We start from the raw sequence: 72,089 nt of genomic DNA, 5'->3' as shown, positions 1-72,089 counted from the left end.
TCAAATGATCCTGAACCCTGAGGATTTATTGCAAGACAAGTGGAAACAGGCAGAGTAGGTTGTCCTAACTCCATCACTAATTGGCTAATTAAGGACTCTCACTTTAAGAGGATGCCCATCTAAGATTAAATATCCTCTGTATCATCTTTGTTGGTACCTCTTGAATACCTCGAGTGAAGGAGAGCTCTCTGTTTCTTGTGGCTACAGACTTTAATTTGGAATGATGCTAAGTATTAGAATGTGTTCTCTTGATTCAAACTGTAATTGCCTTCCCTTGCAGCTAGTAATACTGGATTTACCTATAATCTGAGGCCACATAGAACAAATTCTAATTTCTCTTTGATTTAATACTGCTTCCAAACACGCAGGCAATTTTCCTACTTATGGTCCGAAATTAAGAATTAGTTCTGTAGATGAGATTAAATATTCTTATTCCCAAGTCCCTGCACTGATTTCTCAGGTGATCTAAATCTAACCCTGGCTTTTGTCTCTGGAATGTACTGCAGTGTGTCTGCAGCTCCCCTAGCTTTTTACAAAAAAATTCAAGCCTCCATCCAACAGTCCCGCTGTGCTGCTAGAGTAGATGTTCCTTGGATCTGCCTCGAGTTTCTATCCTGTCACTTGGTGGCAGCTGGGCATGCTTTCACACTACTATGTTGAAAATTGCAGATGAGGGCTGTAAGAACAGTATGATGGGAGTTACTCACAGTGTGCTTTCCCTGGGAGCTCCAGTAGATCTCACTTAGATGATGTATACAATTGCGCAATGAGAAGTAATTGCCTCATCAGCCACTATCCTCCTGTTCACACTGCATCAGAAGAGCATACCACCCTCCCTTGCTTGCAACCTTCTTATGCACAGCTATGCAAACCAAATGGGAAAAGCTAGAATACGTAGCTAAAATGCTAACATGTTTATTTGTAAATCTGGCACTCAAGCAGGGTTGGTTCTGCAACATTATCATGCACGCTAGGTTTCAAGACGGCCAAATCAACAAGCACTAGAACACAGAAAACTAACCAGAAAGGAAAACAGGTGGAATTCTTGGCTAGGTTATGTCAACACATACATGTCGCAGTAATTCTTTTTCATTAGAGTAGCAGTAGGATGAAGCTAATCATGAAACAAGTATCAGAAAGCAAACTTGGAATTTCCTGTATCATGTGTGCCTTAAAAGCTATTAATCCTTGAATATTTTCGATAATATCTCAAATCATTACTGAGAAGATTGCTCAATACCCAAGAAATGGGGGTGCCGGGGTGGCACAGTCGTTAAGCGTCTGCCTTCAGCTCAGGGCGTGATCCCGGCGTTATGGGATCGAGCCCCACATCAGGCTCCTCCGCTAGGAGCCTGCTTCTTCCTCTCCCACTCCCCCTGCTTGTATTCCCTCTCTCTCTGGCTGTCTCTCTGTCAAATAAATAAATAAAAATAAAATCTTTATTTTTTTTTTAAAGATTTTGTTTATTTATTCGACAGAGATAGAGACAGCCAGCGAGAGAGGGAACACAAGCAGGGGGAGTGGGAGAGGAAGAAGCAGGCTCCTAGCGGAGGAGCCTGATGTGGGGCTCGATCCCATAACGCCGGGATCACGCCCTGAGCTGAAGGCAGACGCTTAACCGCTGTGCCACCCAGGCGCCCCCAAAAATAAAATCTTTAAAAAAAAATACCCAAGAAATGTATTTTGATTTGTTCTCTTGGAAAGTCTCACTTAAATGGAAAAAACAGGCACTTATTGAACATGCACAAATATCAAATACTCTATTAATATATTGACTATATAAAAGAACTTTAGCATTTTATCTTGAATATTTATTTTTTGTGTTCTAATTTATTTCTCAATAGTATTTTACAGGCACCATTGCCATTGTTTTATAGATAGTAGAAACAGGGGCTGAGAAACCCAGTGATCTGCTCACAGTGAGAAAATCTACCTTGGTAGAACTAGGAGTTGAGTCTCGTCTAACTTAAAGCCTCAGACTGTGTTCTTGTCCACTTGGCACACTCTGTTGTGACTATAAATTTATACCAACCATCAAGCCACTTTTCTGCAGGTAAAAACCTACATCAACTTAATGGTACATATATTTATCCACACATTTCTAAGTATACACACAAACAATAAGTATTCAAAATAAAGTGCTAAATTTTCCACTGTTAAAAAAGAATTAGGAGTTACTTTCTTGAATAAAAAAATCCCCTTCCATGGTATAATGGCTTCCTTCTTATTTGATTAACTCCTATACAACTACAAGGTCAATTTTAATTTCCTCTAGGTCTTTAATACCTACTCAATCTTTGGTTAGCACCAAACAATTTAATGCTAATAGTAATTGATTTTCAGTTTTGTTTTGTTTATTTAGTTTTAATCTATGCTGTTGTTTCTTTGTTAAAAGTAATAGAAACAGGTCTTCCTCTTGAATATCTGATCAAACAAATTTAACACATTTATTTGATCAAGAAACAAATAATCTGATTTCTAGTAGGTTATCTTGTAACGTTCATAAAAATGCATCTTGCAATATTAATATATTTTAAGGCATTCTGTGTTGTCCTTGTTAAAAGAGAAGTGGCACTGAGGTCAATAGGACCTAAATTGAATTCTGGTTTTAACATTTTCTGGTTGAATAATATTTAGAAAATATTTAAGCATGTACTCTTATTCTAAAAAATATATTCATATCAATCATTTGTAAATAGAATTTCTCTATATCATGCAGCTAAAGACAAATGGGATGATACATGATGACACATTTCGTTCATTCTTACCAGAACTAAGGAGTCTGATTCACCCCAGTAATAAAATCTATAGAAGTTGTCAAAGAATTTCTAATCAAAAACAGCTCTCAAAAAACAAAATGCGGCGTATATCTATTCTTATTGGGCTGAAGATTTAGGGCTGATGAATATTAAGAAAAGTCCATTTCCATGCCCTGAATTCTAATTATTTTTCTCTTTCTCTCCCTTCCCTAAGTGTTCTATTGGTGTAACTCTGCTTACAAAAGTGTTTTCATGTTTCATTCTACTTTGAGTATAATACAAGCTATTCTGAAGCCTGCTGGCATTGTGTATAATAATGATGTGTATACTCAGCACTATTTGCCTGCCTGTTGCCAATTTCATAATGAAAGAAGAAAACATGTTTTCAGAGGAGGAGGAGTGTATGGGGGTGGGGGAGGGATGATGAGAAGCACAGACAAGTACTGTGAGGTTTTCAAGAATTTCCTCTTTTCATTAAAGATGAAAAATATGAGTTCGTTCTCTTGAATATATTGAAAGCCAATTAACTCATTTTATAAAGGCCTCTTATTATCAAGTTGTCATTTGCATAATTGTAGGAGTGGAACTGGCAGAACCACAGCCACTCACATTTCTTTGAAATGCAGATTGGCCTTGGATTCTGTAGTCACAAAACCCTGAAATTAGGCCATAGCCTTTGGGGTGGGGACGGTATGGGTACGGAGAGTCCTAATTCAAGAACATTCGACTGCTCCAGTAGCTGTGTTCAAATGTTTCCACAAATATCAGTTTTCAAAACAAACAGAAACACACTATGTACAATAAAGCTAATTAGCAAAGTGCCCAGCAATTGGCCTCCTAACCACTTGCTTGTATTTTTCCTTGAAGTAGTCTTCCAAAAAATTTAAAACATGCATTACTTGGCCATTTTCATTTCCGTTAGGGATGCATTTTGGCCCTTTGGTTATAACTATTTCATGAGAAAGGATAAAGAAACAATTATAGAAAATATTGCAGAAGTATGCGTCAACAATAAACTTGACTATATACAATAAACCTATATGCCGTCTTAGAAAGGTTCTTTCCTACTTTCTTCTTTTCTCTATCAATCCTGAGCAAATCAGGGCTTGCACATTAAGTTACATTTTGGTCCCTTTCACCTTGTATAGTAAAATGAATCGTTAATTCTAGAAGAAATATTGCACAGTGATTAATAAAAATAGGAGCAAGACAAACCTGAGTTCAAATTTACATTTTACATTCATTAGTTGTATAACCTTGGGCTAACTACTTCATAATTTCAAACCTCAGATTCTATCTGTAAACTGTTAACAACAATAACACTGTATTCATGAAGTTTCTAGGATAAGGAATAAGAGCTGGCTTTAAGTTCTTCGGCAAGTAGGAGGAGCTCAGTGAATGCAGACACCTTCCTGTTTACCTCCATTAAGCTCCGGGTAACTGAATTCAGCAGCAGTGTTGAGCCTTAAGAACACAGGGTCACCAAAGGCCAAGTAAGAGAAAATGAAACTGAATGGCTTACATTTGCTTTTCAAATAAGTATCAAATAGGTTGTAACAATTACAAAGGTGTCTTATTTGTAAGTGACAAAAAGCCCAGCCACCAGCGTGGCTTACAAGGTATCATTTTCTCAGGCAAGAGGAAGCAGTGAACTGTGTTACTACTAGCATCTGCGGTTCAGTTGGTCAGGAATAACATCGGAGACTCAAGATTTTCTATTTTAAAGTTTTGCTATTTTTGGCTTTTAATCTTGCTCTCCAGGATTTCATGTTTGTAATATGACTGTTTCGGCTGGACTCACCAGATCCCATATTCAATACAGGAAGAAGTGGGGATGTGTGCTATATGGGGGAGACAACTAATTTTGCTCCTTTTCTTCACAAAAGGTGATTTCCCACATTTTTATAAGATTTTTGCTCATGTTTTACTGTCTAGATCTGAGTCCAGCTGTTAGTTCCAGCGGCAAAGGATAGCAAGTGTTTGGCTGGGAAGATTACTACCTCCAATAAAATAAAACTTTTGCTCACAGGATAGATGGGAGAGACTAGGGACTGGGTCAGCTATTTTAGTGTCTGCATCGTAGTCAACAATAGAAATGTCAGAATGGTGTCAGATGTATATATACTCATTTTATTGTTTGGTAATTATTGTTCTAATATTCAGGTAATGTCAGTGAAGGTGGAGGAGTAAGAAATGCTTCTCTTTAAAAACAACAAAGAACTTGTATTAACTATCAGAATCAACTTTTTTTGGAACTCTGGAAATTAAACAATTTTATAGCAACCCAAGGAGCACTTATTTAAAAAAGATTCGGATTTTTCTCTAAAAACAGCAAATTTTGTATTATTATAAATTACCCTAGAACCCTCTCCCACTGACCAGCTCAGTGGTAGCCATGAAAATGACAGCCCTCATTCCAAATACCAGACAATTTGGAACCAACCTCAGTTGTCCAGAATTACACATTATCTGGCCTGTCTGGGGGCTGCCTTGAAGACTGGCTTAAGAGGCTTGTTTTTATTTCTGCTAAGTCAGAGCTGGTCATGTGCTGAAGCTGGTTGGGGGATGGGGGGGACTGTCAAAAATATTTATAAGCTAATGTTTCAGTCACTTTTGGTTGAGGCAATAGATAACAGTGGAAGAAATCAATAGACCCACTAGGCTAGGGAATTCTCACCTACAAAATTTCTAAGGCTCCTTGCATTCAGCTAGGTAAATAGTATCAAGCCTATCTAATGTAGCAGATACCACAGACTGCCTGTACCTCCCACCATCTCCACTGTGGGAAAGCTTCCCAGGAGCCAGGATTGCATCCAACTCCCATTTCTAGCCATAGCAGAATAGATAAACTGAGGACACAGAGCTCAGTCATAGCCAAACCTAGGGATAACCAATGACCTATTTATTACAAACCTGGCATAAAAACATGACTTATCTAATCAGATGTCATTTCTCGAATATTTTTACTGAGAAATGCCAAAGAATCATGGCATTTAGCAGCAAGTTAAGAATGGAAGCAGAAGGAGCATAACAAAGAAAGGCAAGGGAGAAAACCAAAGATAAGTGGCAGAAACTGTGAATCATAACACACACATAGAGAACATACATGTAGACTAGTAGATGAAGGGGATTGATCAGGAAAGAGAGAATAAGAAGTATATTTAGAGTTGCTTATTACCAGTGTGGCAAATCTTGAACAGAAACTCCACATAGCTACCACCGTTGAGATGCCTCTGATTGCCTTGATTTCAGAAAAAAATCAGCAACCACTATAGTGTGGATGCCTTTTTTTTTTTTTTAGTTCAGACTTCAATAAAGCCAGTGTTATTTTAGTTAACTTTAGGATGCCTAGACAAAATAGCTCAATAATATCTGATTGTGGATAAAATTCAAATAGGATTTCAATCAAACAGAACTCAAACACTCTAATGTGCATTTCTAAAGGATTAGCCCATAAATCCATGATGTTCACACTTAGCAATTTCACTGTAGTGTTAGATTTTTTAGTTTATTTGCCTGATTTTGGTTTAAACAAGTCACCACGCCCAGATACACACCTCCAAGACATTTTTTTTAAAACTCCCTTTTATAAGGTAGAGTCATTCAGTCATGCAAAAAGAAAAACAAATAATTGTTTTTGTTTCTATCTCATTTCATTTACAACCATAAATAGCATTGCTAAACTTCATTACCTGCATTATGTAGCAACTAAAACAATTAGCTGTTTTTCAAAATTAATCGTCTATCTGTAAAGAATGAAAATTTTCATTTACTGAGTTTGTTTCAAGTGGTCTGCTCCAGGTTCTAGTGGTATGTCCTGCTGAGGAGCTCTAGAAATGCCTCATGTCTTATTGAAATAAGTCGCGCTAGAGATGTTGACTAACTTGAAGAACACCATTTGGATAATGTAAGAAAAAAGTTCTGGCTGGAGCCTATGCCTTTATGTGATAGATGAGTTTAGAAGATTGAGCAAAGCTACTGTGTGTTCTCAAGAGTTAAATCTGTAGTACTTTTAGTGTGTCAACAATAACTTTAACTAGTTTTGAAACTCTTCTATCATGTCAACCAAACAATTTGTGCTTATTATGTTACCAAAATTTACTTGTCAGATCCATCCAAATAACAGTAATATTAAACACCAACACATATAGGACACTCTCCAAATGTCAGTTAACATTTTTAGCTCTTTAATAATTCAAGAAATCCTTATTGCATGTACAAAAAAGATAACTGACATGTAAAGTATTAAGTAATTTGTTTCTAATCACACATCAAGTTAAAGATGAAGCTGGGAAATTCATTGCTATAAATACCTATGTTAAAAAATAAGAAATATCTACTATCAATAATTTAAGGTAAAATGTCAGAAAGGGGGAAAAAAGCAAAAAAAAACCTGAAGTAAATAGGAAAATAATAAGTATCAGGGCAGAAATCAAAATTATAGAAAACAGAAATAATATAGAAAATCAATGAAACTAAAGTGCGTTTCTTTGAAGACATAAACCGCATTGATAAACTTTTAGTTAGACTGAATAAGATAAAAGGAGATAATATGCAAGTCAACAAAATGAGCAATGAAGAGAGGGCCTTACTAAAAATTCTTACCAAAATTAAAAAGTTTATAAGGGGGGAGCGCCTGGGTGGCTCAGCCGTTAAGCGTCTGCCTTTGGCTCAGGTCATTATCCCAGGGTCCTGAGATGAGCCTCACATTGGGCTCCCTGCTCCGCAGGAAGACTGCTTCTCCCTCTCACACTCCCTTTGCTTGTGTTCCATCTCTCGCTGTCTCTCTGTTATATAAATAAATAAAATCTTAAAAAAAATAAAAATAAAAAGGTTATAAGGGAATATTATGAAAACCTTAACCTAACACATGACACTGCTTAGATACAATGGACAAATTCCTAGGAAAACATAACAGCTATCTCAAGAAGAAATAGAAAACCTGAATAATAAATATAAAGTAAAGAAAGTGAATTTGTAATTAAGTATCTTCCCACAAAGAAAAGTTCCAGCCCAAATTGTGTCTTTGATAAATTCTAACAAATATTGAAGGATGCAATAATACCAACACTACATAAAATACATCAGAAAATGCAGGAAGAGCCATTTCTTAATTTATATTAAGGGAAAAGACAAAGTTTCACAAAACATGACCTATATATTTTATGAACATAGATACAAAAATCCTTAACAAAACATTAACAGATTAAATCCAGCAACACATAAAAAGAATTACATACTATGACCAAGTGAAGTTTACCCCAGGAATGCAAGGTATGTTTGAATGTCAATGAATATTATCTACAGTATTCATGGAATATATGATATAAACTACATGAAAAATCTCAACTGACCCAGAAAAAAATTTGAAAAATCTCAACATGTATTTATGATAAAACTATAAACATAACAGGAATAAAAGGAAACTTTTTCAAATTCAAAAGGAACGTCTAAAGAAAAGCTACAGCCAAAATCATATTTTATAGTGAAAAACTGTTTTCTCTCTAAGTTCAGAAACAAGATAAAAATTTCTTCTCTCACAACTCCTGTTCAACATTAGTACTGGATGTTCTATCCAATGAAATAAGGCCATCAAGTAAAATAAAAGGCATAAAGATTAGAAAGAGGTAAACAGTTTTTATTCAAGGGAGACATGATCTTATAAGCAAAAAATCCTAAGGAATTCACAAAAATACTAATACATGAGTTTAGTGATTTTGCAGCATAAGAGATCAATATGAAAAAAATCATTACGTTGTTATTTTACTAGAATAATGCATTTTAAAAATGAAATTAAGAGGATGCAATAGCAACAAAACTAATGCAATGCTTACAAATAAATTTAGCAAATGAAGGGCAAGACTCTTCCATGAAAAAATACCATGTATAAATATAAAAAAATCAATATATGCATGTATACTTTATATTAAAAATATAAATATATATGAAAATATATATAAAGAATAAATTCAGCAAATAAAGTATAAGACTCTTATCTGAAAAATTACAAAACATTGCCGAGAAAATTTAAACAAGATTTAACTATGGAGAGATACACCATGTTTATAGATCGTAAGACTCATTATTGAAGAGCAGTTCTTTCAATATGATATATAAACTCAGTGCAAACCCTATGAAAATTCAAAATGGCTGCTTTGTAGAAATTGACAAGCTGACCTTAAAAATAGTAGATTATCACAGCCGTTATAACAAATATGTAATTCACTGGTTTCAATCAAGGGTCATTTTGCCCCCATCTCCCCAGGGACATTCAGCAATGTCTGGAGACTCTTGGTGGTCATATGAGTAGAGGCCAGGAATGGTCCTTAGCATTTTCTAATGCACAGGGATGCCTCTCATAACAAGTATTGGACCCAAAATGCCAGTAGTGCTGACTTTGAGAAACCCTGATTTAATTGCATCAGAAAAAATAGATTAGTATCTCCAGCCCTCAGTCCAGGCATTCTATCACACCAGAGTATAAAGGTCTAGTAATAGAGATGATATAGAACCATTTGAGCCCTTTTACCATTGGTGAATGCCTTAATGGACACCACCAATTCTGGCTATACAAAAGCTCTCTGTTGTGCTATTACATCTCTTCAAACTTTCTTCTTTTTACAGATTTTTCTCCAATATCTTATCAACTGATCAGGGTCACATCTGGCCAGCATAACAGCCATTTGCCTTTGCTAATGTCTGCTCCAAGGCATTAAATATAATTTAAAAAAATCGTATTCCCAGATAATAAAACTTCACATTTTTCTTCTATTTTGAAGCACTTGCCTATAGTTTCTGTATACTAAAAACTTGCACTAAGAGTGTTTTAAAATGGCTGTCTTACTTTGGAATTCTTGTGTACAAAGTGGTGATTTATCATCTTTCTCCCTTTATGTTTATTAAACAACACAAATGTTCCAAATTCTCTAACCACTATTTAATTCAAGTCTATGAGTTTCTGTGCTTCTATGCTTCTCAGAGACCAGATTGCTTTGGGAAATTTTAGTGTCAACATGTAATAGTAAAATTGATCAACTGCATATAAACTAATAAGTACAAATTTGATTTTCTTCTAAAAAGTGATTATTTGGCTCTGAGGTAAAACAAAACTCATATTTATAAGATGTAGTGTGTATAATGTGTCATTTTAATAATCATATGGTAGAAAATGATGCATCTTAAGTTTGGATATTACGATTCTTACACCAGCTCCAATGTATATTTTTCCCCCATGCCACCAGGCACTTGTCTGACACCAGCCGAGAATCTTACAATTGATCTCTTTTCTGACATTACCTGCCTGGAGATATCATCAGATCTCACATGTTAAGGGCTCAGCCTTACAAGACTGTACACACACACACACATACACGCCCAACGCCACTCACAAGTCCAGGTGATTCTGACCGCCAGGCTATGGATTGGAGGTTCCGATGACTCCCTCCGTGGGTATAATTAAGTTACTAGAGCAGCTCACAAAAATCAGGAAAGTAGTTTACTTCCTAGATTACTGCTTTGTTACAAAAAAGTTCCAAATCTCTAATCACAAAATTGGTTCCCTTGGCAACAAACCCTCATCCTTAGGTGCTTTTCAAAAGACACCTCATTAACATAAACTCAGGTGTAGTTGAAAAGGGTTTGTTGTAAATATCAAGACATCTTTATCACTCTTTTAATTTAGGAAATTTCAAGGGTTTTAAGAGCTCTGTCCCAGGAATGGGAACAAAGAACAAATACGTGTTTCTTATTATAAACCACAATATAAAAATGAAATCCTGTATTAGGAGACGAGTAAAAATTAAGGTCTTATAACAACATTTCATATAACTCATAAAATAACATGATCAGTACTTCCTATGGTGTTTTGCCATATACCACTTCGATATTGAATCAAGGCTTGAATGTGTTAGTATGACAAATTGAAGCACAAACCCAACATTATCGCAACTTTTAAGTCATTGAATGATTATCAGACCTAACAAAAAGCATCATTTTCTATCTCTATTATGATATTTCCTACCATCATTATTATAATAATAATAGTTCCTTTTTCTCAGTAGTCTTTTCTTTTCAAATAATTGGGTAAAGAGCAGCTCGTTAGAAATTATGAAACAGTCTGTGTCATTTACAGAACCCATAAGTTTCATTGATTGCTGCTTTCCTGCTTCATTCTGTAGCTGGCTAAATGTTGCCTTCTCATTGATGAAAGTCTACCAGGAGGCATGGCGCTATAAACTATCGATGAAATGTCTAAAGGGGGAAAATGCAATTGTGATTTACTCTGAAATTCCTCTTGGGAATCTGTTTTGAGACTTCACACTTGAGAGGTAATTTCATTTGTTTTCTCCCACTTATAAGCTAGTGTTTTAAACCATAGGTAATCACTGCAGGCTGAGGCAATAACAGTTGTCAAATTTCTTTCTAGCAGTCACAATTGAAGGAATGTAGACTCTTCTTTTGCTCCCCGTCTTAACTGAAACCAGCCTTTCCCTTGGACCACACGCATATCCATCTTTTTCCCCACCCAGTGGAAGATAGGAATGGAAGTAGCTATCATTTGTTGAGGGATTACTAGTGTCCACACCTCTGTTCAGCGTTTCATAGACGTTGCCTCTTTTATCAAAAAAACAATTCCCCAATTTTGACATTTTACCCGAATTTTGTCAGAACCTGAAACTCAAAACACTTAATAAGTTGTATGATGTTATAACATAGCACATCAGATCATTTGAGTTGTAATACTTGCTCTTAACACTGAGTTTCTCTCTCCCTGCATAGCACAATGCCATCAAGCGGAGGGAACAGTAGTATTGTCCAGACCGTGATTACCGCTTTCTATTTACTATACCTCCGCCTTCCTGTGTAAGAATTTTTTTTTCTAATTTTCATATCATCCTGATCAGCTTCCGTTATATTATTGAATCATCCGTGAAACTCCTGGTTAATCCCATTATTTATACTGAGCCTTTTCCCTGGCCTTGGGTGATTTCAATGTTCCTGTTGACGATCTACTTTACACCTAATATTACCATCTCTTATTAGCTTCTCCAAGGCTCTCCAGATCCGCTCCAGCAAACTATACTCAGGGATGTGCCTGACATTGTCATTAACCCAAAACACTTGGTATGTGAAATACTAAACCTTTAACATCTCACTCATAACACAACTTGTTCCATCATTATTACTTTTACTGTTTTTTTCTTTACCTCATCATTACTCTTTCATGTCTTAACTTTTTTTATTTGTATCTCAATCTGTTAACTCCCTTATTTTTTTCAATTACCATCTCAATACAGCAAAATGGCAACAGCATCAAAAATAACTAATGCCATCTGTTTTAAACAACTATGTCCTGGGCACTTCATATGTTATCACAACTGAGGATTATAGAGGTGAAGCAAAGCATCCAAATTCACACAGGACGTAAATGATATATTAGGATAAGGAAACTTGTCTTTCTGTATGATTCCAAGGTCACGTTCCTTTCACTACACCACACTGCTAGAATAACAAAGATAGAATCCTTTAATTATCTCTCAATTATTATTTTTTTATCAGATCTCTTCTCATCTGTCCTGCACAGTGCAACCTCTGAGTCATTATTCACTCCAATAAAAATTGGTTCTTGGGTTGGAGAGGGGATGAAAAAAATTAAGTAGTATAATGGTTTTCTGTCCTTCAAAAGGCATATGTACATGAAAAGTATATCGTAATATTAAATTGTATGGGGAGGGCAATCAGGAAAAAGAAATCTCTAAAAAAGCTACTTACGGGGAGAAAAGATGTGCAGAAGCAATGCCACCAAGTCACATTTTCAAACTCCACCTGTGTCCTCAATATTGTGTCTGATCTCTCTGTATTATTCCAGTCAAATCTCAGTCTCCTTTATTTAAACTCTCAATTCAAACTTTATTATTCCTTAGACTCCTCAAAACTCTTGGCAAACAACTATGTGTAAACACACACACATGGATGCACACATAGCAAATGATCTTACATCGTACCTCCTGGAGAAAATTGAAGTTTCAGGTGAGAGATTTCTCAATAGCCTGTCCCTCCTTACTTGTCATCTTACGTGAACCTATACTCACATTCACAGCATTCTTCCTTTTCTGGTGGAAGGTGTTCTCTCTTTTCTTGTATTCTGGGAGTCCAACATCTCAGTATCTTGCTCCATCAACCTGTTTCTCTATTAATTATATATATTTTCCCCTTTCAGTCTCCACTAATTCAATGTGCATGTAATTACTTATTATTTACGCTTTGCCTGCAAGAAACAGAAAACACAACTATCAGTGACTTGAACAAATAGAGGGTTTTATTTTGTTTTGTTTTCCACATAACAGCAAATCTGGAAGTAGGCAGCTGCTGTCATTGGTTTGTTAGCTTAACAAGATCAAGGGCTGCATCTCATTATTTTGCTTTTACCTCATGGTGTCGATATGTGGCTGCAGCTTTGAGCATCACACCTTTTTAGAAACTTCCTACAGACTTCCACTTCGGTCATATTGGCTAGATTGTACTGACCTGGCCACTCATGCTGCTTTAGAGACTGGAAGGGTATTCAGTTTTTCAAGCCTCAGAATGGAGGCAGAAGGGAAGAATGAAGTCGAGAAAGAGGTCAGAGTTAGCCAAACTATGGTATCTAACTACACTATAGTATAGTGTAAATGTAACTAAACTATAGTATAGTTTATAAAGTACATTAAAAGTATATGAAATTTTAATTTTCCCTGTGTGTTCCACTTCATGTCTTTCTCTTTCCTGCATGATATTCAGTCTGTGTCTATGTATAAAATCTGAAACAGTCAACAAAAATTCCTGGAACTAATGGATGATTATAGCAAGGTTGTAGGATATGAGGTTAATACACAAAACATTTTATTTTGTATATTGCTTTCCCGTATACCGGCATTGCTTTCCCATATACCAGCAATGAATAAGTGGAAACTAAAATTAAAAACACAATGCCATTTACCTCAGTAAATTAATTAGTGTTTTTGTTTTCTTTGGGTAAATACCCAGTAGTGGAATTACTGGATTGCATGGTAATTCTATTTTTATTTTTCTGAAGAACCTCCGTACTATTTTCTTCAGTGGCAGCACTAATCTGCATTGCCGCCAACAATGTACTAGGATTCCCTTTTCTCCACATCTTTGCCAACACTTGTTATTTCTTTTTTTTTTTTTTATTCTAGCCATTCTGACAGTTGTCATTGTGGTTTTGATTTGCATTTCCTTGATGATGAGTGATGTTGAACATCCTTTCATGTGTCTGTTTGTCATTTATATGTCTTCTTTGGAAAAATGTCTATTCAGGTTCTCTGCCCATTTTTAGTCAGATTATTTGGGGGGAGTCTTGAATTGTATAAGTTCTTTATGGATTTTGGATATTAACCCTTTATCAGATATATCATTTGCAAATATCTTCTCCCATTCAGTGGGTAGTCTTATTATTTTGATGATAGTTTCTGTTGCTGTGCCAAAGCTTTTTATTTGTCCAATCACAATAGTTTATTTCTACTTTTTTTCCCTTGCCTGAGGAGACATATCTAGAAAAATATTTCTGTAGTCAATGTCAAAGAAATTACTGCCTATGCAGTGTTCTAGGAGTTTTATGGTTTCACATCTCACATTTAGTTCTTTAATCTTAATTTGAGTTTATTTTTTTCTGTAGCGTAAGAAGGTGATCCAATTTCATTCTTTTGCGTGTAGCTGTCCAGTATTCCCAACACCAATTGTTGAAGAGACTGTCTTTTTCCCATTGGATATTCTTTCCTCCTTTGTCATAAATTAATTGACCATATAAGCATGGGTTTATTTCTGGGTTATCCTGTTCTATTGATCTATGCGTCTATTTTTGTGCCATTACCATACTGTTTTGCTTACTAAAGCTTTGTAGAATAGCTTGAAATCTGGGATGATGATACTGATAGTTTTGCTCTTCTTTCTCAAGATTTCTTTGGCTATTCAGGGTCTTTTGTGGCTCCATACAATTTTTAGTATTATTTTCTCTAGTTCTGTGAAAAACATTGTTGGTATTTTGAGAGGGATTACATTAAATCTGTAGATTGCTTTGGGTAGTATGGACATTATAACAACCTTCGTTCTTCCAACCCATGAGCATGGACTATCTTCCCACTTGTGAGTGTCATCTTCAATTTCTTTCAGTGTTTTAGAGTTTTCAGAGTGCAAGTCTTTCATCTCTTTGGTTAAATTTATTCCTAGGCATTTTATTATTTTTGGTACAACTGTAAATGGGATTGTTTTCTTAATTTATCTTTCTGCTACTTCATTATTAGTGTATAGAAATGCAACAGATTTCTGAATATTGATTTTATATTTGTGACTTCACTGAATTCATTTATCAGTTCTAGTGGGTTTTTGGTGGAGTCATTAGGGTTTTCTATATATAGTATCATGTCATTGGCAAATAGTGAATGTTTTACTTTTTCCTTACTAATTTGGGTGCCTTTTTTTTCTTACTCTTGTCTGATTGCTGTGGCTAAGACTTCCATTATTTTGTTGAATAAAAGTGGTGAGACTGGGGGTGCCTGGGTGGCACAGCGGTTAAGCGTCTGCCTTCGGCTCAGGGCATGATCCTGGCATTGCGGGATCAAGCCCCACATCAGGCTCTTCCGCTATGAGCCGGCTTCTTCCTCTCCCACTCCCCCTGTTTGTGTTCCCTCCTCACTGGCTGTCTCTATCTCTGTCGAATAAATAAATAAAATCTTTAAAAAAAAAAACAGTGGTGAGACTGGACACATCCTTGTCTTGTTCCTGATCTTAGAGAGAAAACTCTCAATTTCCCCACTTGGTATGATGTTCACTGTGGGTTCTTCATATATGACCTTTATTATGTTGAGGTGTGTTCCCTTCCAACCTCCTTTGTTGAGAGTTTTTATCATGAAAGGATGTTGTACTTTGTCAAATGCATTTTCTGCATCTATTTAGATGATCATATGGTTTTATCCTTTCTTTGGTTAATGTGATGTATCGCGTTGGTTGATTTGTGAATATTGAACCACCCCTGCATCTCTGGACTAAATCACACTTGATCATGGTGAATGATTTTTTTTAATGTATTATTGGATTCAGTTTGCTAATTGGATTTAGTTTGTTGAGGATTTTCACATCTGTGTTCATCAGAGTTATTCGCTTGCGGTGTTCTTTTTTTTGTAGAGTCTTTATCTGGTTTTGGTGTCAGAATAATGTTGGCCTCATAGAATGAATTTGGAATTTTTCCTTCCTCTTCTATTTTTTGGAATAGTTTGAGAAGAATAGGTATTATATTTTATATTTTTATATGACATTTCTATGTATTTTGTATTTATATATTTGCTATATTTATATATGCATTTTTCTTATATTTCCTAATAAGGAGGAAAGTAAATTAGCAACATTAAAATAAGTTGCCTAAATTTGACATGTAATTGCATAGCTCTTGGAATCAACCCGCTGGTCCCCAACCTGCACACCTACCTGCCTAATGTGTGAGGTTTTATTATGTTCACAAAACGCTCTTTCTTTAGAAAGTGCAGGATAAATAACAATCAACAAGATCACAAGCCACCTTATGCTATTAATTGACTATTTCTTCCCCAAAGATTTTAGGTTGGTTAAAACAAGTTATGGAGACAAATTAGGAAGACAGTATTCTATTAAAGTGGAAAGTAGAGAGACAGCATTCCACTCTATTATGTAACTCTTCCGTACGAGTGATAGAAATTTTAAAACGCTTTTAAAAAGTCACATGTTTAAAGAAGAGTATTCCATCGATGCAGGAAAAAATCGAATATAGAAGCACAAAGATTTTAAGAGTAAGAATCTCAGAATTTTGGGGCGCCTGGGTAGCACAGTTGTTAAAGCGTCTGCCTTCGGCTCAGGGCATGATCCCGGCGTACCGGGATCGAGTCCCACATTGGGCTCCTCCGCTGTGAGCCTGCTTCTTCCTCTCCCACTCCCCCTGCTGTGTTCCCTCTCTCCCTGGCTGTCTCTCTGTCACATAAATAAATAAAATCTTAAAAAAAAAAAAAAAAGAATCTCAGAATTTTAACTTTTGACAAAGGGAATTTTCACCTTTAAGCCAATTTTTATTTTGATTGCTATATCCAGTATGCTATGTGTGTTTCAAGAATTCAGTATGTTACCAACCCCCAAGTTTGGCTGCTCATTGCTCAAAAAGTCAATACTCAGGAGACAAGTTTTGATTGGAAAAGAACTTGAGTTTTATCCAGAAGGTCAGCCACCTGGAGAGAAGGCAGACCCTTGTCCAAAACGCAGATGGGGTTTCTGCCTGTCCCTGAGAGCTTTTAAAGGTGTTTGGAGTAGTTAATCAGTAAAGAGAGTGCAGTGGTAGGTAACATTTCTTGATTGTGGGCAGGCTCAGTGCACCAGCTACAGTCCTTATTTTATTTAGTTCTCAGGGTGGTGCAATGGCGTCCAGTCCCCGTTTTGTAATGTGAAGGAGTCTTCTGTTCTTTCTACAAAGGAGGACAAGGTCCACAGACACACAAAGGGAGGTTAGTAAAATCATTTGTGTGACCTAAAAAAGAAAAACATTTTACCAAAAAATTGCTAGACTAATCTGAAAGCTGAGCTAGCTCAAACAGGCTTGCTGGCCTCTGTGGCCTAGGAAATTGTTGTTCTTCACCAGAGGCCAGTGGTCTGCCTGCTGTGGATCAAGGGACTTAGGTCAGCAAGTGTGTGAACTTGAATTGAGTTAACCTTTGAGGCCCGTTGAAGTGCTGTTACAAAATAGGATGAACCACTTTAGAAATGGTTTTAAAAAGTGGGTTGTTTTTGTTGTTGTTTTGGTTTGGTTTTTTTTTTTTTTTTTCAGATTTCAAAGGAGAAAAGCAAATCAGGTATTGAGACATACATAGATGCTCAGTACTCGTATGAGCTAAATAGGAAATGACATATGTGCAAGTCACTAGAAACACAGTGTGATGCAGCTGAAAGGGCAAGACATCAGAGTCAGAGAGCTTCCAGTTCAAGTCTAGGCATTGTACGCTCGAGAAGATTAGTTTATCTCTCTGAGTTTTTATCTGGTCTTCAAAAGAATAATTTTAAAAGATAAAATTTATAGGGAACCCATCAGAGGGTCTGATATAGACTTTGCTTCCACATATTAACTGTATTTATTTGTGATGCCATATACGAAGCAGTAGACCACAAACACCCTGCCCAAGGAACATGATTTAGAAGTTAAGATCCTCAAGGAACCAGGCATTGCAGTGTAGCGTGATAGAAAATGTACATGGTGCTAGAATAACACCCAGAAATGTCATCCAGATATGCCGGGGTATGAGTAAAACCTCTCAGGAAGAGGCAGTATCTCAGCTGGATGAAAGATGCATTTAGTCAGGTGAAGGAGGAGACAGGAAAACGTTCTCGAGCTAGAGGCACTGCAAGTATGCCAGAGGCAAGGCATACTGTAATAGATGCAACGTCCAGCCTCTTACAATAGATCCTGGTAGATGACAGACACTGAGGCTAGACAGAAAGCAAAGGTCAAGTTGATCAAGATCAGAACCAACCCAAATCTTCAGCCATTCATCTTCTGCTTCACATAAGGCTAGGAAAGNAAAGAGTGGAGCTTAAGATACCAGTGATCGAGGACGCTAGCTGCTCCAGCACTGGCACGGGGTCCAGAAAAACCCTGTTGGTCGAAGGATCAACTTTTAGGAGCTGGATCATGGAAAGTTCTAGGAATCAAGGATCAGGGCAGTGTGATGCTCAGCATAGTAACTATTTCAAATTGCTATGGAAAAATTTCAACATTTAATCAACCACAATAATCATCCTTTTGTGTAACAGCTAAACATCAATCTGGATTTAGGTTAAAAGACAAATTATATCACAGCTTAAATCATCTTTACTTTGAATTTACTTTATTGTAATTTAATATTCTGCTGCTATTGTGTGTGTGTGTGTGTGTATGTGTGTGTAAGTTCAACAGGATATACACTCCAATAATCAATAAATAGTCTAGGTTTCAAACAATAACAACAATGCCGCATTACTTATTTACAACTTTAAATTAAATTTATAGTATTCAGTTGATGATTCTGGCACCACAGAGACAGTGTCATCCAGCCAAACTGACCTATAAATCACAGACAATCACATTTGTATAGAACCTTGCCATTTTCAAAGCACTTTCATATCATCAAATGTAATCCTCACACAATATGGTTAAGGAAATGGAGCAGCTATTCAATAATTTACAAACACTTCAAGTTAACTTTTATTGCTGTAGTACCATTGGGAGCGAAAAGGGGCAGGAATTCCCATCATCTCTACTTTCTAAATGAGGAACTTGAGACAGGAGAGATAAAATGTATCTTGACAACAAAAATGAGTTTGGTATCTGTGGACTGAAATATCCAAAGAAATATGTAGGGGCATAAAAATTTAAAATTAAAGAACTATCACAAGTGTTCTCATTTCAGTCTTTATGGTTAAAAAAAAAAGCTTAGAAATTATTTTTCTCCAAAGTCTCTAAAACATATAAATTTTAGAAGCAGATTCTCATCTCAAAAGCTTCTTTTCAGTATGCCATTTTATAAGGAGTTAACAAAATTATAATTTGGTTTTAGAACCAGCAACTGAAATATGTCTTATTTAGTGAAACCTTGAAACTGGAACTCACAAAATGCTTTTGAGATAAGAGGGAACAACAAGGATTAAAAAGATGGGTAATTACCGTAAAATAATCCTCACTTTTAGTAAAAGTGTTTCAGAACACTCTTAGAATCTTTGTAAAAGTTACTACTAATATTGATTGTACTAAACAATTATTGAAGTGATCTGAGGATGCGATGATATGATGTGGGTACATAAAGTAGTATATACAGTATCCTTGGCAAGTTTCTTTGGAAGAGTTGGTGCCTACAATTTGATATATGTAAAATATATGATGTGCTGAGATAAAGTAGATGTCATATAAGAAAAAATAAAAGTATAGGGAGAGAAAAAGGGAAAGGAGAATAAACTCATTGATTAGTTAATAAGTAGAAGTTAAAGGATTACATTAAAAATTAGCAAAACAGCTTGTATAGCATTCAATAAGATAGCAAAGAACTAAGGACATTTTTTTTTAAAAGGTATAAATACAAAGGTTGGTACTAGAATAAAAATGTAAAACTGCCTAAATAGCCCCCAAAATATTTGTGAATTAAAGAGTAAAAAATATGCATTTTCTAGAGAAACAGAAAATATAACACAATGCACAGAATTGCAAAATATTATGGTAGAGTTGAGATGAAACATATCAGTCACACAAATAAATGTGAAAGGGCTTAACATACACATTGAAAAACATATCTTTCTATTTGACTTAAAAAGCAAGGTCCAACTATGTACATAAGACATAAATCTAAGAGTTAGAAAGATTAATACTTCAGTGATGGACAAGATGAGTGGAAAAAATACAAAAGCATTGTTAGTGATCTTGATATCAGATAAAGTAGTAACTAGCCTGAATAATATAAGTTGAACAGATATTAAGGACACGTGAAACTTTATGCCCCACTGAAAAAGGATATGATCTCTTCCTGTGTATTCATGCAACACTCACAGAAAATGGTCGAATAATTGGTCACAAACAAAATATTGATTGGTTCCATGAAGCAGATGAATTACAAGCAAAACCTAAATGTGAAAAATTTGAATGTATTCCTGAAAGAACCATAAGTAGACCTTAACAAATAGTAAAACATCCCACCATCTTAGTTGGAATGAATCATATTGAGAAGATATCACTTCTCCCTATGTTGATTTATAATTTTAATCCAATATTTTTAAAATAAAGATTTTATGTGCAAGTAGATAAGATGGTTCAAAAGTTCATATAGGTAAACACATAGGCAAGAATAGCCAACAAAATACTGAAAAACAAAAACTAAAAACAAGGATATTAAAACAGGTAAACCAGATATTAAGACATATCACAAAGACTCTATAATTAAAACAGTGTGGTACTGATCCATGAACTAGTCAATTGTATAAGGCATGGATCTAATTTTATCTTGTTATAAAAGCTTACCCAATTGTCTAGGTATCGCCTATGTTAATACTTGTTCCTGTAATCTGAAGTATTGCCGTTAGTATATCATATGTAAGAATAAATTGAAAATGTGTCAGAAATCTAAATGTTAGAAATTGAAATCATAAAAGCCCTAGAAAAATATATGAGTAGAAAAAGTCTTTCTAAATTTGATTTAAAATCCAGAGGCAATAAAATTTTGATACATATAAATATATAATTTGTTTAATTGCATGGCCAGAAAAAAAGCTATAAACTAGTCAGAGGGCAGTTGACAAAGGGAGAAAATCCTTGCAAAATATTTCACAAAAACAAAATGGGGAACAAAGGACAAATGATGAAAACATGGGAAAACTCATGAATGGACAATTCACACAAAAAAGGAAATAAAATGGTCCTGAAGCGTATGAAAGTCATTCAAACTCACAGTTAAAGAATGCAAACCAGGAAGTTATTGAGACACCATTATTTACATATCAGATTGACAAAAATTGAAAGTGATCACATTTCTGATGAATGATATAGAGAAACAGGCATTCTTGCACATTGCTAGTAGGAATACAAGCTATTGCAATCCTTCTGGTGGGAAATCTGGAAACTACATATACACTTGCCATTTGGCCCAGGGATCCCACTTCTAGAAGTATATCCTGAAGATTCAATGATACAAACTTATGTATATATGTATTTTGATTTGCAAACTGGCTCCTGTACGTAGAGGACTAGAAGAAACCGAGAAAGAGGCAGACCACTCCAGACTGATAGGTGGTAGATTTAATATGCAAGGGAACTTAAATATTAGGCTTGCCGTGGGTGGTCTCAAGATGAGTAAATCTCTGCATCCACCTGCCAGAATCTTAAAAGTTTACATACAGACCCTAACGGGGTTTAGTCACATACACAACCCTGGTGGTCTCAACAACACACTACTCTCTCAAGGCTATGTCCTTGAAACAGCTTCTACTGTGGGAATGGGTGGAAAGCACATTACAAGGGCAGGGGAGGGGATGAGGAGCCCCTAATTCTCAGGTCCAGTTCCAGGATCAACCAGTGGTCATATCCTCTCAATAACTTCCTCCAACAGTGTACGAATGTCTATAATTGCAAAACATTTGAAACAGCCTAAATATCCTATATATGAAAGTGATTGAGTGAACTATGATACATTTACACAATGGAATATTATGTAGCTATGAAATGAGGGATACGGGATGCCTGGGTGGCTCAGTCGGTTAAGTTGGTTGACTCTTGATTTTGGCTCAGGTCATGATCTCAGGGTCATGGGACTGAGCCCCGTGCAAGGCTCTGCACTCAGTGCAGAATCTGCTTGAGATTCTCTCTCTCCCTCTCCCTCTTCCCCTCCCCGTTTGCGTGTGCTCTCTCTCTAAATAAATAAGTAAAATATTTTTTAAAAAACGAAGGAGAAAGATTATGACCTCCCATCAATGATTTTTAGCATATATTGTTAAATGAAAAAAAAATCAAAATGCAAAATAGTATCTATAATGTTTACTTTCAAATCAGAAAGAAGTGCATATATGATAATATACATGTGTGCAAGGAAAGAAAGAAGGAAAGAAAGAAAGAAAGAAAGAAAGAAAGAAAGAAAGAAAGAAAGAAAGAATGAATAGGGGCACCTGGGTGGCTCAGCCGTTAAGCATCTGCCTTTGGCTCGGGTCCTGGGATGGAGCCCCTCATCAGGCTCCCTGCTTGGTGGGAAGCCTGCTTCTCCCTCTCACACTCCCCTTGCTTGTGTTCCCTCTCTCACTGTCTCTCTCTGTCAAATAAATAAATAAAATCTTAAAAAAACAAAAGAAAGAAAAAAATAAATATGAAGGAAAAAAGTAGGAAAACCAAGAAACTAAAGAGGTATGCTAATTACAGGGCATAGGATGGAATGGGATAGAAGGAACAGGGTAAGGGAAACAGGTTACAAGATATGGGAGGAGTGATGTTTCTGCGATGATAAATTTCTGTATATTTTTACTATTCAAATCATTGAAAAACTTTACATACCTCCAAAATAAATCAGTTAAAATCAACCAGGGAGTGGGTGGAAGATAAATTGGGATACTAATGGCAATAAATAATCTTAAATGTATTACAGATGCATATATTTGCATGTCTAGCAAAATCTCACTAGATGGTGTGGAATAAAGTTAATTCTAGAAACAAGATTTTGACAGAAATGCAAAATAACTACATACAAATACTGTACTCTAGTTGGTAAATTTGTTTTTCATAGGACTATGTGTTAACAATTCTGAAATTGCTTGTATTCTAGGTTTGAACAAAAACATAAATAGATGTGTAAAACTTACTAGCCAAGAAAGAATTTACAAACAAGGAAAGGGAGAAGACTAGAATGAACCTTTGGTGTTGGATTAGAATCAGAATTGTGAGAATGACATAGATATTGATAGGCATAGAAATAGTAAAAATATGTGTATAAATAGAATAAATGTGTGTATTTCTACATGGATAATACATGTATTTTTTAGCTATGTCCTTTGGGAGGGTGTAGAGGCAATGGCATACCATTTGTTAAGAGCATAATCAGAGTTTTGATTTATAAATATCACTGTTACATAAAAGATGGGAGAACTCCTTGGGAAAATGGACAGATTCTAGAGTTGGGCAGAAAAAAGTACAATATGAGTCTAAATATCCTATGCCAGAAAGTAAGGAAGTACTTAAAAAATGATGGAGCCATGTTGAGATTACACAGAAGCCAGTGGTCAGGTCTGGGGCAATTTAATCAAAATAAAAAAGTATAGTAATGGATTAAAACCCATTGAATAAAATAAATGAGTCTGTAGTGATATAAACAATTTAATAAATGAAGTAAAAGGACAGCATTATTTACATTAGAATTGGAGCTAACACATGTAGAAGGAACACAGAAAGTTATGTGGCAAACACCAAGCTCATCAATGAATGCCAAAAGCAGGAAGCAAACATGATGGGAAAAAATATATGTATATAGCTTTAAAGTTTTTTCTCCAATATACTTGTTGACTATAAAAGGAGAAATTGTCACTTTATAGGGGAGAAACCTGACTTTTACTACTTATCTTAAATAAGTGATCAAAGTTAACATTGTAATAAAGCAATTTCAACATCATGCACCCCCTGATGTTATACATTAAAAAGGGTATGGCATCACCCCATGGCAATTTAGCCCAGAATGCATTACCTGAATTTAAGCATAAGACAACATCAGACTAACCCAAATAGGGAGACATTGTGCCAAGTAACTAGTCAGTACGCTTCAAAGGAATCAAGGTTATCAATGCAAATAAAAAACTGTCGCAGAAGAGACCAAAGGGATATGACAAACTATGAAAGGAAAATACACAATAATCTTATATGGTAAATAAAAGTCCCTTTTAAATTTACAAAGATAACAAAAATAAAAATAAACTGATGACGCGATATACCAGGGACAGGGAACAGAGACAACTTTATGGTGAATCATTCAAAATAGCACTTCTGCAAATTAAACACAAGAGGATCAAACCCAGTGAAGGAAATTACAGCAACAGAACCCACTACATGGGTTTTTCATCCTTAAAAGAATGTTTCAGCTATATTATAAGCTTTAAATTGAAAAATGAGTTTGCCATAAGAGCATAAAATGTCTGTAATAAGCTGTTTACACATAAGAAATTAAACATTGTAATATGCTTCTGAAGAAAATGGATTAGTTGATGGAAGTTATGCTCATCTCACTGGAATATTTGTTTTCAGCACAATGTTTGTTTCCCTAACTCCTTGACATACAACTGATGATCACATTTGTCATACTGTATCTTTAACTTATTGTTTTGAATGTCTTCTTTTTCTATTCCCATTCCCATTCCCTTGGTTTAAACGCTCATCCTCCTTAGCTTAGACTATCATACTTTCCTGAAAGTTAACTTCTCTTCCTCAAAATGTCTTCATTACCTGAGTCAACTCTGCAAAAATTGATCATTTGAGAAAACAAGTCATTTCACGCAATTGTCAGTAACTCAATACTTCCACAAATCTATATATATTGGCACTAAATAGATAGTACGGTCTAAGACTTCTCTATCCTTTACTCCTATGATTACCTCAGCATTACAACCATATTAATGATTTACTATTTCCTATATATACATCATATTCCTTGTGAAAGTGGCTGTATTTAATGGTTGAGAGTGTGGGCTTCACTCTAGAGAGAGGATATTTTAGTTAAATTTTGCTTCGCCACCTATTAGCTGTGTGATGTTGGATGCTCTTTTCATGCTTCATTTATTTATCTGTAAAATAGTGGTAAATATGGTATTTACATCGTTGGCTTTTAAAAGGGTTAATTAAAAATTTAGGGACTCACCTGGAATGGAGTAATAGCTCCATCGATGTTAGTTCTGATATGATGATGATAATGGTATTGATGCTGATGCAGAAGCAAACCTCAGTATTTTTGTAACAGGTGTTTTCTTTTCCAGAAACACCATCTTCTCCACTCTACTTCTCGGCTTGGCAAACTTTCAGTCGTATTTCATGACAGAGGCAAAATTTGACATTATAAAACAAATCTTGCCTGAGTTCACAAGTATCTATGATAGAGCATATCCTATAGTACTGTGTATATTTACTGCTGTGTTATTGCATGTAATATTTATATGGTATAAATACATATATGTCTCTGTAAAGTGATCAGAATAATACTTCCTACATCATAAGATTTTATGACTGCTAAGTGAAATATCTCTGTAAATTTCTTCCCGAAGTGCCTGACACATCCTGAGCAACATCCAAGTGTTATTTGTGGTTGTTTTATATATATATATATAATTTTATCAACTTTGAGTTCCTTGGAGTGGAGACTGTTTTATTTATTATCACATCTCCTGTATCCACCACATATAACACTTACTAAACACGATTTCACTCATCTATAGAATGTAAAAAAAAAAAAAAGTCAAATTCGTAGAAACAGAGAGTAGAATGTAGTTACCAGGGCCCGAGGGTAGATGAGACGGGGAGATGTTGGTCAAAGTGTACAACCTCTCAGTTATAAGATGAGTAAGTTCTGGAGACCTAATGTTATGGTGTCTATAACTAATAATGCACCTTATGCATGAAATTGGCAAAGAGGGTAGATGCCATATGTTCTGACCACACACACATGCATACACATATAATGTAACTATGTGTAGTGATGGATATGTTAATTAGCTTGATTGTGGTAATCATTTCCCAATGTATACATGTATCAAAACGTCATCTGGTACATCTTAAAAATATACAATTTTTATATGTCAGCTATATTTCAAGCTGGAGAAAAAAACATTAACTTATGAATGGATACTCCAAATTAGCAAGATTTAAATTAAAACAAATTAAGACCTTTTATTGCATTTACAGCTCCCTAAAACAGGAGCATTTATAGCTCCTTAGAAACATTTGAGACATTGTAGTTCAGATAAGTAATACTTCTAAATCATAGACCATGAGATATAACAAAATAGTGCCCAAAAAAGTGTTCATTAGTCCACAGTCCGATGTCATTATGATAAGTTAGTCTTCTGGTGTAGTTCTTCAAAGACTATACAACTCTAGATATTTGAAAGCTCTAAATACAATGCACTAGTGGGACCCCAAACTAATAGTAACCAGCTCATACCTCATAAGCAGAATCATTAAATTCTGTGACCTTTTGAATAATCTTTATTGACAACACGAAAAAATGTCTCCATCCAAAAAAAGAGGCCTAGCAGCATTCTTTCACTACACAAATATTTATTGTGAGTCAGCTCTGTGCAGAGCATTGTGCTAGGCATTGGTACCCGGGCTAATGAAAATTGAACATGATCTTTCCTCACAAGGAGATCTGAGTCTATAGGGAAGGTAAACATTAAGTAAGAGTAGCTCTTACTTCTACAACTGTTTGTTTATTTTGGGATTTTTTTAAATTCTAAACTATTTCTTAAACCAAAACATTAAAAAAACTAGATAGAAAGTATGTTGCTCTCTGTCCTTTTTTATCTTTTAGGTGCTTCCCCATGTTATATTTCATTACAATTTCATTTAGCCAAGTACAGAATTTTCACCAGAAAGCTTCACAGACAGCCTTCTAAGATGTCCTGTAGTTCCTGAAAATGAACTGTTAGGTGCCTTAGTGATGCTGTTGGTTTGTTCAGTTTTTGATAACATCTTACTGAATGAGAGCAACAGGACAGATTTTAAAATGGAGTTCAAGCCTTCAAACACTCTAGGTTAGCCAATGGCCTTTACGTAACTTGTCCCTGTGTAAAAACAGGACATACAATAAACTCAAGTCACTCTCTGCAGTCGTATAATGATTCAGCCTGAATTTCCCAGGTGTCAGTTTCCAGGTAATGCATCCCACTGCTGCAGAGAGAGCTTTTCTTCACTCATGGTACTTAAGTTGTCCATGGGAAGTCCGTCACAGCTAAGAAAGACAGTGTGTTCTCAAGAATTCAGTGTTCCTAAAATAGATGCATGAGATCCAGGCACAGCATCGTAAATGATCTCCGTTTATCTGCCTGTCAAGCTTTGACATAGTGCACGGTAAATATTGGAGAAACCATCTTCACAGGCAGGATAGAAGAGTCCCCTAACATACACTTAATGCTCACCAGAGCTGATCACAGTGCAAAACTCAACCCTGAAATTAGAAAGGGAAGTGGCCACCACTCTCTGTGTGAATGCATCTGTCTTCCACATCTCATCATTAAATTCACTACCAGATGAAGAGAAACGGTCCCTCTAGAGTTTTAAAATAACACTAAGACAGGAAAGCAAAAAACAAAGCCATATATTTGGTGGGCAGCCCTCACAGATGACTTAATTTGAGGACAATGTTACCACTTCTCTCTATTTTACCCCCTGGGAGATGGCTTATATTTACTCTGGTTTATCCCAGTCTAGGAAGTTTTAACCTGATCCAGCTTGAATTTCCTAGTCTTCTGTGTTCACATGGCTCCTCTGGATTTCGTTCCAGGTAAAGGGAGATAGGAAACAGGCTTCTGGCATCCATCCATGTCTAACATTAAATAAGATTAGCTAGCTGTGGGGCGCCTGGGTGGCCCAGCGGTTAAGCGTCTGCCTTCAGCTCAGGGCGTGATCCCGGCGTTGTGGGATCGAGCCCCACATCAGGCTCCTCCGCTAGGAGCCTGCTTCTTCCTCTCCCTCTCCCCCTGCTTGTGTTCCCTCTCTCGCTGGCTGTCTCTATCTCTGTCAAATAAATAAATAAAATCTTTAAAAAAAAAAAAAAAAGATTAGCTAGCTGTTACCTTAAATAGCCGAACTTGTACCTGAGAAAGTTGTTGCAAATGTGACTCCATCAAATCCTCCCCAAAACGTTGAGTACTCATTTGGGCCCATTTTAAGGGGAAGAAAAACCCTTGAGGAGGTTAAGTGAACACAGAAACAGTATTTAAATTTGGGCTTTATTCCATATCTCATGTTCTTTGTACCATATCATATACTTACCGATGGCTGACGTTCTGAATAGTTCACATTTTTTTCTAAACAATAAGATATTATACCGATGTTGATCTGTGTATTTCTAAAGTACAGTTAGAACATATGTTAACCTACAAATTTTATGAAAAACCCAAGTATATCTCTCATTATTAGGCAGAGCATATGGAAATCAATCCATGTGTGATGGAGTGAGGGGGGATTACATATTTTGCATTAGGTATGAGAGCTCCTCAGAGATTTAGTGCAACTTTTTCTTTGGCAGAAGAAGAAAATGAAGCTCAAGTTAAGTAATTTATAGTTTATTCAACTAATAGGCGTAACTGGCACCTTAAACTAGCTCTCTATAGCACTATTTTCTTTCTACTTACAGTTGAGCCTTTTCATAATCTAAAAGATGTTCAGGGAGGGTATTATCAACTTTTTACACACAGGGAGATACACCTAGAGTGAGAGATAGAACTCCATCTTTGCAACTTAGCAACTTAGTGTCATATGGCAAGTCAGCGGCAAGGAGAGAACTGAAACCTGTATCCCCTCCCTCCTTCTCAAGGGTTTTTTCCCCAGTACACTGGACTGGTGCTTAAACTTCTCCTTTCATGAGCCTACATGTGGCTTCAGTTCTAGCATTAGGAAGAAAGAAAAAGGGCTACGTCTTATAAGAACTAAGGTCAATACGTCAGATAAAATAGGACAATGCAACAGCATTTAGGAAAAAAATATTTTGTGTGAGATTAAGTTGCATCATTTGTTTTTGTTTGTATGTATGTGTATGGCTGAATGACAGCGTGTTCTGTTTAATTCACTTTTTTTTTTTTTTGCCACAACAGTACTACTACTAGAAATAAAATACATAGGAATAGCTAGTTAACCGATACAAAGTGTTTACACAGTAATTATCTTTATTTTTATTATTGTCATTATTATTATTATTTTATTATATGAGACTACCATCTAAAATTTTTATTTGAAGATAAGAAGAAAAATAAATGATGGATTTATCTCTTAGAACAATTCTAAGGAGGACACTTCTTCATTTGGTATGTCAGGAGAAAGTCTGTTGTTTGGCTCCAGGAAGCCAAATGGCAGCTGGAGAAAAGAGAATCTATGATCAGGTTATTTCATAAATGAAAAGTGAGATAAAGTGTTGTTGTTGTTTTTTTAAGATTTTATTTATTTATTTGTCAGAGAGAGAGAGAGAGAGACAGCCAGCGAGAGAGGGAACAGAAGCAGGGGGAGTGGGAGAGGAAGAGGCTGGCTCCCAGCAGAGCATGGAGCCCGACATGGGGGCTCGATCCCAGGACCTGGGATCACGCCCTGAGCCGAAGGCAGATGCTTAATGACTAAGCCACCAAGGCGCCCCAGATAAAGTGTTTATTTCCTGCATCCATATTTTTTTTTTATTGATTTCAAAGTTAAAACATGGGAAGAATTTATCACCCTCAAACTTTAACCACAAAATCATTAATAAAGGTCATTTAAAATATATTAAAATATATTTTAAAAATATATTTAATTTTAAAATATATTTTAAAAATATAATCACCACAATTCTGGAATGTTCCAATAGGTTCCAATGGCCCACAGTATCTATTTTTTTTCCTGCTACTGTAGAGTTTCATGCTTACCTGAGTTTGTTTATGTATATTACATTTCAGCATTACTGTCATGCTCAAGGTCTGACAAATCTGCCTAAGACACAAGGAAACAAATTATAACCCTGAGGTGATGTCTTTACATCTGGTATTAATACAGTTTTAGTTTACTGTTGTGCGCATATTAATCTTTAAAACACCATTTGCACTTTTAAGATAATAGTACCTTAGATTTTTATTGCAGAAAGGTACTTTGAAGTAAATCTGATAGAATATCTGTTCTTCTATTCAATACCTATTTTCTTAGATATATATTTATATGTAACAACAGAAGCAGGGTCATAATCCACAATAGTAACTGGTATCATGGAAAGAAAGCAAGATGCAACATGGAGGATTAGTATTGTCATCTTTAGTCTTATTTTAGGTAGCTCTATAAACTTGGGGAAGACATTTTGGTTTGGAAGGGCTCATTCTCTGTCATGTCTAGAAAATATACCTTTATTTTTAAGCTTGAGGTGAATTAGATGTCCTTCCCCCAACATTGCTACCATTCATAGAGCATTTCCCATGAACAAGGCACTCTCTATTCTCAATACTTTCCAAACATACTGTCATTTAATTTTAACATAACTTCTTGAAACTGGTCTTCAATTAATAGATGTAAGCATTGAGAATCAGAGAAGGTAATAGTTAGCTACAAGTGACAGAACAGGGATTTACACATAGATCTTTCTGAGGACTGACTTTTCCATCACATTATACCAATTCTCAAACATCAGGGAAACATATCCTAACATGGGAACCCAAAAAGTCAAGAAGAAGGAGGTGAGGACGTTAGAATTTGAATATCCCCTCCCCCATCCATAAATGGAAACCCATACTTGAGTGTGTAAATGATTGGGAAAAGATTTGGGTTATTGCAAATTACAACTGCAGGAAAACAATGCAAGTGAAAAAAAAGAAAAGGAAAGAAGTCTTCATCTTTTCATTACTTCCCAAATTCAATGAGGTTTCTATACTCCAAGGGAATTATTGATACATAACTCAGACTAGTGAGATTCACAAATGATGTTGCATTTTTTTTAAGAAGAAAATAAAAGGAATGTAGCATATTCTAAATGAGAAGGATGAGGAGAACACATTTAATAGCACATGAGAAACTTTTGAGGAATGAGGAATTGGTTAGCCTGGGTAGTAAAACATTGTGAAATATGTTTGCTATATGTGGGCACTGGAAGTGTCAGCAGGCAGAACAGTTAGGCAACAGGCAAGATACTAAAGGTAGGTTCAATAGATAATTGCAAGCAAAATGCAGAAGGATTTCCTAATAATTCAAGTGTCCAAAGATGAAATAGGCTGTCTTCTATGAGGGAATTAACTAGAGAGGTCAGCTGACTAGCTGCCCATGAAGATCTGACATGAATTCACTGATACATTCATTTGGGGTGATAATAGTAATATGAGATGTGAATCTGTAACTTTAGTATTTTTTCCTGGCTCAACTTTAGTAAAGCTAATTCCTTTGGTGTCTATATTTTAGTGCCTTTCCTTCCACCTGACTGCCTCAAAGACAAAGGGATGACTATCTTAATATTCTCATTGCTTTGTTGATGGATTAAAAAAAAATCTGTCTTAAATGGAGGCTGATAAATCTTAGTTGTTAACCCAAATAGTATAAAACTAAAAAAGAAAAAAAAAAAAAAACTTTGGTCATAAAATTTCTACCTAGACAGCCTATTTAGAAGAAAAATTCCAAAGACCACAGTCTGGCTTAGATTACATAAAAACAATCATTTGACCGTTTGCACAGAATCAGTGTTTTCACTATGGTCCCTACAACAACTTCTTATTTGTTCCTGACCCTTTTGTATTGGCAACAAATCTGTCCTTGGGATTGTTTCTCTGGAGGCGAAAATATCCCACTGTGTTATCAACATCTGCAGCCTTTCCATATCCCGTCAAGTTTCATTTTAGATGGGCACAGCTAGATTGCTTTCTTACTTTTGCAAGGCTGTTTTTCTGTAGATGGCATGGTGACCTGCCTGAGAGTTATCTTTTCAAAGAGGTACTCACTGGCTTTAACTAATGTAGCTCATTTTCAGGAACAATGTGGCCGAATTTATTTTTCATTCATCAACAAATGAGAGATGTGTACTTTCAGCTTCTAGTCTACCTCTCTCCAGCCCTACCCACATACATACCTTCTTCATCTGAATGATTTCAAAGCCTGCTTAAATATGGCACTCAAGCACCATCTGCTTGAAAAGTCATTTATGCCATACTGTATTTCTCCTTTACTTCTTGCTAGCCCGCCTCTAGGTTCTTATAAACTCTGGGAATAATAACCCCTTATTATAATTACTGAAATCATCAATTCATCTCCTACAAGACTTCTGCTGGATTTTCTCATTTTGTTCTCAGGATCTAGCCCAATACTCCTGTCCCTACAAGACAGAGTAGGCACTTCGTGAATGTTGTTAGCCAGGCAACAAATGAGTCAATACTATTTCTTCCAGTCTGAACAGCTCTCTCATGTACAGGCAGTGGGGAGGGCTATTCAAGATGATATTGCAAGAGAAGTACTGTTATTTTGCTTTCTACAATATAGGTTTTCTTGCCATGAGGACCAGCCAGTAGGGCTCATGTAGAGTCTACTGCTTTGACTAGATATGCACTTTTTGTCCACAGAAGAAATCACTTCATTTAAAGGTACATCAAGTCTCATTCCTCTTTTTGAGTTAGTTACCATTTATCTCCTTAAATCTGCTTATACTTAAAGATATCCCAAACCATACCAACCAGCATACTATATATACAATCTGCAGTTTGACACTTCTTATTATATTCCTACCCAGAAATCTGATTATAGAAAATTAGGTGGTGTTTATCGTATCTGGAGGTATTTTGAATAAAGCCATTCTGTGGCAATCATGTGGAAACCTATGCAATATGGTCCCTTTATGCAGCAAACACAGCCCTGGTCTGATGCATCACAATGAAGTATAATAAAACACTTGAAGAACATGTGCATTAATTACAGACTATAAAAAATAATAACAATTATCTCTCACACTTCACCTAATGTCTCCACATGATGAATCTTCAGTAGCAGATGTGCGCCTGTTTTTGACAGCTTCTATTTTTCCTTGCTAATAGCCCTCTCATTTATTTTCCTGCAGCTATGTCTTCACTACTGGAAGAAGTCTTTCAGACACAGACTGTAAATAGTAGTTACGTCTTCCCCAACACAAGCCTTGCATGACCAATTAGACCAATTAGATGCTCCTTTCTTAGAATTTGACAATTTGATAGAAAACGGTTTGGTTTCTATTTCTTCCGACAGGAGTATCTTAACTGGATTTTTCCTGCTGTGAAATTGCCATTCGGGTCCCTGTCCCCTAATACCTGGATCCTGGTGGCTTTAAAGCTTGCTTTTCTGGACTTCTGGACTTTCTTCAGGGCATTTTATTTTATTGTCTCTTTCTGTGCACTGAAGGAACTTTGTCATTTTCAACAAAACAAATGAAGAAAAACGTGAACAAAGTATAAAACTGTACCAAATGAAAGAAGAAATGATGAAATTAGGATAAAAATATCCCCTTCTATATGCATTCAATGAATTGTATAGTTTTCACTAAATTCAATGCATGCTCAGGCATCAATGCACAGTGCTGACATAACCACAAATTAAATCCTGACCTCAGAGAGATTATATCATATTAGATCAAAATAGCAGACCTAGTGGAGGACAGGAGGCATCTACATAAGTGGTTTAATGCACAGCAGAGGATATGATGAAACCCTCCGTGAAAGATCCAGATACACTGCCATGGAAGTTCTGAAGAGAGTAAAATCAGTTATGGCTTAAGGGACAGAAGATTAGTAGTTGAAGAAATAACACACATTACATGTGAATACAGAAAAATCAAAACTGTCCATGGCATGGGAAATCTGAGAAAAAAAGAAAGCAGAAAGCATGGGCATGAGTCAATCTGTAAGTTGTTTAGGCACACGGAAGTGTAAGGGAGCGGTGGGAAGAGCTCATAAACTCAACTCGGAATGAGATCTTGGAAGGCCTTGCATGCATTTATCTGTAAAACAATCGGGAGTCAGCAGGCTTCAGGAAGATCAGCCCAGCGATTCTGTGGAGGCTGCGTGGGATGCTGGGCAGAAGCTGACAGTCCTACTGGGAGACCATCACACTGGCCCCCTGAGGGTTACTGAGTGTGAGGGAGCCTTTACAATTCTGAACGTGCTCAGCCTTATAAACAAGATTCCTTTTATTCTCTTATCCTTTTAATTTTCTTCAGCCAGAAAAACAGACTCTGGTAAATCAGTCTGTTTTAAAGTAACATTCAAATCTTGCAGAGAAAAGGCTACAAGTCCATTTGAGTCAGCAGAAAACTGAAGAACACCCATTGCTAGAATTTTGTGCATCACTGATGTATATCTTCAATGGATTCTGTTCTGAAAAGCACAAAGAATTCTCCTGAAAGACTGACTGTTTTTCTCTCTCTCTTTCTCTATTTTTCTCTTTCTCTACTCCTAGTATTATTTGGCTCTGACTTTTAAAAAAAAGATATTTTCCTTCTTCACATGCTAGGTAATGATTTGACCACTAAAATATTTAGAAGGTCATTTATATTATGATTTCTTTCTCAGTCCAGAGAATGACACTCAGATAAAGTTTTTCTCCAGCATACTAGCCCTGAATACATGGATTATGCTTTCAATACACCTCATTGAATCATTTAGCATTCAGTAGAACGTGTTCAGGCATCAAGTCTGTCTAGAAGAAAGACTTTCAGATAAAATTTTTTAAGCTAGATGTTGAAAACCATATCTAAACAATGATAGCTGAGGAATTTTGAAAACTAAAGACATATCATAAAACATGCCGACTTCTTTAATAAGCACACGTCAAGCTTTCGAACACATTATTTCGTTCATCTCTTAAATACACAATTGCATTAAAAAGCAGTCTAATGTTGACAGTGCTTTTCCTAGAAGTATGGTGAAAAATCAAAACCCCAAATTAAATATGGAAAGGTCCCACAGATATTACTAAGAGCCAAGACAATACTAGATCTGTTTAAATGTAATACACAGAGATTTATGTCACCACATACATTTGGCGCACACTGCTATCTATCAGGCAACATATAATCAAAAATCGTGGTAAAACCTCCCAATTAAAAAGCTTAATATTTGCTCAGGGCAAGGCACATAAAATCTTAGTGAAAAATGCTACTGGCTGACTGTTAACTGTGCACAGAATGTGCCCTGGTGGGGTTTTCCATTGGCTGCCTGCATGGTACAGTGCTTTTTCCCAACCGTTCTTTGTTAATCTGCAAGACACTCAATAGGTATATTATAAGACAGTAACAATTTACTAAAATGGACTTTAATGAAAACTGGCAAGTATTTGTTTTTAATTAGAGGCCAATATGTCCTGGACAACAGATGCCCAAATCTCTTCAGAGAGTATCTGGGAAATAAATATTTCTTAATGTTATTATTGCTGTTATTTTTATTGCCAGTGGCATTTGGCTTCCCCTAAAGTGCAGCCTGCATTGTGGATGTTACTACATTCATCTTCACAGCATGGTAAACAGGTGTCAACTCTGATTAAACAGGTTTTGCAGATGGTCAAAAGAAACTCTTAAGAAGTTCCATGACTTGATCAAGGTCATAAAATGATTGGAAGCTGCAACTACCATGGACCTACTCAGTTTCTTCTTAACTACGGGAGAACAATTAAATAGGGTATAGCAGAAGAAAAAGGGTATTTTTTAAAAGGACTGCTTACCATAATCCTAGTTTACATATTGTCATTTAATCTTACTGATGGTGCAGATGAGAAAATGAAGCTTTTAGAGGTACCCAATGTTTTTCAAGTTCATGGAGCAAATTTAAGGGTAGAGCCAGAGTGTGAACCCAGGTGATCCCTATGACTCTTTTCATTACATTTTGCAGGGTGATCTTTACTATTACAACAGTTTGTCTGTATTTGCCAAGATTACAGCATAGAAACAGCAATTGTGATTTAGCTACTTGGGTGTAAGAAGGTGAGGGAAGTAGGAGGTACTTGAATCCATCAATATCCAAATCTATCGGAAGGGCAGCTTGCTTTAATCATTCTGCATATTTTTCTGTGGCCTTCCTACTATTGTATATCACAGCTGACACTTTGAAGTTGACAGAAGATCTTGTCCCCCAACCCAGATTTAACATATGGGAAATCCATAGAAATGTTTCTCTGAGGACCAAATGTCTAGAAAGAAACTCCTCTATCTAGACTCCTTCTGCTTGTGCTGGAGGAGACTCCAGAGAGAAAAGTCTGACAAGGAGATATTGTGGACAAACTTACTACCTACTTCTCATGTCACAGTTCCAGATTGACACCACCCATGGCTCTCTTTCACATTTTGTTTTTAATTCCACACATTAGACTCATAAAGCAATATGTATTTGAGCTTAAGAAGATATCCTAGAAAGGTCCAAGATTACACAAATTGAATTATAATATAAAACTTATAGGAATAAATCCTTATGCACTTGCTGCTCATTTTGCTCTGAACTTTTCCAAAGGAAGTATTCCTAATAACAATCTTGTACGAAATCATAGGTTTTGTGGTTGGAGTGTGTGTGTATGAGTGTTTGTGTGTGTGAAATGACAAGTAAAATCCTTTCAATTTTAAAAAGGTTTATTTGAGATATAAAAGAAATAATAAACTCATCTAACATAAGCTCATACTGTCTGCCAAAAGGGGAAAACAGATAAATTTTAATAACCCAAAACTGTTAAGTGTTGTTTCATACTAACACAATGAACTGAAGTTGATTCATATCATTCTCTGATGTCAAAGAATACGAGAAAAAGAACACAAATCATCACTTTCCAAAACACCTTCATCATACTATATTCATTGCAGGGTCGCTTTCCATAAGAAACACTAATCATTCCCTGGAAATTTCACCCATTTTAATCCCAACACTAAGTGGATCACATCTGGCCAGTCCATTGTTATTACACCACATTTAATATGGGAATACTGATTAATGAAAATAACCCAACCAGGAAAATATATGACTTTTAATGGTTATTGCTCCTTTGAAATTGAGTTGCAAAAACTGAGAAGTTATATTTACTGAATTAGGGGACGGGGTTGGTCTAAATGCAATAGACATAGAAACAGAGTAAAAGAAAGGGCGACAGTGAGAAAGGGACAGAGAAAGAGACCGAAGATTCTTGCTCACCTAGAAAAGGATATAAGTTTTCAAACATTTATTTATGAAAAAGAAAACTACTTGGGCAGATGCCTTAAGAGAAAGCAAATATCCTGTTTAAAATTTGGAAATAAAAACAATTCTAAATAAGGATCACAGAAGCAGATCTGCTTCCCAAGCAAATGGCAGAGTTGAGAGGAGCAGTATAATTTTTAGAGTCCAAAATATGAAAAACAAATTTTAAATGTAGTACTTCTTAATAATATGGTTGACTAGATCAGGGTTTATTGACTGGTTTTCCTAGTTGTAAAGAATGAGTCGATGAATAACTTTCAAAGCAATGGCTCCCTTCAATGTTATTTCTGGGTTTATTTAAATCATTCGTTTGAATCTTTATGAAAGTTATTTCAGAAAGAAATGGAAGGAAAATGGCAGTTAATTTTATTGCTTTGGCAGGCATGGAAAAAAATCAGATATTGCATATTTCAATATTAGTATTCATATCTGGTTCTTTTTTTAGTTTTGCTTTTCCTTTTTGAAATATCCTGCCAATTTACTTCTAAACTCTTTAAAGTAGTTATAATAATTGATTTAAAGCCATGGCTGTGATTTCCAATAACTAGGTGACTTGTTGGTCTGCTTCTATCCTTTTTCTTTGAGTAAGGTCACATTTTTCTATTTTATTCCATATTTGGTCATTTTTTATTATATTCAGAACACTGTGTATTTTTAAACAATGCTGGAGACTAATGTATGGATACTTCACAAAGAATGCAAGTCCTTTCTTTTATCTGGCAGGTAGGATTACGAGCTAATTTTTCTAATTTCTTCAGGAGTTGAGTTATTCTGGGCTGTGTCACAAGTGCAATTCTAACAGCGATTATTCCAACCACCAACCAACCCACCATCCCAGAAGCATCCTTCCTTCCTTTCTTTCCTACTCTTTCTTCCTTCCTTCTCTTCCTTCTCTTCCTTCGCCATCTCTTCCTTCTCTCCCTCCCTTTCTTCCTTCTTACCTTCTTTCCTTCCTTCTCTTCGTTCCTTCCTTTCTTTCCTTCTCTTTTTCCTTCCTTCCATCCTTTTTTTTCTTTTTTGCTTATGTTTTTACTTTGATAAAATACCAAAAAGAGGAAAATTGCAAGAAGAATATAAGGCACTGTTGTATACCCTTTAAGTGGATTTACCATTGTTTCATACTTGTTCCACTTATGTCCCTTTTCTCCCTCCCTCTGTCTGTCTGCCTGTCTGTCTTGCTCCCTTCCCCACTCCTGGAAAATATATTTATATTGTTTATATGCATTTTGTTTTTTAAGAACATTTCAGATCATTTTTTTCTGAACAATTTGTGCATAAGTTGACGTCATTATCTTTTTAACTCTAAACACTCACTTGTGTATTTTCAAAGCAAAGATGACTTCCATGACTACAGTACGCTGTGCTTATCATTGATTTAACATTGATTAAGCAATATTGTCCAGTCCATAGTCTTTCGTGACTATATTTTTTAAAGTCCATGATCCGATCCTCTATCAAGCATTGCGTGGCCATATCTCCATAGTCTCCTGTAATCTGCAACCGTTTGTCAGCCTTTTTGTGTTTTTCCTGGCTTTGATATTTTTAAAAAGGACAGGACAGTTGTTTTGTAAAATACTACTTAATTTAAGTTTATTTAATAATTTCTCATGACAAGACTTAAGTAACAGCTTTTTTTGGCAGAAATAGGTCTTAAAAACGACATGTTATCTTTATCAATGAATCCTGTTAGGAGGCTTATGATGGCACTCTGTCTCAATGTTAGTGGTTAACTTTGTTAGGTGATGTAGGCCGAGTTTCTTCATTGTAAAGTTACCATTCTCTCCTCGTGATTGTGTGAGTTGGAGTCTTCTGAAAAAGAGGTTGGGATTCGGTGTGTTAAGAGGCTATTGGGAAAGCCATATTTGAGAAAACAAATGGAAAGAGTCAGAGAAGGCAGGGAGAGGCATCAGATCTGGATTGAAGGAGAGAGGGGTGGATGGAGGTCTGGGCAGGAGACTCAGCTGCAGGAGAGTGTAAGAAATTTTCCTCTGAGCCAACGATGGGGATCTGGGAGCCAAAGTTAGCCTTAGAGGGATCCAAGTCTTACAGCGTAGGAGACTTCTGTTGTGGGAGGCAGTCCTGTGCATCATGACGTTTAGCAGTGTCCTTGGCCTCAATCCACCACACGCCAGAAGCAACCTCCCAGTTGTGACAGTAAGAAAACGTCTCTAGATTTCACCAGCTATCACCTAGGCAGGGGATAAAATTGCTTCTAATTGAAAACCATTGTTTTACACAGGTAGGTCTTCTCCTGTCGTCTGATGAAAGTTAGTATCTCTGAAGTCCCACCCTTTGCACACATGAGATTTCTCCTAAAGTTCTCTCTTCTTGCATGTTGAGGTATGATTTGTGATTTATTACTGAAGCCTTGCTTACACTCCTTGCGCATAAAGGTTCTTTACAACAGATGTGTCCTCTGGTGTCTAATAAGGAGTGATTTCAGCCTAAAGCCTTCCCCACACTTACTGCAAATATAAGGTTTTTCCCTTGAGTGTGTTCTCTGATGTGTGCTGAGAGTTGCCTTATCACTAAAGCCCCGCTCACACTCCCTGCATACAAAAGGCTTCTCCCCAGAATGTGTCCTCTGATGTCTTATGAGAGCTGACTTCTGGCTAAAGCCTCTCCCACACTCCCTGCACACAAAGGGCTTCTCCCTTGAGTGGGCCATCTTGTGCCTGACTAGATTTGCTTTCTGGCTAAAGGCTTGCCCACACTCAGTGCAAACGTAAGCCTTCTCCCCAGAGTGTGTCCTCTGATGACTGATGAGGTGTGACTTCTGTCTAAAGCCTCGCCCACATTCCCCGCACAAAAAAGGCTTCTCTCCTGAGTGCGTCCTCTGATGTGCAACAAGGGTTGACTTATGCCTAAAGCCTCGCCCACATTCTTGGCACACATAAGGCTTCTCACCCGAGTGTGTCCTCTGGTGTGTCATGAGAGCTGACTTAACACTAAACCCTCGGCCACACTCTGCACACATATAGGGGTTCTCTCCTGAGTGTGTCCTCTGGTGTGTGGTAAGGTTTGACTTATCACTAAAGCCTCGTCCACACTCCCGACACACAAAAGGCTTCTCTCCTGAGTGTGTCCTCTTGTGTTTTATGAGGTAAGATTTCTGACTAAAGCTCCGGCCACATTCAGTGCACAAATGAGGATTCTCCCCTGAATGGATCCTCTGATGTTTGCTGAGAGTTGATTTGTCTCTAAAAAGCCTCCCACAATCCCTGCACACATGAGGCTTTTCCCATGAGTGTGTCCTCTGGTGTGTGATAAGGTTTGACTTATCCCGAAAGCGCCGCCCACACTCCCGGCACACAAAGGGCTTCTCCCCTGAGTGTGTCCTCAGGTGTCTGATGAGGGTCGACTTCTGGCTGAAGCTTCGTCCACACTCCTCACATGCAAAAGGCCTCTCCCCAGAGTGTGCCATCTTGTGTGTGACTAGGTTTGACTTCTGGCTGAAGGCTTGCCCACACTCGGTGCAGAAGTAAGGCTTCTCCCCGGTATGTGATCTCTTGTGTGTGATGAGAGCTGATTTATAGCTGAAGCTTCGACCGCACTCACTGCAAATATAAGGCTTTCCTCCTGAGTGGGTCCTCTGATGAACAAAGAGGGCTGATTTCTGGCTAAAGCCTAGCCCGCAATTTCCACAGTTCACTACTTCAAATCCTGAGAGATCTACCCACTTTAGTACTTCGTCTGTTTCTAAACGGTTTGCCTTCTCAGCCGAGCTGAGCTTTATTTCCACCACTGCCTTGCCTTCCCTCAAGCTTATTAGCTGTCCATCAGGTGGGCTGAAGAAAGCTCTGGAGGTAAACCTCCCCTTTGTCCTCTCAAACAATGATTTGGAGCCCTCTTCTCTGCCTTCATCTTTCACTTGGTCGTTGCGGAAGCTTTCATAAGAAAGTGGTGGCTGCTGCTTCTGGTATGCCGGGCGGAGAGCACCTGCTAGCAAGCCCGGGCAGATGGGAAGGCAGTGATCGTGTAGCACGTGCTGGCATAACTGCCGACTGCAGAAGTCCAGAGCAGAGGAGGAATCACGCTGAATTTCTGGCTTTGCATCTGCCGAACAGGGGCTGGGCAGATGTTTGCTCTCCTCTCTCCAGGGTTCTTCCCCCTGCTCTAGCGAAATGACAAGTGTTGGCTTGGGAAATGGAATTCCCAGGGAGACCAAGTTGCTGTAGTTTTCCAGCATCACACACCTGTACAGCAGCCTCTGAGCGTGGCTCAACAGCCGCCACTCTTCCCGGGTGAAGACCACAGCTACATCATGGAATGACACAAGGGCTGGGTCACTCCTGGCTGAGAGCCCCGAGGCCATTTTTCTGGTCTCCCGAGTGGTCTCCCTGAAGAAAGGTGAGGTCTTCTCTCTGCTCACCTCCAGCTCCTGTGCAGTAGCTACCCCCTGGGCAGAGTCTACGTGTCTGTGTAGCTCCTGGATGTGGGGACTTGTCACTGACAGAGAGGCTAAAGCTGGTGGGGACACAGTTGCAATGTCTGCCCCACGGCAGATACAACAACTGTAAGTGATGACTCCGACATCACCTATCTTTCTTTTAGAAGTTTTATAATTTTAGCTTTTACATTAAGGATATGATCTATCGCAAATTCATTACTGTGTTTGGCGTATAATAGAGATCAGTTCTTTTTTTTTTTTTTTTTTCCATATGGAAAGGAAGTTTTCCCAACATTTCTTAAAGAGACTCTCTTTTCCCTTGTAAGTGCATTGGCATGTTCGTTGAAACCAAGGGGTTATATAAGTATAGGTCTAATTCTTGACTCTAGTCTGATCTCTGTTATATTCTGTCAGCTTTCGATGGTGTCTGTACTTGAGCTGGAAGACTTGGCTGCACTTTCAGATAGGCTTGCTTCGTTACTGGTTTCAATTCCACAAAGTTCTGGAATCCAGTCATTTAGAGAATAGCCAAAACTGGGTGACTTCTCTTTACTTACCAGGTCTTTATCCACTGTTTTTTATTGTCAAGGTTGGGGTGGGGAAAGAGGCACAATTGCCCAGCTGAGCTGGGGTTCCTCCAACCTACAGTCCATTCCAACTAGCTCTTGGCATCCTCAGTCCTCCCGCGGTACTCTGAATCCAAACCTGGCATTGACCCCCAGAAAGAAGTAGCTACTTCTCTCTCCTCTTCTCTGAAGGGTTTGTTTCTTTATAAAATTCAGTTCGTTTAGCTTCTTTCAAACCTCCACTCTTCTCTACTTCATAGAAAAATATGATTTTTATATATTTTTTGTCTGTTTTTCTTGTTGTTACCATTGGAACAAAACTCTTTCTCTTCTTTTACAGTCTAACTGACAGCAAAGTATTCCTGGTGGGGAAAAATTAGAGAGATTAGAATTGTTTATGAGGAAAATAAAAAAAGAACTCACATTTTGAATCTTTTGTGCTACCAATTTTTTTTTCTTCTTATCATAGTTATCATAAACTGGCTACTTTTTTGTCTTCAGCCATTGAGATTTACTCATAAGCCTTTAGAACTATCTAATATTTAATTTTAGTGACATTATTCTAGGATCAAATGTCAAAGTTTTACCTTGCTTTTGTGATAGGGGGATAAAATGGAATCATAGAGGTCCGTGTAACAATCAAAAGAACAGGAGCCACCTTAGCAATTTTTTCTCCTCTTATTTTTATTTGGACATTGAATATGCTTTCCAAAAAGGTCTTCTCAATGACCCTTGAGAAAATGCTTTTCGGCAGAGACTGAGGAATACAAGAGGTCAGACGTTTGTTCATTATCTCACAATTAAAAGGAGCAGCATATGTATCATTTAATTAAGAAAGAGAACGGTGACTATGACATTATGAAGTGCAGAAATAAGATGATTTTTTTTTAAGTAAGCTAAAGAAATCATCCCTGTTGGTTTAAGTGACACAGTGAGGCTTGAAATGAGGACCCAAGAAGCTGAGAGCAGTAACATTTAATTTGGGTCTGGCACTGGCTGTTGATTCCCAAGTAAGCCTTGGTCTTGGATTCTGGCTGGTAGCATTTGGACAAGTCCAGTTAAAAACAGCTTCACTAAATGTACGGATTGTTTGAAACTGTTTTTGTTTTATTAAAGACAGCATTCACTATGGTGTTCCTACAGTCTTTCAAGGCATGTAAGAAAAGTGAATAGACAATCTGAAGGAAGAAAAGAATCTTCTTGTGTGCTTTCCCTGTGTTTCGCTTATTTATCCAGGTTTACGCCCCACCCCCCCAGCAATGTTTCAGCATTCAGACTACACAGGGAGAGTATCTGAGCAGCAGCACTCTTCACACAGAGGGGCATGATTAAATGATAATAATAATGGTTAATAATAAGAATGATAATAATAAAAGAGATTTCTTTACGTTTCATGTAGAGGCCAGCTTGTAGGCATTCAAATACAAGCAAAGATCATCCAAGAACCTAAATGTAGAATTCTCTATGGGTAATATGAAATGATATAATGCATTTTCTCAGCATTTGAGCCTCAGAATTGATACACATTCAGCCTAAAGCAAGATGATTCTCAAAATACCAGTGTTACTTAAGCTACAAGTAGGAAGAGGGAAATAAAGAGAATTCTATGATCCATTAAGTTTGAAAATGATTTGGCCAATCCATTTATACTTGTTTCTTAATTAAAAATTTTCTCAGATATTTCAATATGTCTAAATTCACTGTCAAGCACCAAGATAGAGACATAGAATATAGTGTTTCTGAAACTTATTTGATGAGGAAATTCCTTTCCCAAGAATATCTTATGAGACATTTGTTCTAAAAAACGTGCTTCAAAAAAAAAATTGGCCTAATTTCAACAAAACTTATGTTGTCGTTTTTGTTTGTTTGGGTTTTTGTTTTGTTTTGTTTTGTTTTTGGTCTTTGTTTTGCTTTTTTCAAAGAACTGCTTTTTTCAAAGAACTGCAAAGATCTGGAGTTCCTTTTATCCAAAAATAAAATAAATATGTCCAAAAGGAAATGCTTTATTGCATTCATAGCCCTTTGAAAATTTTTATGGAAATTGAATCATTTATTTTATAAGAAGAAACCAGAGGAACTCAAGATATATGGAAAAAAGTGTATGATATAGCATTCATAAAAGATTGGTCTTTGTCCTCGGTTAGTGTTCAAGGGAAGTAAATTACTAAATAGTGGCCCTTTTTTCCCGTATTTTCAAAGTGCAACATGCTTCATAACCTTATCATTATCAGGATGTTTTGAGGTAGTGTTGTGTTGTGAGTGTTATTGATGTATATGCGTGTACGTGTACGTGTATGTGTGTGTGTGTGTGTTTTGCATTTTAGAACATCTGGTGAAACTAAACAGTGAGTTCCATAAGGGAAAAGACCAGCTGTTACCATTTTTGTTTTTCAGACCTATGACTGTTCCTATAAAACAAAGAGAAGGTTTGAAATAAACCAATTCATGTAACTAAACCACTTCATCTAAGTCCTTTTCAAATCGGTATCTTTTGCATTCCACAGATCATTTCCTATAACATGTAACAATAAATATTTATTAAGTGTATAATATGGTGATATAGGCTACATGCTAAGGATTCTTCTATTTCCACTGCCCATTAATCAAGGAGCTCAAAAAATTGGAGCACAATTTATTTCCTAGTATGGAGGTAGTTTGAGCTTAATAACTTTAATTAAGAGACCTAACAGCTGTGAAGAAGCTACTACTGCAGTAGCATTTAGGTTACTGAGGGCTCTCTGCTTGATCAAGAGAAGTTAAGGCATTCATTCACCCTTAACCACCTGGTGAGCAAATATCAGAGGTGTAATTAGAGAATGGATCGAGACTAGTGCTTTTCTTTCCAGGTGAACAATAATAAATGAATGTCAATTTCAGCAAAGGCTTAGGGATTAAATATAAAGAGCTTGTGAATATCTCAGGTACTGGAGGACCTCTGAATGTCACACCCAAATTTCAGCCAGGGGACTGCGGTGGTCAGTGGTGGGGGCATGAATAAAAGGCAAGACCATGCGGGAAATGGGGGAGAGGGAGAGAGTGGAAGAAGGTTAAGTTAGATCAAATAGCAACAGAGTAAAAGTGAAAGAAACTAAAGGAGTGAAATAAGGGTTCATAATCTCTTAATAGTGCATTGGCAAAAGAATGAAGTTTAATAATATTTAAGAATAAGTCATAGCGATCCTGGACAATGATCTTGGCAACACTAGTACACAGTACCTTCTATGTAAAATCTGTCATTCTAAGTTTTCTATAAAAATAATACTGTGTGTGTGTGCGTATGTGTGTATTTAAAATATGACATAGATTTTATCATGTTCCTCATCTGAGGAATGAGGCACTGACATGCTAAGGTTAAGTCATTTCCCAAAGTCTCAGGGCAAAAGACAGAACCAACACGAGACAGAAGTTAAACTCATTGATAAGGCACAGGAAGATTAGCAGAGAATGAGGACAAAGGAGAAGTGGAAACAGAAAGGGCAAAGTTCCCTCCGACTTACCAAGTCACGAGAAGCTGTTCTCAACATGGAAGTGTCTAACATAGCAAATTCTGCAAATGTAGGAAATACTGGGGGAAAGTGTTAGCCACTTCAAATATATATACTTAAAACTGCATATCAGGGGGAAAAAAGAGCTAAGGATTCAAACATAGCAATCTAGTTCCAGCATCTGAGCCCTCATTAGTATGATCCTCTATCTCTCTGAACATAAACCCTCTAATATGGGTCTAGACAACTTTCTAAGAAGAAACTGAGCCCACAGGCAGAGAATGAAGGGACAGAGTAAGCCATTTCCTAACAATTAACTAAGAAATAACAGTTTGTTTGATTATATGCTTGTTTTAATTTTGAACTGATATAGTATTAACCCTGTATCTGTAGGAATAAATAGTCCAGACATAGTGAGTGTCTTTGAATGACGTGTGCTTAAGTATTATTATGCCAAGTATAAAGAAAGGCCAGTGATCAAGGATTGAAGACAGCCAAGAGTTGGCCACAGAGGATTCCATGAAAGCACACCCAGAGCTCTCTTTCACGCCATTACTTCCTTTTGCTTCCTTGGTCAAATCAGAGAAATAGTGGCATATGGTCAGGCTTCTCAGATGCTCTCCTCTGTTCACCACGTGTCAGCTGTAAATACAAGGGAAGGATTTGGATGGTTTCACATATTCCTTTTCTACTTCCTCATAATTAAAGAAATAGGTGGTCTTTATATTACTATCTTGTAAATTCACTGATAAATAAATAAAAAAGACATTTAAATATATATACTTCAGCAGCAGAGTCAGAACTAGAACGGTGAACTCATAGATTATCTGTCTGTTACCCGAGGATGAAAACATAAGTTTTTGCTAGCTCTATGTGATGTATATTATTCTTGAATTTAATATGGAACACAGTACCGAGAGAGAGAGAGAGAGAGAGAAAGCGAGAGAGACAGTACCAACCACATACACTAAATTTTGGTACCTTTAACCAAGTCTTAGAGGAAGGCCTGAGGAAACCAACGTGTATTGAGCTCTTATTACTTACAAGAGTGTAATACATTTTTAAGATTAGGTCAGTTTTTAAATCTACATAAATTTTAAAAATCAGATTGATGAAAATGGAAAAAGGCTTTTGGTTGTTTATCTCTAATTTCTTGAAAATGCTAAAGCCAGAAGTTTACAGTAAAATATCAAATATATCTCCCCATAGACGATAACATCAGTTTATTGGTACCATTCTCTCTCTAATCTGTCTTCTTATAGAAAACAAACTCAGAATTAAAGTGAGCAAAAAGCACACTGATAATTGTGTGGACTGCCAACCTCAGACTTACTTGGAAAAATTGTCAAGAAAAAATATTTTCAAAACTTTCAAATAGGCTACAGTTAGAGTCTGTGAGAAAACCAACATTCTATAAGTTAGTAAGAATCCTGATGAATATTACGTGATGTTTTTTATATGTGTTAGAGAAACACACAATTTACATCCCTCGAATTAAAGCAATCAAGCATAAAGTAGCGGCTTGAACTCAGTAGGACGCACTCCCAGTATGGTTTACGGATGCTAGCAGTCAGATGTGGCTCCTTGTCCTGCTGGTAAAGAGCTGGGTTCAGTAACGGGCAAGTTACTTCACCTCTCTACACATCAGTTCTTCACCAATGAAATGAAGACAATGCTGTATAACATAGTATCTATAGAAAACCATATGGTATTTTACACTTCAATATATTTTAGAGATAGATCTCATCCCAAACAACTACGACAAAAACAAAACAAGCAAAAAAACCCCAAGAAAACCACAAAAGAGCACAAGGAAAATTTTGGAGGTGATGGATATTGTGATTGTGGTGATAGTATATCAGGTGTAAACATCAAGTTATATATATTAAATGTGTGCAATATTTATATCAACTATACCTCAATAAAGCTTTTTAAAAAGGAAAATAAAGTGAGAAACTGCCCAACAATGGTTACTAATATTATTTTATTTTTGTTCTTAAGTATTTTGGTTTTTGGTTTTTAGTGTTTGTTTTTTTTTAAACCCTTGTGTTGAGGACTGACTTTCAATAAATCATATACTTAAGGGTGTTCTTAAGTATTATTAGTGACTCTCTTACCACTTTTATGTAATTTGTGGTTTAATAGTTACAAAACACAAGTCCACTTGTATTTAAAAAAAAAAAAACAATTCTGGGGGAATTAAACCACCTTCCCAAGGTCATGTTCCAGAGCTCATGTGCCTAACTCCCTTACAATAATTCCTCTGGCTATGCAAAGTGAGCTTGGATTCCTGATAGGAATCCCAAGCTACTGAAAGAAGCCGAATCCCAAAATTAAAATAAAATAAATTGGAGTATAATAGCATAGATTAATGTTAAGTACACTTAACTTTCTTTGGAAATGAGGAGGAAATTCTTTTGAATTTAGCCAAACTAAGTGGACACAAAGTTTGGCATTTGCTCACTTCCCATGTTAGGCCATCCTTTCCCTCCTAGATCTTCTTTCTTGAAGATTTCTCTGAGTTCCTGCTCCTGATTTTCAGTACCTGATTCCCCATAGATCCATGTTCTTTTTTTTTTTTTAAGATTTTATTTATTTATTCGACAGAGATAGAGACAGCCAGCGAGAAAGGGAACACAAGCAGGGGGAGTGGGAGAGGAAGAAGCAGGCTCCCAGGGGAGCAGGGAGCCCGGTGTGGGGCTCGATCCCAGAACGCCAGGATCACGCCCTGAGCCGAAGGCAGACGCTTAACCGCTGTGCCACCCAGGCGCCCCCATAGATCCATGTTCTATACCAGGGTAGATAAAGATGTTAACTGGTATCAGTTGACCTTTTAATAATCAGCTTAGAAATAGCAATCAACACAGACATGTAACCACTAGTGGAGGTTTGAGTTTGAAATACATGGAGATTTTGCAATCTGAAATAACACTTCTTAGATACTCACTTACTCATCCTTGATCCTTTAGCTCTAGAATTCTCTATGCCTGTTTTAAAATCTCACTGTAATACTCCAAAAGACAAAACATGTTTATTGCAAAATATATGAATATATGGATTCCTATCTGGAGACATCCACTGTTAACTCCTTGGTACACTGATTTCTAGATCCTTTGTTGTGAGATTTTGTCCTCTATCCCCTGAGTCATGACAGCTCTTTGCACACTCAAACACAATTATTTTGAGCTTGCCTTTAGTTTTTCTCCACTCAAAATTTAAAAACAAACAAACGCCAAAACAAAAAACCCAACACATTCCTTCTTAACATCAAATGTTTAGAGCCACCCCAATATATCCCAATGTCACTTTGCCAATAAAAGGAATAAGAAATATTTTCTGTGCCTCTGAAAAAATTGTGATGAAGCAAGGTTTTGTATATCTAGCAGTCTCTCTTACTGAGCTTTGTTCGAGCCAGGAGTTCAAAACGAAGGCATAACAAAATAGTTTAAAATGTTGACACATATTAAAAAATTGGATTTTATGTAATTGTTTGACAGATAGCTTCTGTGTAAAAACATAATCAAAATGAGGTTTCTACTTTTACTTTGCTTACCTTATATAAGGCAGTATAATCAATTAGTTGATAAGAATTTATGGTGAATAAATATTTTATCTTTCCTCATTTCAAGATATGGTAAATTGATGACTATTTCTTCTAATGAACACTATCCAATAAAAACAACTTGGAATAAAATAATGTAAGATGGTAGGAAAGTAGAATTAGGGAGGCTCATTAAAATCTGTACATCTTCCAAGTACGTACAGTGTTGAATAATTCATTAGCTGTTTAACATATTTACACACCCTTAAAAACCATACAAACTGATTTTATTACTGGGCTTTGATTTTTTCATTTTCAAAAAGGATTATATATTTTTTCATCTGTGAGGCTCCAAAAGTTTAAATGCAAAGTAATTAACATTGACTTCTTGCTAATTAAATCAGCAGAGGAGATTTAACTGACACTATGCTAGGTTCTCAAATTAAAAGACTGTCTCATTGCATTAAACAGAGTGCATTTATCACAAAGAAACTCTCAGCCTATTTATTTGATATGACAGTTAATGGGTAAGGAAAATGAATCTTCCCAGTGTTGTAGGCAACAAATGCATAGTTGTCTTGCTTCTAATTGTCTGATCTAGAATGTCTGAAGCAAAAAGGAGATATAAACACTATTGTCCTTAAACTGAACCAGAATATAATAAAACCTAAAGTAAGTTTCATTTCAATAAGTTGAGTGGTGCTATTGAACTAAATAAAAAAGAAGATTTTTCAAGTTGTGTGCATAAACATATATAAGCTCTACTCAAACATGATTAAACACCAACAGGATGTATGGTAACTTAAATTATAAAACAGACATAAAATTGAAAAGCTAGGGTATCCTGTGATTCTCTTAAATATCATAAAATATCTCTATCTTAGAAACTCTGTCACCAATTTCTTTTAATACATTCACTTATTAATTTACTTATATTTATTGAATGCCTTTTAATGCCAGCCACTATGCTAAATGCTACATACATGAGTATAAAGAACAGCACATATCTGTTGGCTCAAATTCTTCCTTATAATATACTTTATGGAAAATTTCTGAGAATTTTGAATATGAGTAGAACAGATATGAACTTATGGATATAACTCAGAATCCGTCTCTGTTAGGATGTAAGTCTATTTTGGCTGATATTAAACAATATCAGTGGCTTAAATAAATACCAATAATAGATTTCTAAGCTTAAGTGTTAACATATGCTTGAGAGGTTTCCTAGGGTTTTTTTAAGAATAAAATTAATTAATTTTAGAATTGACCACATTCATTAAAGTATTTTCTTCATATTTTTTAAATACCATAAGTTGATTTTCTAAACTGCCATATTCCTAACATACAACTGAATTATTTTAAAAAGTGATTTTCTTTTTAATTTATTTATCTGCAGTTAGAATATACTTAGCTAACTCACTTTCACATGACTTTGATTTGCTACTGAGTATATTTTATCAATATATCATATAAAATGCCTGGATTTTCAAGCAAGGGCCAAGAAAAAAAACAAATAATCTGCAGTGACCCTGTAATAATTTCAGTATCAACATGATTTAAGGTTTGATCAGAGTCAGGAAGGTGGATTTGTAAGGCGAACAAATCAAATGTTAAAACGAAGCGGTTTGAGTATTTATAATAACTTTGCTCCTATAATTCTGCAGAAATATGTTTCTATGCCCTAGAAAAATGGGGAATGGAAATAGTAATATATCAGCATTGCTATTGTGGTCTTGGACTTCATGCAAGCCCCTAAAATAAATTGTATCTTACAGTAAGAGAGCATATTTCTCTTATTCTTGATATTTCACAATGTTCTCTGACAGTTAAACTAATTCAGTCAAGTAAGGTCAGCCTGGCAAATGGTAAATATTTTACAGGGTTTCAATTATCAGGAGAATAAACTAGAAAAGAAAGAAGCCCTTCACATATCTTTTGTGACCCGTACCATATTTATATAGCATTCCCCAACTGTTCCATTTCCCTGTTGATATACTGACTGATATTTGTGACATTTACCAGATTCACGAGAGTGCTTTACCACATTCCATCCCATTGTATTCCATTTCATTCCATTCCAAGTTTTAGCACATGACTGAGGCCAGAGCAACTAAGGGATGTTTTGTAACATAGATTTGTCCTGGGTTTGATATTAGAAAATCTGCCTTCAAATCTTAACTCTGCCCCTTTATAAATACAGATTTCTGGTTACTACAAAATATATTGCCCCCTTTCTTTTTTATTTATCCATTACCAGAATTCTGATTTTGATGTAGTAGCAAAGTGCTCAGATAAAAAGCTATATTCCCCAGACTTCTTTGCAATTAAAACTGACTAAGCCATATATTTCTGGCTGCTGATACTTCAGTGGAAGTTTTTGGAAGGGGCTTGAGAAAACATCTTAAAATGGTGAGACAGACTCAGTTGGCAAGAACTGCCATTCCTTTTTCTCTCTGAAAGGAAAACCAGATTCTAGAATTTAAGCCACACTATTATTATTTTTATGACTATTATTATTATTAATAGTGAAAATAATTTCACTAGGGAAACTATCGACACAGGAGTAAAGGATTAGGTATATAGAGATATCAAAGTCCAAAATCCTGATTTTATGAGGGAGCCGCCATATCAGTCCTAAAATGCCTACTTCTAAACTTCTCTTTCTATGATAAAAAAGTGAAATCCTTATTTTGCTTAAGCTACTCTTTAACTTTGTTTTGTTTTCTTTTTTTAAACGGAGTGCAATTGCTATTAATACATTAGCTTTACCCTCATGGGTAAAATTCAATCTGAATTTTAGCTTAAAATTGAAAAAGCTTTTTTCATAAATGAGTACCAATAATTATTTTATTTTACTAAGTGAGAAGATCAAATAAGAACAGAGTGGTAGGGGGCTTATCACAATGCCTGTCACAGAATTTGTAATCTGCAAATCATCATAATTATTGTTATGTGCTATTTGAGAAGCAGTGTTTTCCTTTTTTTTTTCTTTTTTTAAAAATTTTTCATTTTATATTACACCCGAGAAATCAGGCAATAAAATAGTTAATAACTTGATTTTAAGATAAATGTAATTGTGTTTCTTTTCCTGTGTTTTATTCCTTCTCCGTCCCTCCCAGAGGGAGAGAGAGAGATCATGGCAGAGAGGGGCTGAGGGAGATAGAGAATCTTAAGCAGGCTCCACACCCAGCGCTGAGCTGACACAAGGCTCAGTCTCACGACCCTGAGATCATGACCTGAGCTGAAATCAAGAGTAGGACGCTTAGCCAACTGAGACACCCAGTCACCCTCACATCTTTTTGTTCTTAAATCTAATATACAAATAACTATAAATTATAGGAATTATAAACACAGTCATTTTGGTGGATCCACTGGCCAGCATATATGATACACTGCTTTTAAAGTTTATTTTTTCTAAAACTTGCACTGAATTTAGGCCTTTGGAAAATCCTAAATGCACTTACCTGTATATCTCGAGATACTGGGGGGGGGGAGTGCATTAAAGTTGGATGAGCTAAAGCTATCATGAAAGCAAAAGAGAAAGAAAAAAAAGAAAATGAGAGAAAGAGAGAGGAAGAAAGAAAGAAAAAGGAAGGAAGGAAGGAAGGAAGGAAGGAAGGAAGGAAGGAAGGAAGGAGGAAGAAAGAAAGAAAGAAAGAAAGAAAGAAAGAAAGAAAGAAAAGAAAAGAAAGAAAGAAAAGGAAAGAAGGAAGGAAGGAACGAACGAACGAAGGAAGGAAGGAAAAGAAGAAAGAAAGAAAGAAAAGAAAGAAAGAAAGAAAGCGAAAGAAAGAAAAGAGAAAAGAAAAGAAAAGAAAAAAGAAAAAGGAGGGAGGAAGGAAGGGAAGGGAACTCTTATGAATTAAATTTCAGTTTCCATGCCTTTTAAATAAATGTTTGGCTTTTTACAGGGCTCTGGAAAAGCATAATATTATCACTTTATTCAGGAAGAGAAATAGAGTGCAGACTTTTTCCATCTTTAGTCTAAGAGATGTCCCATGTTCAAGCTCCCCAAGTGTCCTTGTTTCTGTGGTTTGAACCAGTAAGATCTGTATAAGGACTCTTGGTTTGGGGAGAGCATCAAGCCAAGTTTGTCAAACTGGTTAGATCAGTTGCAGACCATAAATAAAGAAATTACCCAGAGGGTCTTCAGGGATCTTAAACATTACATTTTGAATTTAACAGTCCTTATCTTGCCCAAGAGTCAAAAAACCAGACGCATAGGCATCCCCAGAAATAGACAGAGCTTTTTTAGTGTAGCTTTAAACTATCTTCACAACTTGACATGTGTGTTTCCATCTACTAATGTTTAAAAACAAAAACAAAAATGAAAACATAAATATAAAATAGAAACTTGGTCTTACAAATTTTCATCCATAGTTAACATGTTTATTTAAAATTTCACTAATCAATAACAGTCATTATTTTATGCCTCTCAACTTGACATAACCATCATTAAAAAAATATGTTCCATTAAAAAATGTTCCATTATTGACTTTTTTCTTGATACTCCTTTTGTCAATGTCTTTTACTTTCAATATACCTTTATTTGACAAAAAATGTGGAAAGGTCTTGTTTTCTTTTCACTCTGTTGCTTTAATCTTTTTCTCACATTTTATTTTTTTTTCAAAGATTTTATTTATTTATTTGACAGAGATAGAGACAGCCAGCGAGAGAGGGAACACAAGCAGGGGGAGTGGGAGAGGAAGAAGCAGGCTCATGGAGGAGGAGCCTGATGTGGGGCCCGATCCCGGAACGCCGGGATCACGCCCTGAGCCGAAGGCAGATGCTTTAACCGCTGTGCCACCCAGGCGCCCCTCTTTTTCTCACATGTTAACCCATTTGTTTCTATTTGAGTGAATTCCAAAGAGATATCCTCTCACTGACTAGTCATCGGTGTCCAATCAAGATTGGTGTTTCAGCTGCCCCAGACTACTCAGGGTCTCTAGCCATGCTATCCCTATGCTACTAGCTTGGATAGTCCACATTCACACTCTAATAATTCTCAAGACATTAAGATGCTAATGAATCTAGTACTCATTTTCTCACTCATTCACTGAACCAAGAATAACCGCTATGTTCATATATACTTCTTGGCAACCACAGTGCTAAGTAATGGAGAAACAAGAGCAATAGGGCTCCTGCTTTCACGCATTTCTAGGCTGATAGAATACAGACAGGAAAATAGGAAATTATAAACAAGTGTGGTAATGCCACAGCGGAATTCCTGGTCAAGTGAAGCACACAGGAGGTATGCAAGATGGGGTGTCAGGAAAGATTTCCTAAAGGAAATAATAGCTGCAGCATAAAGAATAAAGAGCAATTAACTAGGGAAAGATAGGGTGGTGAGACAGATAGGGATATAGAACATTCTGGGCGGAATGATCAGAAAGAGCTTAGCAGATTTGAGAAAATGAAATTAATAGCATATGTCCTAAGAGAGAGAGAGAGAGAAGAGGGAGGGAGAGAGACTGGTTATACATGTTAGAGTAAGCACAGGAGGGAAACTCTAATATTAGAGGCTGGGGTAATGAGCTGAAAGAAAACCTCAGAAGGCATTACAGTGGTAAACAATGTAAATAATAGAGATGAATGTGACTTAAGTCAGAAAAGGGGTCTGGTAGGGGCGCCTGGGTGGCACAGCGGTTAGGCGTCTGCCTTTGGCTCAGGGCGTGATCCCGGCGTTTCGGGATCGAGTCCCACATCAGGCTCTTCTGCTGTGAGCCTGCTTCTTCCTCTCCCACTCCCCCTGCTTGTGTTCCCTCTCTCGCTGGCTGTCTCTATCTCTGTCGAATAAATAAATAAAATCTTTAAAAAAAAAAAAAGAAAAGAAAAGGGGTCTGGTAAAGGCCTCTAATTTTCTAGGCTTCCACAAATCAGCCACAAGAGAATGGTCGATAGAACATAAACACAATTCTCCACATTAGTGTGTTTTTCAGACTCTTAACTCTTTCAAAGGTGCCTTCTTTCATCTCTCTCCAAATTCCACATCCTCTTTGATGTAGCCATCAAATGCATCCTCCCTCATGAAGCCTCCATTGAATTAACTGAATGAATGCATTTCTCCTTTCTCTGATTCTATATAACTCTGTTTAGTTTTTTCCCTCTTATGTAAAATCTTGAACATATGTTCTTGAGCTGTATATATTTGTAAACTTATCTTCGTCTCCCACTAGACAAGGACAGGTCTTAAACATCTTAGAATCCCCTATAATATGGTCATTTGTATTTTTATTATTAAATCACACATTATTAAATTAAATAACACTAATTAAGTATGGGGAAAACATTTAAAAAGAGATGTTATGGTTTTTCATAAGGCTTACATTATAACAAAACATTATTTCACCAAACGTGTCAGCCTGTTTAGGGTGGGGAGGTTGGAAACTCACAAAAGTTTATTTTATTTGTTTATTTTTTAAACAATCATCTGATTCTGTTAGTTTAGCTGATACTACTGAAACTATAATGTATAATGGAATGTATTTTTTCAGTTGGAAGAGCACCACCATTCACCATTGTTTAAAAAAACTGAAGAAAACACTAACTTGTAGGTGGATTAAATGGAAGAACAGACTCAAAGAAAAGTAATTTTATCTACTTTTGAACAGCATTTCTTTCTCAGGAAGATGAGATTAGCCACATATTTGAATTCATTTCTTTAATCTGAACACACTGGTTTAAAATAATTTGAAAACAACCATTCAACATATCTTGGGAACATCAAAAATACTTTTATTTTCTATTTAGATAAGATTATAGCTTTAGATAATCATCATTCCTTGTTTATTAGCGGAGGGTCAAGTTCCCTTATCATATAAAAAAACACAAAACACAACAAAATCTAGAATTCCACATACACTAAAAGTCATAATTACTGATCTTGTCACACACACACACACACACGCTCCTCAATGTGAATCTTATATTTGTGTCATTGAAGTTAAGAATTTGTCAGTGTAAAGCAAATGTACCTCATGTGTAAGAGTACAGTAATAATTATAATCACTGAGCACTAAAAGTACCACATCCTCCACATGTATTATCTTGTGTTTCTCTTATAACTATACAGAGCTATGTACTCTTGCTGTTTCAGTTTTGCAGAGGAACAAAAACTGAGGCCAAGAATGCTGAGATAAATTGCTCAAGGACACACAGCTAGAAAAGAGCAAAGCCAGAATGTGCACTCATATCGGTATGACTTCAGAATCCGAGTTCATCACCAACATGTGCTGTAACCTTAGCTCCACCACGCCCTGCAGGGAACAGCAGCACTTCTCTGTCTAAGCCTCTGACCCCTTTAGAGCCTCCAGCGTCCTGTCAGTATCTTTCTTTCTTTTTTTCCCCCATCCTTTACTATAACACAAAACCGGATTTTTTTGAAACCTTAAGAAATTATATTTTTTAAAAATCAAAATCCAATCAGATTGGTATTTATTCTAAATGATTATGTCCTATTTAGTCCTTTCTATCACTTTAACAAAAGTAAAGGAACTATAAAATCTGAAGAGTAGGGGCCAGCAACTTTGTGCAGAAAGAAATTGTTTTTGCTTTTGCTTTGTGTATGCATGTGTGTGTATGTGAACAAATTTATAGATTTCATACTCTATGAATTTGAAAGAACCTTAAAAAGTCTGATCGAGCTGACAGTCTCTCAATTCTCTTGAACATATCCCTGTCAAAAGATGACCTAATAGAGATGGGGAACTCGCTACCTGTCAAAACCTACAATTTTCATCTCTGGGTAACACTAAAATTCTGCCTCCTATTGAATGCAAACTCATCTCCCTAAATTCTGGCATTTGATCTTGATTATACCATTATGAAGCCAGAGAGAAGAGTTTACAACTCTTTCCTACATGTTATCTTTCAAATATTTGAGACTGACACAACTTCTTCCTCCTGTCATCTAATCTTCTTCAAGGTAGACACATCCAGTTCCCTCATCTCTTATTCAAAATGCTTTCAAAACGTCCTCACTGCCCTGAATGGGTTCAGTCTGGGTTTTGTTTTTCCTTAAAACTCAACAGCCAGAACTGAATAGGATGCCAAAGATGTACTCTTGGCCAGCCAAGTGGGAGTCCCAGTTCCTTTTCTGAGATACTCTTTTTCTATTAATTCCCAGTTGGATTCTATTAATTTTCTTGGCAACTAAATTCCACTCCTGTGTAACCAAATCATCAGTTAACTAAGATGCCTAAGACATTTCCAATATATGCTGCATGCAGAGCCACATAAGATACAACATAAGGTAAATTTTATTCTATTGACATCCTCTTAGATTCTGAATCTAATAATCCTTGATGGCAACGAATAGCCAACAGTGAGACTAACCATCATTTTGGTACACAAACTCAGATATCCCACCAGGCATTCATAAAATCAATAACATGTCATCCGTTAATTAAAATATTTTAAAGAAACATAGTCAAGATTTTTTTGGTAGTTTAGTGAAAACAATAGGGATCAAATTGTATTTTTAGAGGACTTAAAAATAGGCTAAATTGAAACACAAAGAAAAACATTTTCCTAATAAATACTATTAATAAAAATTAAATTGGTAGTTTAAAGTTACATACACAGTATGAAGCATAATATTTCTTCACAAAACAATTTCACATTTTATCATTTTATCTTAAATGTTCACCTTCTAAAATAAACTTTATTTTATTAAGGAAACCTAGTAAGACATTTCAAAACAAGAAAAATTATTTAATGTGTTACAAGCAAATCAGAATTTTCATGTTCTTTTTTTTTTTTTAGACTTTTCATTTTCTTGTTTTCTCTTAGTCTTGATCCAAATACATGAATAATATGCATGTGTATTTTAAAATATTTTCTTTACTTCTATGACTATATTTCACAGGATATGTCTGACATTTCATACATTTATTTTTAGAATGTTCAGGAAGTAAATCAGCCTAGTAGAAAAATCAAGCTCTGCCTACCCAAATGATTTCAGTTTTCTGAAGTTGCAGTTCTCAATTTAGCCTTTCATGTTCTCCCTGTTGGCACTTTAGACTGGATACAGAGGCTAAAGCCCAGCCATCGGCACTTTTGTGTCACAGTTACAAAGAAAAGCAAACATCAAACTTCCAGTCTTCTGTATGCCACAGAGCAGTTGTGCCAGAAGGAGAAACAGTTTCCGGTGTGGCCTGCCCAAAATCTTTCTTCTTCGGAACTGTAGACAAAAACACTTTCAAGGTCTTTTCAGTCCAGGGAGAGCCAGAGGACACTCATGACTATGGGAGTTTTACTCCTCTCTTCTCATAGAGAGAGAGTTATCACGCAGGGAAATGGCCTGTTTGAATAACTTAAATGTGAACATTGATTTTTTAGCGCCTAAAATGTAAAAGTGGGGGAGGACACAGAAATGATGTGGGCGCAGATGTACCACAGCCCAGCTCATGACTGATATTCTCACTTAGGTCTCTGGGTATCTGAAACAATATGCACAGAATGGTAAATAAAACTACAAAAGAAAAAATGGAAAGAGAAAACGATCTTTAAACAAGAGGATTTTTGAAAAAAAAAAAAGAAAAGATTTTTGCTATAAAGCATGTCCAGAGTTATAAGAAGCTATCCCATAGCTATCCCACAGCTATGAAATGATCTATTTACCAAAGGCTTCAGTCTAAAAATCAGGTCCTTATTAAAGATTGTGTAGGAGTACTTGCCTCTTCTACGAATTTAAGAATTTAGAGGTTAACATTGACACCTAGACAACAATGAAAGAGAACGAACTTCCAATCTAATGATGTTTCAGATGTACATATTTTCTATTTTGTAAAGGAAACATATATATCCCCTATCTTGTTTTTCATGAGCTTCATTTTAGTAATGGGGGAAATAAGGGGCTTTACTGAATAAGTACTATGAAGTAATTTCAATGCATTTTATCATTTTTCCTAATTATAAGTATTAAATGTATAATATTTCCATTTTGAAATTAGGCTGTGTTAAGCAGGTCAAGTAACCTGGATAAAATTAAATAGTTGATAAGCTTTACAGCTGAATTTTAATTCAGATGCTTTGATACTAAGTCCAAAAACACTTTGGCTTTGATATATAAACACTAAATATATACAAGTGTCCCCCAACACACACATACATAAGCCTAAAACAGGGTTGGCAGACATTTTTTTGTAAAGGACCAGAATGTAAATATTTTAGATTTTGCTAGATGTAAAATGAGCTGTGTCACAGCTATTCAGTGTTGACAATATAATGTGAAAGCAACCATGAGCAATACGTATTCAAACAAGCAATGAAACTTTATTTACAAACCTGATTGAAGGCCAGATATGGCTTATGGGTGGTAGCTTGCCTACCCCTGGCTTAAAATAATGCAAAACCTGGAATAAGTTTTTACCTTCTGCCACAATAACATGAAAAATAATTGAAATGTTAACATAATGTAACAAGGAATAATCGTGTAATAGAATTCAAAGTTAAATAGCAAGAGAAAAACAACAGCAGCAGTTTAGAGGGAGTAAATAACCAACTATGTGAACTCTTCCTAATATTTTACCTATAGCTTATGCAGGTTTCAAGAGAGAAGCTGAATTGAAAAGCAATAGGAACTTAACAGAGACAACATACATAGTGAATTAAAACCAGAAGAGGTCAAGAACATGTGACCAATATGCAGAAAGGAAATCTCAAAAGTCCCCATGGTAAAAATGCAATTATCTAGAAGGAGAACTGGGTATCTGTAGAAGTCAAGGTGGCTGGAGTCTCTTGTGCAGAATACCACAGAAGAGAGGGCTCCAGAGATCTGCAAACACAGTCACCCTAGAGCTCTTAGCTGAGAAATGATTCACATATAATGGTGAGGAAACTAACCCAGACCAGTGAAAGAACAGTCAATAAGGATTATATTACCACTTAATCTGAAACAAAACCAAAGTCAGGAATAATTCTTGTTGTGACAAGCCAAAATGGAAAACAACTCATGATTCAGAGAGCATCAAGTAGGGTTATCAAAGGGTTTTGGCTAGGTAGTGGGGCAAAATTAGTCATAAATTCATGGCTGCACTGCTAGATTTTAAAATCTAACAGATTTTAAAAGCAAGCCTCTAGGGAATCAAATGTTTTCAAAATAACTGCTTCAGAACAAGATCAAGAATATTTATAGGGATATGAAAATATCCAATACCCAAGAAAGCAAAATTCACAGCAGTTGGTATTCAATAAAAAATTATCTGTATGCAAAGAAACAGACAATCCATAAGAAGGTGAAAATTTATTCCAATAGAAAGAGACCCAGAAATGGCACAAGTGATAGAATTAATAAACAAGAACATGCAAGCAGTTATTATAACTATATAACTATAACTTGAACTATATATGGTTCAAGAAGGTAGAGGAATGCTGAGATTTTGAATGGAGGATGTAGAAAATCCAAACCATAATCTAAATCAAACTTTAGACAAACAGAGAAATAAACATTGTTTGCAATAACACATGCAATAGCTGAGAAAAAGGGCAGATCAGTCACTGCAGAAGAAAATACTAATGAACTTGAAGACATAACAATAGAAACTATCTAGAATAAAATACAGACTAAGAAGAGAGAGAGAGATTAGAAAATAAAACATAAACAGAGAATCAGTGAGCCATGGATCAATTTCAAACAGCCTAATATACATACATATAATTGGAATCCCTACGTGAAAAGGATCAGGAAAAATACTTGAAGAAGTAATACAAAAAAATCTTCCAGTTTAATGAAAACTATAAACCTGCAGATCTAAGAAGCTCAATTAACCGTATATACTGAGGTAACGTTCATCCCCTTAAGAATAGACTACATTTCCTTTGATGAGGACCTGCCTAATAAAACAAAAATTTTCTCACCCTTGCCAACATAATGACTTTTTCAGAAAAATCAAATTTTTTTGCAACCTTGATCTTTCCTCTTCAAACAGAAATATCAAAAAATACACACAATTGCATATTTGAATCCAAAAAGGAATATTTTTTACCTTAGGATTCATCTTACAGGAAAGCAACATAACATGCCATTCAAACTGATATGAGATGTCAAAATTTTTGCTTTATCATTATCGTCAGTTCTATTTTTGCCCTTTCTAAGGCTTTAAAAAATAAAAAACTTTAGCAGGAGCTTCACTGTTCTTTATAAGAATTCTCTTTATTTACAAAACTATAAATATAGAGGCAATTTATCATTTCAAAGGTTTTTTGTTACTTTGGATCTAAAAATCTCAATTCACTTTCTGGTACTGTGACAATTGCCCCAGTTATTCATGGTCACATCATTTTTTTTTTCACTTAAAAGTGGGGAAANNNNAAACTCAGTCAATCTGAGTAGGGGTGTGACATCAGCTGTGAAATAAGTCACTCCTAGAATACATGTGTAAAAAACTTTGAGTTTTCCTAGTTTTTATATTTGTAGAAGCAATAGAAGCATAGTCACATATTAATAATCTAACTTAGAAGCTAGTCTTAAAATTCTATATGAAAGGAACAACTGAGCAATCTTTCCCATTATCTTTAAAAATTGTTCCATGGGGCACCTGGGTGGCTCAGTAGGTTAAGCGTCTGCCTCTGACTCAGGTCATGATCCCAGCAGGGATCAAGCCCTGAGTTGGGCTCCCTGCTCAGTGGAGGTCTGCTTCTCCCTCTGCCCCTTACCGCACTCTTGTGCTCTCTCACTCAAATAAATTAAAAAAAAAAAATCTTTTAAAAAAGTTTTTCCAAATACAACTCTTTGGAATCAGTTCAAGTATCCAGTCTTAATAAAAATAATCTTGCAATTTTGGAAATAGACCTTCCGTGTACAATCGAATCCAAAGATTCAAGGGATCATGAAGTGATAAGAAACTAATTTATTATTAGTTTTCTCACTGAATGAGGAAAAAAAAGACCTGTAAGTTTTATGTATTAATGGATCCTGAGATTTATTTGGGACTATCTATAAAGAAAAACGATGTCCAGCTAAGAACGTATACTGGAAAAAGGCCACACAGGGAGTAAAGTAGTGTTGGTCCTTCTCCTGATGACAAAATAAGAACAAATTAGTGACAATTATAGAGGAATTTGTAGCTGATTAAAAACAACTTATTTTAAAAACTCTCCAGAAGTTTCAGATAGAGGTTTGGTGGATATTTAGTTTCCATAGAGGGAACTGAGTAATAGGTAGAAAGCTAGAGGACAGTGAATTAAAATTCTGTTTTGAGGGGCACCTGTATGGCTCAGTTGGTTGGTTTTGGCTCAGGTCATGATCTCATGGGTCATGGGATCAAGTCCCATGTCAGGCTCTGCTCTGGGCAGGCAGTCTGCATGGTGATTCTCTCCCTTTGCCCCTTCTCCCACTTGCGTGTGCGTGCACAAGCGCTCTCTCAAATAAATAAATAAATCTTTTTTTAAAAATTCTGTTTTGAGTCTAAATGTGTTGCTCTAACGAAGTTGTTCCCACTACATAATTTTGTCTATTTAGTAAAATGAAATTCACTGATAATTCCCTTAATCCAATTCTAAAAGAATGTGAATAATGGATTTATTTTTTAACTTAATACTGGGAAAATGTTTTGAAATAACATAAAATAAAACCCCCAAAGTATTCCTCAAAGAAACATCCTAAGAACGATTTTGGTTCATATTTTTGAAACAGAATGTGTGCTGTAGCTTCTATTTTTAAATATTTAACTCCAGAGTGACTTTTATAGGAATTAATAGAAAATATACCATATATGAGTCAGTGTAATGAGATTGATATGTTACACATCAAAGCAATGAAATTGATTCATAGGTATTCATAAACCCTAAATCATTGAAAATATTTCATATGGAAGTTTGAATATTAAAAAGAAATCATACAGACACAATTTTAGAAGTTCAATAATTCAGAATAGTATTCATAGGATTTTTCTAAACCAGGGCTTAGATTTCTTATCCTGATCTCTCTTTTCTGAGCAACTGCAATTTTGTTTCTTGTTTATTATTCTGAATTTCCCAATTGATAACACATAAAATAGCCATTAATGGCAGTATGAATAGTTATTTTAGCCAAAATTTTTAGATAAAGTCCTATAATTGGTCTCATTTGAGGTATCTGCTTTAGTGTAAGAAGGAAGAAGTTCACAGAAATAAATGCTATTTCTATTGTGGCTATGCCTGTGTCTGTTTCCCAAGTGAAATGGTGAGCCACCTATGCACAAGTCCAGATAGACTCAGGGTAGTCCTCAAGGTCTGCCATATCTATTACTTGGAGACAAGGTCAATTAGAGTTATTCCAATCTGAAAATAAAACAAAAGTATATTTAATCTTTATCAGGTATTTTCATTGTCTGAAGTGGTTTCTAGCAGATTTTTTAAAGCAGAGTAATCCAAAACCTTCCTTTCAGAACAGTGTTACTTAAATAAAATGAGCCAAATGAATTTTTTTGTTGTTCTTGAGTTAATCAGTTTTCTTGGACAACTATTTCACATCCATGTAGTACGTCATTTCTCTTAGAAGAGGAGATGGGGCAAGGGGAGATAAACAAATTCATCCCAGCATGAAAGAAAGTAAACAAACATAGTCTTTTGTTTTTCGGGTTTTTTTTTTTTTTTTGACAAAGTATCAAACTTTTAAGAATGCCATTACTTGGATTTTTGATGACTGTTTACTCTTTCAGGAGTGGTGGGTACGTAAAGGAAATACATTTATCTTTAATTTTGTTGGAGCAGACACTTGACAGTATTGTCCTTTGTACATTTTCCTTGAGTCCTATTCCAGATCTTTCTTGCCATGGTGCTTGGGAAAATCTAGTTGAAGGTTAACCTCTTAAATAGTTAGGGACAAATAAATGTAATCTGCATTAATCTTCAGCATGGATCTATAGATAACTCCTAAACTGCTAAATGTGACACAGCCATTCATCAGAACTGTGGACCAAATCTTTTCATGACTGGAAATGACTATTACCTAATTCATTATTAAGCTAATTATCTAGAATATTGTGTGGAAACAGTTTTATGTTATCATCTATCACACTCTATAAAGAGCACTCTTCCAGAATGTCCCTAGGTAAATATTTTCATTAATTTTGGAAATTTATTATCTCATCCCACTTCCTCTGCCCAACTACCCTATAATATCTAAATGGGATTAGTGTTTTCCAAGAAGAAATGTATCTCACGCCTTCCTTAGCGCCTGTCCCTTTCCAGTTAGTCCTTTAACTTCTATCTCTGTGTCCCAGGAAGATAGCTGTACTCATGAATTACAATACACACACACACACACACACACACACACACACACTACCATATATTATACTATTAGTGCATTTTTATTTTGTTCATAACATCACAAATGCATATTAGAATATATTTTGTATAATACTTAGCTAGCTAAAGAAACACGCATGGCAAATTAACATCACTGATAGGTCAATAATGCTACATAAGAAATCTACTATATTTCTAAAGGATGCATTAGACTTAAGCTAAACAAATAAGGTACTGTTTTTCTTATGTATCAAAAAATGCAAGGGCAGGAAATCCATGGATGGGGAAGCTACTCAATATTTCAAGTTCTACCTTTATTTCTGTTCTGCAATCCTTAATATATTGGTCTTTGTCCTTATGTTCGTCAGTGTACACTAAGGGAATAAGTAGTATAGGAAAAATAGCATCTGAGCACATTTATTTGTCTGGTGCCAAATTATATAACCTCACCTCCACCCACCCCACCCCACCCACAAACACACCTATCCACTCCATGAAAATATAGTGTCACTGTCTCATGTAGATCACTAGATAGATGTAGAAATGTATTGACATTTAAATTCCTCAAGCAGAAAGGTGAAAATGAATATAGATACACACTCCTTAGTGAATAAATGGTAGAACAGAGGTAAAGAAAGATGACAAAAAGACAAAAAAAAGTTGATGAACTTCTCACTAGAGGTGAGCTTTTCCTGAATCTTTTTTCAGGAAGTCATAATTCTGAATTAGAAGCATGGAACACCAGTAGGTGGTAGGTTAACCGAGATACACTGCAAAATTCAAACTAAGATATTCCTTATTTACTATTCTTTTCTATAGTCAGTCATCATACGGACTAAAATATCTGTGAGAGGATGCCTCCAACTCACTGCTGATTGTTTTACTTTGTACTTTGTGACAGCTACAGAGGTTTTATATTTTAGTCAGATTGTTTCTTTATTGTTTTGCTTTGTCTTTATGACAACTGTATCCATTTAAAATTTTGGAATGGGGCAATAGCCATGCTACAAAGATAACGAAAAACATTAGTCTTCACATTCATCCTTCCCCAGCCTCCATCCTTCTGCTATTCACTGAACAAGATACGACACTCAAGAAAGTCTTACGGAAGACAATCAGAATACTTAGCTTGGTCTTTATGTATAACTGAAGGATGAAAATAGAGATGATTTAGACAGTTCAGTGTCTGTGGCATTATCTTTCTATGCTCTTAAAAATACAAAATTTAGATATTTATTTCAAAGATAAAAATTTCTTATGCTAAGACTACTTACATATCTATCAAAATATTCTAAGTGTCTCTTGCAGGTATAATACTTCCTTCTATTTTGGAAAATATTAAAAGTTCCATTTAGCTTTAAATGTATGTGTGTGTGTATGAAAAGTGATGATCAAGGAAAGTCACATAGATGATGGTGATGATGATGACGACAATAAAAGCTAAATTTTTATTGAGTTATTTCCTATGTCACACAGATTGTGTAAGCAAGTGCTACAGATTAACTTCACGCGAGGGTGGCATGCACTTCGCAGAAGCTAGTTAGAATCTGGGGTAACATGACTGGGTTCACGATAATATCAACAAAAGGATAGTTGAAGTTACAGTTACAAATGCATCTCATGAAGATCAATATATTGAGCTTTCTACGTATTTATCATCTTGGCCTATTTGATTAGTTCTTTTGAGTTACGTCTATGTATAGCATTAATAAATAAAATAAATTTTCTGAGAAGGAAAGCACTGTTAACTTACTTTATTATTCTTCCCACTATTATAGATATTATAATATTTTATACAATTTCTCACTCATGAAAATATTTATATAGAATAAATTGCAAAAACTGTAATTGGTACAGTATATGCATTAAGATTTAATGATACATTTATAATTTATCTTCCCAAAAGTTATATCATTTCACACTCCACATTGTCTATGAATAGAATTCACTTGTGGGACACCTGGGTGGCTCAGTGAGTTGAGCCTCTGACTCTTTTGCTCAGGTCATGATCTTGGGGTCTTGGGATAGAGCCTTACATCAAGCTCTGCTCTCAACAGAGAGTCTACTTGGGATTCTATTTCACCCTCTCCCACTGCCCCTCCCTCCCAAAATAAATAAATAATTCTTTAAAAAAAAGAATTGACTTCTGACTACTTATTGGGTCAGCACTGATTTTTTTTTAATTTGCAAAATTGTTGTATTAGAAAAGACTGTACTATTGTTTTTATTTGTACTTCATGCATTATTAGGAAGGTTAAGAATATATTTATATACTAATTCATTTTTATTATATTTATGATTTTTCTATTCATATCTTTAATTCTTCTATAATGATATATAAATCATTTTAATTATTTTAGAGCAGGATGCTACCTTTTATAGAAGAATTGTAAGGAGATGAACAACAAGAAAACTATAACATATTTGTGATAAATATAAATAATTACTATTGAAGAAAACACACATAAAGGTAGCTCAACATTATATTTCTTAAATCTAGCACAGCTTGCCTTATTTAAAAATAAAGCTAGGCAGCAAAATAAAAGTTTCAAATTGTAAACAAAAATTGATGTCGAGCCTACCTACATAAGGAAGAAAATTTATTTCATGGCTCTTGCCTTAGAAAATATGCTAACCCAATGAAGAGTGAAATATCCTTAAGAAAAAAAAATGGTCTCTTTATTTTTAGTACCTACTCTCTCTTTATCAATATAAATATACCTCTAATTTTAATACATATATCCTCAACTTAAAATATGTCTCTCATAAAATAGCCATGTTGGGACCAAGTCATTTGTTAGAATTTAGAAATGTTTTTTAAAAACATTGCAAGAAAATAAGTAAAACATTCAACTAAAAATTTTTGATAAAAAGATTTTCACATACATAGGCAAAGGTCTTCTTCAGAAACAACCAATTTTTTTTTAATTTTAGAAAGTAGGCTTGTATTTAATTTGTCAATGACATTTATTTATTAACTACGTCATTATAAGTCCAACAATTTGATTGTATCCAAACTGATAGCACTGAAAATGTCAACACATTGACTCGTTTCATACAGTTTAGTACAAACAAATCAAAGAGCCAAGGTCAATCTTTATGTAACTTGTGGTGGGAAATGTCTTAAAGGGAAGGTTAGAAACTCAGTTGATCTACTTCTAATGGTCTGCATCCCCAAAGGTCATGCAAAGAAATTGTCACTTCCATATTTTAACTCTCTCCTGATGACATTACCTAACACGTTGCTTAACTTTGACTAAAAACATTCCTACAAAATAGTTCTTTTATAACTTGATGGCATGAAAACATCATTTCTTGGTAGAAATCAATATGCTTTTATTCTGATTATTATACCAAATGATTCATATTAGCTTACTGAATGTTCCTATCTATAATAATTTTCAGAAATGAATTTAATATTCAGTTACTTTACCCTTCAGGGATGTTTCTCTCTCCTCCTTTTTATGATCTTTATTTTCTGCTGCTAAGTCTTCAAATACATAAATGTGCACGCATGTGTGTATATAAATGTGCATCTATTTAATTTGCACTTAACTTCAAATCCTTTCTACAAAAAGATTTCATATACAATAAAGTATATATATATTTTTTAAATGTACATATATTTATCATAAAAATTAACAAAGTAAAATCACCTCCAAATCTTCAACTGGAGCCTGACATTTGGAAAATATAAAGATATGAACAAACAAAGGAGGGTTATTGGGCAGGATATTTTTAATTCCCCCACGCACAATACTAATGTCTTTTGCACTGAATAAAGATATGACTTCTAAAAATCTAAATAAAGGCATATTAGTTCAAAAATTTTCCTTCTGTGTATCATGTATGGGAGAAATAAAGAAGCTTGGGAATGATTTTACAAAAAAGAACAGGAAAATTTTATGATACGGTAAAGGGTGGAGATGAGTGGAAAAATATAGGGAGAGAGAGCACAGATAAATGATACAAACGTGTTCAGGGAACTATGTACAGATTCAGTGCCATACACATATCTCATAAAATCCTAATCCCTGCAATGTGGCTTTCATTAAGTATGATTTTACATATGCACATACCAAGAGCGAGGGAAGATGTTTAAATAAATTACCATAGACAGTTAGCAAGCATCAGTAATAAAACTATAACTAACAAAAAGTTACTGTGTAAACAAATACTATAAGAGGCCTCATGAAATGCTCTGGCAGCACAAGGAATGATGGTTACGTTACTGAGATACATGGCGACATTCACCTAAAGCTAATGATACTTAGAAAACAAATATTTATCTAAATTCCAAGCATGTCCTTCTAAAAGGATATCAATAAGAGAGAGAAAAACATATGGAAATAAAATAAATTTAGATCTCAAAATTTTCATTGTAAGTAAAACTAAGTTTAAAATAAGCAGACAAGCCCTGAGTGATGTGCTCCAGCAGTGTGAAAGCGTGGGTGTGGAGAAGCTTCAGGAGGCTGAGGAAGGGTACACGTCCAAGTTTGCTGACCTCTCTGAGGCTGCGAACTGGACAATGATGCCCTACGCCAGGCGAAGCAGGAGTCAGATAAGCACCGGCAGCAGGTGCAGTCCCTCATCTGTGAAGTGGATGCACTCAAAGGAACTGATGGGTCCCTGGAACGCCAGGTGCGTGAAATCCACGTGAATGCCATTGAAGCTAACTACCAAGACACCACTGGCTGCCTGCTGGGGGAGATTCCGAACATGAAGGAAGGTCACCTTTGGGAATACCAAGAGCTGCTGAATGTTACAAGATGGCTCTTGGCAGTGAGATTGCCACCTATATGAAGCTGCCAGAAAGCAGGAGAGCAGGATGGCTCTGCCCCTTCCAAAAGCTTCTTCCCTGAACCTGAGGGAAACCAATCTGGATTCACTCCCTCTGGCTGACACTCAATCAGAAAGGATACTTCTGATTGAGATGGTTGAAACTAGAGCTGGGCAGGTTATCAATGAAACTTCACAGCATCACAACAACCTTCAGTGAAAATTACACACACTCGGTGCAGTAATATACTACCGGCAAAAATAAAAAAGAAATCCTTATCTTAAAGAAACAGCTTTCAAGTGACTTTCTGCAGTTTTTCAGGAGTACAAGATAGATTTGGAATAGGAGTAATCTCTAGGTCTTAAGAACTAACACTCCTGAAAGATTTAGAAAAAAAAGTTTACAACATAATCTAGTTTATGAAGAACACTTGTGCTAGAATACTTTCTGAAAAGTATTTTTGAACACCATTAGAACTACTTTTTACCAACAAGTATCTGACCAACTTGTTTCTGCTTCAATAAATTTTTGGAAAACTCAAAAATAAAATAAGGCAAGCAATAGTCTCTCTCTCTCTCTCTCACACACACACACACACACACACACACACCCAACAGAAAGATTTAACTGAAAGAAACTGCTGTCTAACACAGATGAAGAACAGAAATCACTTTTGGAATTTGTGTCTAATTCCCCAGAATGTAATGAAAAATATATGGACATTTCCACACCCAAAAATAGATGAAAAATCTGTAAGAAAATCTGCAAGGTAATATATGGGAAAATTCTACACAGGAAACAACCTAATCTACTAACTAACTGTTGACCACAGGAGGGACAGACATCAAATGTGAAGGTGACATGGCACTGTGCTAAGCTGGTCATGTACGAAGAACACTGAAATCCTTAAGTAAGAATTGGTAAACACATAATTTCAAAAGTGGCACAAAGAAGCTAGCAGTTAGAATTCCTGGCATATTTGCTCAAAAATTAAGGGGAAATTGCTACACTGACTAAGATTTTTCCAGAGAGACCTGATTAAGTGTGTCTTGTTTCTCTGCTTTGAAGTTCTTTGGCAAAATTAAAAATCTTGAGCAGAATTTTTGATAAAAGTCAAAAAAAGATCTTAAACCATTAGACATTGTGGTTAATCTTAATTTTATTGTTTGAATTCTGTATAATCCAAGCTTTCTAGAATGAAAGAAAATTAATTTTTTATCTTTACTAGTTATATTATGCATAAATACAAGTTTATTACTAAATACATACAAAAATATAAACACAATTTTGGAGTTTTTTGTATTTATGAGCAAATTTTATTTTATGTTATTTTTATGATATACCATTTTAATGCTCAGTAAAATATGTCAAATGCATGTTTTTATATACTTTTATTTAGCTTCTCAAACTGTGGAGTCTCATTTCAGTACATATCATCATTTTTAATACTGCCTAATATTCCATTTTATTTAAATTATTCCTTTCTGTTTTTTTAAGTTTTTTCTAAGTTGTCCATAAGTATTAATGTGATACACCTGCATGTCTACATGTGTGAGCAGGTCTTCTTATACTTGCCCTTTTAAAGAATGTTCTAGTAGTCTGAAATCAAATTCAAAAGGCCATAACTGGGCACCTGGGTGGCTCAGTCAGTTAAGCGTCATGGCTTCGGCTCAGGACCCTGGGATTGAGCCCCACACATCAGGCTCCCTGCTCAGTGGGGAGCCCGCTTTTCCCTCTCCCCCTTCCCTGCTCGTGCATGCGCACTCTCTATCAAATAAATAAACAAAATCTTTTTTTTTAAAAAGGCCATAATTTACTTCACTGATTAGTAGAAGAAACTCTCTAATATTTGAAGTTAAATATGTGTATCAGAAAAAAAATAACATGGAACAAAAACAGATAATGCTCTGAGTATTATCACAAACCAGGGAGAATATCGTAAGGAGGAAATGGGATCTTGGTTAGACTTCATAAAACTGAGATCTATTAAGCTAATAAAGGTTTTGAGGGGAATCTAATTTAAGGCATTGCTAAAGTCACAATTTCTCAGATGTAAGAAATAACAATATAAATATAAGAGGCTCAAAGAAAGAACAGGACTTAACATATTGGAAGACTTTCAGGTGTGAAAATGTTTCAACTCAGTCAAGTATAATTTTTAAATCGTTTTAGTTAAATTGAATGAGTACTGAAGTATAAATAATATCATTCTTTGTATAATGGTAGGGTAGTTGCAATTATGCATCGGCTTGGAATTAGGCATCACTAGACCTGAATCCTTTCATTTAGTGGGATTAAGAAAAACATAGACAGGGGCGCCTGGGTGGCACAGCGGTTAAGCGTCTGCCTTCGGCTCAGGGCGTGATCCCAGTGTTATGGGATCGAGCCCCACATCAGGCTCCTCCGCTAGGAGCCTGCTTCTTCCTCTCCCACTCCCCCTGCTTGTGTTCCCTCTCTCGCTGGCTCTCTCTATCTCTGTCGAATAAATAAATAAAATCTTTAAAAAAAAAAAGAAAAACATAGACAGTGAATAAAGCTAAAAGGTAAAAAAAAAAAAAAAAAGCTCAGTATTTCAATCTATAGACTCTTAAAAATAAGAGAAAAATAATCATTTGTACTAATGAATTATATTCATGTAAAAAAACCTGTCACTAAATAACACAATTTCATACATTTATGACAAGAACTTTAAGTATTGTAATTATTATTAATCAGTGTGCTAAATGTTAAATCATTGAGATGTTAATTGAAACCTGAGTAATTGAAAAGAAAAATAAAAACTTAAAATCATAAGAGAAAATACATGTCAAGCAATAGGGCAAAAGACCAATGTGTGTGGGGGGGGGTGTAGGTGGGCGGGTGTGTGCTTGAAAATCAAAAAAAGTCAAAATAGTAGGAGA

General features: G+C 35.8%; 1 protein-coding gene and 1 pseudogene across 1 annotated transcript; one reads left to right on the top strand and one right to left on the bottom strand.

Annotated features, from left to right (window-relative positions):
- Window positions 1–38,190: 38,190 nt before the first annotated feature.
- LOC103659377 (zinc finger protein 133-like) lies at window positions 38,191–41,574 on the bottom strand. The gene has a single exon (XM_040638904.1). It carries the CDS (start codon window positions 41,506–41,508, stop codon window positions 39,592–39,594), a length of 1,917 nt encoding a protein of 638 aa, XP_040494838.1. The 5' UTR covers window positions 41,509–41,574; the 3' UTR covers window positions 38,191–39,591.
- A 14,798-nt stretch (window positions 41,575–56,372) lies between these two features.
- Window positions 56,373–69,408, top strand: LOC103659438 (annotated as a pseudogene).
- The last annotated feature ends 2,681 nt before the right edge of the window (window positions 69,409–72,089 follow it).

The sequence above is a fragment of the Ursus maritimus genome, unplaced genomic scaffold (genome assembly GCF_017311325.1).
Source record: "Ursus maritimus isolate PB19 unplaced genomic scaffold, ASM1731132v1 scaffold_23, whole genome shotgun sequence".
Taxonomy (NCBI): domain Eukaryota; kingdom Metazoa; phylum Chordata; class Mammalia; order Carnivora; family Ursidae; genus Ursus; species Ursus maritimus.
Note: the sequence above shows the minus strand (reverse complement) of the source record. Positions and strands in the feature narration are given on the sequence as shown.

Coding starts and splice junctions, on each gene's coding strand:
- LOC103659377 (XM_040638904.1), bottom strand. CDS start 41,508: ATGGCCTCGGGGCTCTCAGCCAGGAGTGACCCAGCCCTTGTGTCATTC.